Source organism: Corapipo altera, unplaced genomic scaffold (assembly GCF_003945725.1).
Source record: "Corapipo altera isolate COAL_440 unplaced genomic scaffold, ASM394572v1 58, whole genome shotgun sequence".
Taxonomy (NCBI): Eukaryota; Metazoa; Chordata; class Aves; order Passeriformes; family Pipridae; genus Corapipo; species Corapipo altera.
Genome location: NW_020884898.1, coordinates 8,483,064 through 8,553,759, shown reverse-complemented (window position 1 = coordinate 8,553,759; position 70,696 = coordinate 8,483,064). Strand labels below are relative to the sequence as shown.

Sequence of the window (70,696 nt, the reverse complement as noted above, 5' to 3'; positions counted from 1 at the left end):
TGTGTGTGTGTGTGTGTGTGTGTGTGTGTGTGTGTGTGTGTGTGTGTCTGTGTGTGTGTGTGTGTGGGTAGGGGTCTCCATGATGTGTTGTGGGGGAGTCTCCGTCGTGCGTGTATTTCCTCGGCAGCCCCCGTGCCCTGCCCGCCCGCGGCGGTGCCCGGGGCGCGGTGCGGGCGCTGGCGGCGGGGCCGCGCCGCGGAGCCGACCTGGGCTTTGTTCGCCGCCCGCCCGCGGAGCTGCTGCTGCTGCTGCCGCCGAGCTCCATCTCCTGCCGCCCCCTCCCCTTCTCCTGCCGTCCCCTCCGCGTCCCCCGCCGCCCCCCGGGGTTCCCCCGTCGCGCTGCCCGCCCGCCGTCGCTCCCCGCAGGACGGCGGCGGAGCGGGCGCCACGCCGGGAACGCCGTAGTGAAAAGGAAAAAAAAAAAAAAAAAACGAACAAAAACCCCCCAGGAATTTAAATTCAAACCCCGGCCATGCGTGTGGAAGACCTCTAGCACCCGCGCCGGTTCTGGTTTTGCCCTCTGGGTGGCTCCCACCGAGACCCCTGAATCCGAGTTGTCCAGAGCCCGATGGCCGCGGTTGAACCGTGTGGAGGAAACCAGAGAGAATTTGATTGCGAGAGGAAACGAATTGGATGGACCGAAGCTCGTTTGGTTTTCGTGGGGAAAGAAAACAAAGGAGTAGCTACTCTCCAACAAACAAACAAACAAAAAGCAACCAATGAAACCCAAAAAACACACAAACCAAACCGAGTATACCAGGGCTACTAAAATGTAGGTGAATGTTTTTCATCTCAAATATTAGGTTCCTGTAACGAAACATGTCACTGTTTCCTAAACATATCGTTAAAAAAAAGGAAGTTTCCACTAAAGTTGACCCAAACTTGTATGAAACTACAAGAGGTGACAAAACACCTATGGCAGGGTTCAGGTTCACAGTAAAATGTGTATCAGTGGTGTCAGAAGGCCAGTTTTTATTTCCTGTTGAAATGTTAATGTTGCCGTGTTGATGTTTCCCACTGTTTTGGGAAATTAGTCATGGGATCAAAATTCCGTATCTATAATGGAATGGTGAACTCTGATCCCCTGAGGTAGTTCCACATTAACTCTGTTTCCCTAAGCAGAGTTAAACAAGATAGATGCTTTGTAAGAGCTATGAGTTACCAGTATTTAGTTGATAGGGTTAGTAATCAACATTTATAATGAAACACTTCATGTAACAAAAGCTTTGAAAAAAGCCTATTGTGACTAGAACCATTCGTACTGTGATTGAGCTGGATCACTGCTAGGAAATCAAAGGCTGTGATAGTAAAATTAATATATGAGGAAACGTCAAGGTAGAACAAAATTTTGTGATATAGTCCTACTGAAGGATACAGGTGTCTTCAGACTTCAGTGTGAAATTGGACAACTTTGCAAATGAAGTAATACTCCTAGTCAAAACACAGATACATCTTTTGTACAGTTATTTGGATGACTCTACCCCAAAAGACACAGTCCTCTGAAGGAAATGGTTGAATAATACATAAATCATAGGAGATAATACGTCATCTAGGCTTGCTTGTGTTGTTTCCAGTCAGATTGGGTTAATGTTTCTGGGTCTGTGTGCCAGATAGACGTGACTTCCTTCGCTGAGGGAACGGATGTCAGTAAGTTGCCATTCTCCATATGGACCACAGTTAGAGGAAGCTATTTTTTGTGCAGTTAGGTGAAAGCTGTTGGCAGTGAAGGATTGTCTAGGTGCTGAAATTTTTACTAGGTTTGTGGCTTTTGTGGTTTAACTTTAGCAGGAAACTAAGGACCACCCAAATGGTCACTCCCTCCCCTTGTGCTGGGATGTGGGAGAGAATCGGAAGGATAAAAGTGAGGGAACTTGTGGGTAGAGATGAAGACAGTTTAATGGGGAAAGCAAAATCCATGCATGCAAGCAAAGCAAAATAAGGAATTCATTCAGTACTTCCATGGTGAGGCGGGTGTTCAGCCATCCCCAGGGAAGCCGGGCTCCATCACAGACAGAGGTGACTTGGGAAGACAAATGGCCATCACTCCAATTGTCCTCACTTCCTCCTTCACCCAGCTCTGCATGTTGAGTGTGACATCCTGTGGTGTGGTTCCATCTTCCTGGTTAAAAAGATGGGGAAATAATCTCATTCCGTTTGGTGCAAGTTTCAAATTTGTGTAGGGTTTTATAAGACCAAAAATAAATACGGGTGCCAGACTTGTCATCCCAATTTAACAAATAAGGTAGTGACCTACAGCTGTTAAACTTGTGAAAATGTGTAACATCTGAACACAAATTTTTAATTGCTGAAATGTTAACATAGCCAGATGAGCATCTATCTTTGTATAGGTATAAAAGAAGTGATTACATGTGTGGTGATCACTTTAACCTTCAGAAGGTACAAAAGAGTAATGCTGGGCATCTAAATGCCCCAATTGAGGATAAGAATTTGAGTAGAGTTTTAAGGTAAATAACTAGGCAGGAATTTCTTTAGTCTATAGGAATATCTTTTATTGCTGCCTTGTAGTGAGTTTTGTGGGGTTTTGTGCATTTTGTTTTTTTTATTTACAATGGCAGTTGAAATTCTGCAATATGTGATGCTTTACTAATAGAATAGTAAGCTTTTAAATGGAATTGAAGTTCTGGTAAGCTTCAGGAAAAGTTTGTGGGTTTTGCCCTATTATTAAGGTTGCAAAAGTAGTTCCAATAACATGCGTGTAGGGGTAGAACCTAATGCAGGCACGGGAAGTTAGTATTTGGTGGCTAATACACTTTGTCAAATAAGTATAATAAGGAATTTAAACCTATTCATGTTTTTATGCATGCAACAGGATCTTACAGAAGCTTAAATTAGGAGAAATTTGACTACCACAGGAGTTTAATGATCATTCCTATCCCAGTCTCTTAATTGCTAAACTTAATTGCTTCATCTGTTGGACAGTAGTTATAACAAGTTGCGAGTTCTTCCAAAGTGTCCATTGATAAAAAAAGTTACCTGAAATTCAGGGCTTCTTCCCAAGGTTTTCCAGATCTTGGTGTTTTAAGAAGGATGGAAAACTTTAACTAGAAATTACTTAATCAACTGTTAGTCAACTGCTGTGAACATCAGCCGTGACATTGGAATTACCCTGATTAATGTGTGTTTATCAGAAGGTATTTTATGCATTCAGAATGCTACTGTTAGAGATTATTATAGCTTGTCACTTTGGTCTCCTCTGACTGCCCACCCTCCCCGTGCTGCCTTCCCCTGTGTTGCATCAAACTTTGGCTGCCTCTCTGTCTTCACTTCTTGTCACAGCCTCATCCACAGCCAAGTCCACTTAACAGAGAGATGAAACTCCCACTCCTAAATGTCTGGTTTAGCGTCTACTGCTGCCTTACAAGAAATGCATTTTCATATGAGCACATGTATGCTTTGCTGCTGATTCCGTTCGTGCTTCAAGAAATTAATTCTGAATATCTTTGAATCTGCCTCAGTATTGGGGAGTTTCAAAACCCATTTGCCACAATGCCTGCAGAGATTTGTACAAACTGGGGAACTTGGTTTTGGGGCCAGTATTGTTTCAACATACTAACATTTAATAATTTGTTGCTTGCATGCATTCATAAGCTTTTAATGACAGGGTTCTTTTTGCTCTTGTTGCAATTTCTGGTTGATTTCATGGAGCTTTTAAATACTGTGTGAAACATTATAGGTGACCCTGCCTTGGTGTGGGGGTTGGACTAGAGGATCTCCAGAGGTCCCTTCCAACCCTAACAATTCTGTGATTATAAATCAGGACAATTGTGTGGCTCACCAGCTTGTAAGAATGTGTTCTCCCCCTTACATCAATTTAGTTGCTCTTCCTTTTTTTTGCCTTTTTTTTTTCTTTTTAGGGAATTTCATTTTTTTTACTCATTTGCATCTTTCAGGAGGTGACCGAAAGAGGAGCCACTTCAGCCCGTTGCCATGGGATTAAGTGGCAGTCAGGCCATAGTTCTGTAGAAAGAAACCTGTTGCAGTAGCAGCTGGAACACAGCAGGCCCTGCATCCTTGCTGGTCCTTTCCTTTACTTGCACAACTGCCGTGGTGGTGTGAGCGTGCGGAACATGGGTCTCAGTTGCTGAAAACTTTAATTTTTTAACTGGTTGGATTGCATGACTTGAAACAAGAAAGAGTTTTTCCATCAACTTGTCCTGGTACAGAGCAGGAAGGATGGCAGAAGAGCATTAGGAGGAAACCCCATCGTGTTTGATCAGTATTTTTCCGTAGGAGAAAAATGCCTGTGTAAAGTCTTGGCCGAGGTTGGGAGGGGGCTTAGATGGGGATCATACTACATCACTAAGTTAGGCAATCAGTCGAATGGCAAGATGTGACCCCAAAGATTATTTCTGCATCCCATTTGAAGTTGCACCCGGCATTCATCTGGCTCCATAGTGAGCCAGTTCAAGGAGTTGCAAAGCCAGAAGATGACTAAATTTTTTTGAGGTCAGTTTTTTACCTGTTCCTTTTCCTGATCCAGCTCAATGAGATCAAGTCTGAATTACAACAAAGGAGTGTCAGCTGGAACCTCAGACACAGGGTGGAGTATATTTTTACTATTGATTTGGGTTTTTTTCCCCTATGTCACATACTTACTGGAGCATGTGATAGAGGCAAGATTTGGAGCTTTACTGGTTGTATGCTGTAACCATTCACTGGTGCTGTGATATCCTTTAGCTACTGTTATGAAACATCTAAGGTACTTGATGGTCATAAATTTTGCAGCTCCGCTTTTTGCTGCGTTTTTTAATAACATATTTTTCATGCCCTGTAGCTAAAGCCTGTGCCTAGTATGCTGACAAATGATTTATCAATAAGAACTGTTTCGTGTGTTGAAGGGAAGGATGGGAATTCGATAAATTCACAGCTGTTTGGACTCGTGCAGAGTTAGTTTGCGTAGGGAATTGAAGTTTCATGTATTCACTTATCCTGCATCTTCAGTTCTTTGTTTTAGATGCATTAACAGTATAAGCTACAAGGAGTATTTCATCTCAGTTGTTTTAAAGGCATGTAAAATTAATGTGTGTGTATATATTTTAAAATCTCCCTAAATTTTTAAATGAGTAGTTAAATTTTTGGATGTGTAGGGTGGATATCCAAATTCTTTGAGCTTACTCCTTTCTGTCTGTTTCTTGCATGGTGGGATTGGGGCAGGGAGGGAAGCAAAAGGGGGCAGGCAGATACTTTTTCCTGTCATTGTGATGCCTCACCTCTTTATTTAAAAAAAACCCAAAACAATCCAGCAACAAGAAAACAACCTAAAATTAAAAAAAAAAAAAAGAAAAGAAAAACCAACCCCGTACTACTGAATGAAATAGTTGTCAATCTCAATGCAAAATTGCATGTACTAGGAAAAAACATTACTTGTTCAGTAGCTCGGAAAAGCCAAAACCCCTTTACTCAAGTGAAAATAATATTGCTGCTCAGTTAAGTGTTTGATTTTACTGAGCTCCCTGATGCACTGACTGACAGATGTGCACAACGCATTCACACTGCAAGTGATCTGCTTAATTCAGTTCCCTTTTACATGCCATCAAATTGGCAGGAAAAAGATCAAATCATGTGACTTGATTGCTTAGTGACTGTATAAGCTTTCAATATCGGTTTGTAATGGGAAAGTGACTTGCAGAGCTAAAAGCAAAACACCCTGCGCAGTTGAGGTAGACTTGGTAGAGGAGAGTCAGGGTTTTTGTGTAAGTTGTGTCAAGATTTGGGTTGTGATATTTTTCTTTTTTGCTCTCTTTTTTACTGGAAAGTCTTTGTAGCAGTTGGCCTTCATTTCATGTTACACTTCATAATACTATTTCTAGGTGGTTCCTTAATGGCTCTGAAGTGCAGTCGTGAGGTACAGTTTCACATTCCACCTGGCCCCGTTACAGATCTGGTGCAGTTACATCTGGTGTAACTTTGTGTGTCTGCCGAGGTGGTTGTTGGGTTCCTTCTTCCCTCCCTCGTGTCAGGGCAGCCTTATGCAGCTGCTGCCTGAGTCCGTTCAGCTGATACCAAATAAAACTCATTTTTTAATAATGTTGTTTTCCTGCTGGGTGATTTCAGTGACTCACAGCACTTTGGGACTGCACAGCACTGCTTGCTCAGAGCTGGTCATAGCGTGGCTGGAGTTGGTGAAGTGGGAAATGGCTCTGCCTGGCAGGGTAAGGAAACCCGGGTGGAGGCTCAAGCAGCCTCATAGCCCTTCCCTCTCTGGCTTTGTGCTCCTGTCCCACTTATCTCGTGTTCAGGGGACCTGTGTTTGGGGAACACCAGCAGGAGAGAAAAAGCCAAACTTGTTGTGCAGAGTCGGTTTTTAGGGGAGTCAACTCTTTGTTCTGGCTTTCTACCTTTTTTCATGAAGTGTTAGACTGGCATAAAGGGAGGTGATGAATCAAACCTGAGGATGAGAAGGCAGGACCTCAGCAAGTCCAAACTATACTAGTTGTCATTTTCTTAACACTACAGGTTGAATTAGGGCCATCCTGGATCATTTAAATGTGACCAAACATCAAAACTTGGGAACTCATCGTGATCTTCTGTAGATACTGCGCTAAACGGTACTCATGTGCTTAAAACTAATCTTAATCCCAGTTTGTTACAATATCCCCTCCCCCTTTCAGTTGCCCTCCGAAAGCTTATCCTTTCCTTCAGTAAGGAGATCCGAATGCCCCCTCTCTCCACTTGATAAGCACGTACCACTCGAGGAAGGTCATCAGGCAGCAGTTGCTAGGATACAGGCTGGTGGCTTTGGGTTTAGCAACCAAAAAGCGTCAAGAATGTGCTGAACAAGTAGGGAGCACAAGGACAGTTCTAAAAAGAAAGGGATGTTAGAATCTGAAGGCAAGGGGGGTGTTGGTGAAAAAATGAAAGTTGTGGGGAAATAATAAAAAATAATTAAAGCTTTAGCCTATGATTTTTAGGTTTTCTTAGTTGCATAACTGCTCCAGCTGATCTTGGTGACCTGTGGTTGGGAATGAAATGAAGCTCGTGCTGTGTATGTGCAAGGTTGGGTTTATTGGTAGTTCTGTTTATGAGTCTTAAAGTTAAGAATTTTTTTATTAAATTGTGAGGATGAGTAGCTTCTGGCTTAATTGTGCACTACCTTTTAAACTGGGGCATGGGTATGCAACACTACATGAATTGGAGGTAGTTATTAATTTAATGCTGTCTGAAGACATCCAGACTGAAAGAATTTTTTTTTCTGTCTTTGAAGAAGTGTGCTTAGCCTATTTACTGTCGTTTTAGTATTTTTTTTTCTCGTGTGATTTGACAGAGGATTTGTGAATTCAAGTAAACTTACCTCAGCGTAAGTGGTGCTTCCCCACTGCGCTGTTTGCTTAACGGAAGTGAAGTTTGGAAATACAAGCTCGCTGTTTTGAGACCCAGCAGCAGAGTTTACTATCCAGGTGGTAGAACTTTACCAGGCTTGTTCTGGGAGTAGAGTTTTTTTGTTTGGGGTTTTTTTTTGTTTGTGTTTTGCTTTAAGTGCCCCTGCTGTGTCATCAGCCTTTTCTCTGTAGTTTATCGCAGAACCTTCTTCCATGCACATAAACCTTTTAACTGCACCATCTGTGGAACAAGTGTCCTGAAAACTGAACCAGAGTTCTGAGAGCTTGGTTGTTCAGCTTCTTTAAGCTATTAATGAGATAGCTGAGATAAAATGTGCAAGAAAGGGATTTAAAATCTTACTTCTATGAACTGTCCATATAAAACTAACTCTTTTCTATAGAAATTTCTTGTGGATTTAGTTTCCTGGTCTGTTTTTATATTTAGTCTGGGACTAAATGGACTAAGAAGGAGGACACAGTGTTGGAGCAAGGACTGGAGCCAGATCTCTTCTTTCCTAGGCGAGTGCTTTTATTCCTGGGTTGTCTTTACTTCCTCTGGCTCCATCAACTCTATGTGTTCTGTGTAGGAGGAGAGTTTCACTATGATCTGTGACTCCAACTGAGAGAGCACTGTCCTGGAAGGTCTGAAATGCAGGTGTGAACATCTTTCATCTGAATATTAAATCTCTATCTTCAAGGATTAGCCAGTTTTCTGCCTAGTGGACTTAGGCTAGTATAGAGACACAAGTTTTTATCTTCTCTCTAATCTTTTTGTATTGGGCCTTTTTGAGGTTTAAGTAGAGGAATATGTAGTATGTTACTGTCATTATCCCTGAAAATGTTAGGTTGAGGTAGGTTTGATTTTGCTAAAATGTTTTGGATTGGTTTTTTTTTGGTTTGTTTTGGGGTTTTTTTGTTTGATTGTTTGTTAATTTTTTATTTGTTTTTGTTTGTTTATTTTGGGGTTTTGTTTTTTTACTTAGAGTGAACTGTGCTTATCTATGAAAATTGTACTGTTGCATTGTATGATAACATTTAGAGTGTCAAGCATGGAAAAAATGTGGTCTATGGAGCATGTTAAACAGTAACTGTTTAACACTTGATATTAGCAGGACAGTACTTCCATTGTTAAAAAAAGCTTTGTGATTTGCCTTTATCAGCACTGGATTACCCTAAAAATCTGAATTCTTTGCAGAGTTCTTAAATCGTAATGTACTAAAATCAAGCCTCTTTGGTTATATAGATGTAGGTGCAGTAATGCTGTGCCACTTTTTCTTGTTTTATTTACTACTGCATGATTATCTAGCTTTTGTTAGTTCATTACCAACTGCTTGTTCCTGTCCCTCATCTCTTGCTTGTTTTTGCCTCGGGTGATGTTACCGTGAAAGTTAATTGTTCTTTGGCACCAGGGTACCTGGCTAGATTAATAGGATGTGTATTGAGCTAATATGTATTTTGAAATCTGTCCTGAAACATTTTTGCGTTTCATTCTCACATCAAAAGTGCCCAAATCTATTGGATTTGCTTTTTAAACTGAAGACAACTGTTGGGGTTTTTTTTATCCTTCTATTAAATTTCTGTTCTTTTATTAACATAATTCCTCTAATGGTTGTTAAAGAAGACTCTTTAGGGGCTGTTCTTTGTATTATTCCATGTCATGTGTCTCATGGAAAAGCAGCGAAGTTGAGAAAATAAGTATGAGAGCTGCTTGAAAAACTGGAATTCACTCGTTTCCCTTCTCTTTTTGGTACCCACAAGCTGCCCAGCTTGAATTTCCAAAGTCTTATACAATTTCTACAGAAACTGAAGCAGGGCTCACTCTGCCCTAAACTGTGTTAGACCTCATCAGGACCAGGGACACAGTGTTTTTGGGATGTTTTGTGATACAGTGATGCTTGATTGCCAGAAGTTGTAGGGTTTATGATGTGTGGAGACTTAGAGGCAGCAAAGCTTCATAATGTCTTGGGCCCAGGCTTCTGAAACCTGTGGCTGTACTGGGTCTTCACTTTTCCTGTTGGAGTTAAGATGTGGAAACTGTGGTTACCCAAATCTGAAGATAGGCACTTTTTTTAATGCTTTTTTGGCCTTTAGGGGACAGGGGGTCTCCCTACTAAATCTAGGATTTGGTTTGTGATGCACTCACTTGTGATAACTGTGGTGAAACAGCATGAGTTAACTCCAGCTTGTGGCTATCTTGGCTGTGCTGATGTGACTCAGCTCCCAGGTGCTGCAAAAATCACTTAAATCAGTAATGTCAACTACTCTTTTCCCTTTATTCTTTTGTGAAGGCAGCTTTTAATCCAGTTACTTGACTAGCAGCACCCTGCCTTGCAGAGGCTCCCTTTGGCAATTGAGGACACTGTGTTGTGAGGAAGCAGGAGGTGATTGTGAGGTGGTGGCAGCTTGTGGGAATTTCAGCCACAGAAGACACTTTTGTCTGTGTTGGATCGTGCCAAGAAACACCAGGCACTTGCAGTGTGTACCTACCTCGGTGTGTACGCCCAACTTGCTAAGAGTGTAGATTTAAGTTGGCTGACTCAGTCCCAAGGGGCCTTATTTCAGAAGTGCGGGTTCCAAATAAGGTGTTGTTGAGCTTCTGAGTGAAGGTAGGAAAGGAGAGAGTTGGGGAACTTGGCTTTATAAAATCATTGCAGCTAGCTGGAAAATGTAGGAGATTAACTGTGGATAAGAAGCGTATTTGGAAGTAAAATGGGGATGATGAGGAGGTAGTTTTTGAGGCTGAAGTCTACCCAGTGAAAAGATTTGATCACAGGTGCATCTGTTATCCGTATTTGAAAGAAAAGTCTAAACTGAAGTGTCTCTTAAGTGAGCTTTATAGCTTGTATCTCTACAAGCACTAATATGCATTTCTGGTTGTGATCATCACTTGCTGCTTAGGGCCTCATTCTGTGAAGAAAAGCATTTCTGTATTTACAGCCACTCCTTTCTTGTTTGTGAACATGTATTGGCAAGTGACTTTTTGGAGAGTCTACTTCCAGATGCTGTTGCAGATGGGTCACATATGACTTTAAGTATGACAGCATCTCTGAACTCAACTCTTATGCTCTGTAGAAACACTCCTGTTACCCATTTAGGGAGGGACTCTGTTGGGTTATATAACACTTTTGTGACCTGGCCTTATCTGGTGCCAGAAACATTCATGCCAAATTTAGATGTACACTTAGATTTCTGTAAACCAGCAATCCAGAATTTTGGTGTATCCCAATTAAATAAGAAAATACTAAATGCGTACTAAAATACTAAATTCATTATTAAAAATCTGCTTTTGGTTATTTGTTAGTCTGTATCACAGGTCTGCTTATCTGTATTGGAATGGAGAAAGCTTTGCCCCCTTGTAGTTTTTTTTAAGGGTAGTAAAGTCTGCTTTCTCTTTTGAAGATTCTTTTATACTAGAAAACAGCTTCCATCAAATTCTGTCAAATACTTCATTTTCCCTACATTATACTTAATAATAACATTGTTTGCTAAGCCCTGTTCCACTTGAGTGGTATTTAAAAGTAAGTTCAGATATTCAGAAAGAAAGAGTTTTTGTAAGGATACTATACTGGTTTCCACCCCTTCAGAAATCATGTGAAGAACCTGCCCAGTGATACAGATATAGTTTGCAATACTCTTTAGGTCAGATTCCTAAAGAAAGAGTATTTTATTCCACATTAAGAAACTCAAATCTGAGTGTTTAGAATCCAAATTGTGTATTGACCTCCCACCTTCTTCTGATATAAACTTTTATGAGGGATATTACTCATTATTCTTCATCAAAGAAGAGTGCTTGTCTCTTCTCACCTGGATGCAAAGGTTCATTCTTTTGTTTGCCCCAACTGGATATGGCACATTTTCTTCTTGCAAAATACTCGGAGAACAGTACACTTCCATTTGGATCCAGCGTATTTCTGTGTTGATTTTCAGCTGTTTTTTGGGAATCTGTTGAATGCTTCTGAGTGTAAAGTTTGCTGTGATTTATTTGCTACAATTAGAAATTGGATATTTTAATGCTAAGCATCTTTGAATAAGTGGGATAAGTTACTTGAGAAACCCTCATCTTTCTGGTGCATTAAAACAAGTATGAAAAAGGTTTGAAATTTTATTGATGAAACTGTGCTAACCAAAACAAATACAGCTTGATAAAATGTCTGCCTGTCACATACTGGCAGATGAATGGCACAATTGATCCACTCATGTTTTGAGGAGCATTCTAGGGAAGTGAAAAGAAATCAAATCTCCCTGATTTGAGTGGAAACGGAAGGAGGTGAAGCTTTGGAAAATTTGGAGAAAATGTTATCTTTTCACTATGTGCTTTTGCTTCATATGGATCTTTAATGCAATTATAGAATTCCAGCTCCAAACAGCCTCAGCACTGAGTACTTTGGTCTTCTCTGTGCCAGCCATCACCTGTCCTGTTTTTCTTTCTCTTTCTTCACTGCTCATGTAATAGTAGAAGGTTTTCATGTGGCACTGAAGTCTGATGCTGCTTTCAGTTTTAGTTGTGTTTTGGCATCCCTGGCAGGGGTGCTGCATGCCTGGGCAATATTTGTGTATTCGTCCCTTAGTAATCATGCTTCTTCTTCCTTAGGCTAAGCTGCTGATTGGTCTGATTGTTTTCCTGAGTGCTGGGATGTACTTCTCTTGTGGTTAGAAGCAGTTGTCCTTAAATACCTCCCAGCTTTTTTGAGCTCTTCTGCTTTTCAGAAGTGGATCCCACAGAATTCCAGTTACTGAACAAGTTGGCCTGCCCTTCTGAAGTTCAGGGTCGGTGCTGGATTTGCCTTCATCTCTCCTCTCAGGATTTTAAACTTCACTATTTCATGGTCACTACAGTCAAGACTTCTGTTGATCCCATCCCCAGCAAATTCTTTCTTTTTTTCCTTGAAAGCAATTTCAAGAAAGTATCAAATGCGGATTGACTTATTTAGCACTCTTTTTTTCCTCCAAAATCTTCCAGAAGTCTCCTGGATTGTTCGTGTCCTGCTGTGTTGCCCTTCCAGTAGATGTCAGGGAGATTAGTGTCCCACAATAACCAGTCTCTGTGGTTTTTAGAGACTTCATGGAATTGCTGAAATACACTTCATCAGCTTTTTTACTCCAGTCAGGTGATTTGTAACAAAGAGTGTGATGTTGTCAATATGGTTGTCTCCTTTAATCCTGACCCACAAGCTCTTAGCTAGCCTGTTGTCCATCCTGTAGAACAGCTTTTTGTGTTCCAGCTGCTCTTTCAGGTAAAGGGCAGTTCACTTGCTGTGCTTTCCTTCCTGGCTTTGTAGAAAAGCTTGTACCACCTCTGTGACAAAGCTCCAGTCATGCAAGCTATCCCACATGTCTTATTTACCCTAGTGTTGAAGTTATGTGTACAGGTGCTTTAGGTGGTTCCCCTTTCAACATGCTTTATCCTCATCACCCAGATCTTTCTTCCTCCCAGCAGCCTGACCCATGTACTTAACATGTCTCAGTCTCTATTCCCTCCCTTAACTGCAAGCTTCAATTACTGTTCCTTGGTAGATCTCTCATTTACTGGGCTTGTCACCAAATTTGATGAGGTTGTTCTTAACCCCCCCGTCGTGAAGTGGATCCCACCTCAATTTGGCAACCCTTGTTTCTCAAGGGCACTTGTGGCCATAAAATTAACCCCCTACTTGCAGTGCCAATCCTGCAGCAAGTCCTTAACTTGAAGGATGTGGCTCTACAAGCCTTTTACTTCTCACGTGGAAAGAACAAGGAGAGCAAACGTCACTTGTGGTCCCGTGTCCTTCTTTGCCCCTGGAGTTTTCTAGTCACTCTTGATTTGCTCCTTTGTTAATAGCATGATGGGTGCCTGTGTGAGTAGGTAATAGTTAGGGGGAAAAAGAACAAAAAGAAAAAAGGGGGAGAGGAAGGCAATAGTGGTGATGATAATAAGGGTTGGAGGACCCTTGACAATATCTGACATGTCGAATCTGGCCAAACTTCCTCCACCAGCATATCTGGCAGCAGATATGTGTGTCTTCCCTGCAGAAAGGAATCTCCAGCTAGTATTACCTGCCACTCCCTTGTGTTCTAATGCTCAGTTCAAACTCAGCTAGCTTTGGCACGTCCCTTAATTGAGATCCTTGCTGCTTCTGCATGCCAGTGTTGACCAAAAGAAAATGAAAAAGTGTAAAAAAGCTTTATATGCTTGAGTCCTTACTGTAAGAAAGAGACTGTGGAGCACCAGCATAGAAAAAAAATGAGGTGTTGGGAGATGTGCAGTAAGAAAGGAATTTAGATTTATGAAAAATCTCTGTGAATTAGAAGGCTCAGACTAATGTTTGAGTACCTCTGGTAACAGCTAATGTTTGCGCAAGCTTCACATGCAGGAATGGTTTTTGAGTGCTATCCCGAGGTTTGTGTGCTTTAGCTTTCACTGACATGTTTGCATGCAGTGAATGTGTATGAAAATACTACTCAGACTTCAAAAGATTCAAAATTTCAAACTTTTTAAAATGTTTTGTAGAAATCTTGTATGTTGTATAAATGTTGTGCAAGGCACTTCAGGCTGTTGGGTTCTGCTTTTATTTGTCACATGGTTATATGTTGATTTGTATGTTTTGGATCAGAGAAATGAGTGCCATAATAGAAACTGAGGCTGAAATGTTTGCTATTTCTGGCTTTTAAAGCACTTTAAGCAAGCTGCCATGTGATAGGCAGTCTAGTTTCCTAGGAGTGTGTCTCTGAAATTTAGTACTTCCAGCGTTTAACATAATTTTTCTTCCCCGTTCTCAGTGTCCCTTTCTCAGTGTTCTGCCACCTGAACAAGAAACAGTTTGTGTAGCATCCACTTTGAAATTATACCCACGTGAAGTTGTCTGGCAATGAATAGGCAAGAGAGAGTTGAAGAATTTAATGCTTCTTAGCTATGTCAGAACCAATGAATAACTGTAGGGACTACTGGTTGCACAGGACTGTTATTTCTGCTTTTGTATTTGTTTGAAATTGTCAAAGAGATGAACAAGTGATGGTGGAAGATGGAGAGAAATAAAACATCGATTGTAGGAGTCCGATTTGTTTAGAAAAGTAGTCAAAAAAATCAACATATGAATACTCATCTGTCCGGTTTGTTTTGGCTGTGTTGTGTTTCAGCAGGTTAGCAACTAAAAATCAGAGGTTTTATACTTTTTGGTAGTAGGGATGTGTCATAGCATCTCCAGAGTATGAATTCCATTATTCCCAATCCACTGTGAAGAGGCAGATGTCATTGTGTTGCTCTTACCTGAATAACTGAACAGTTTGTGAAATCCTCAGCAGGTTGCCTTGTGGGAAGTGGGAAGGAGATGTGTGTGCTGTGATCTTTCTTTATGGAACTTCAGATGGGAAAGTGGAGGTGCTCTCACAGAGCAGGAGCTCTGATTTACTTCAGAAAGCTTTTAATTTCCTGGGTTACAGATTTGAGGCTTTCAAGGAAGTAATATTATAATGTATTTCATCATCTGTCCCTAAACTGTACTTGACATCCCATCTCGTTTCTTCAATATAGTAAAATTGAAAAAGCAGAAATGCAATTTGGAGATGAACTTGAGAATATTGTATTACAGTTCCCTAATGAGACCGTGGAGGAAAAGGGAACAGAAGAATATGGAAGTTACTGAAAAACAGATGATGGATTGGCATTATTTGCTACTGTGCTTTATGGAAACGTGAATCTACCCATTTATAGAGATGATGGCTAGTAGTATTGTCTTTGTTTATGCAAAGCTGATCAAATTTAAGGATTACACTGTAATGTATTCACTGTAAAATGACCTTTTTAAGAGGTTTAGAGTGGCTAGTTTTACACTTGGAAGTCTGAAAAGATCCTTTAAGTGGGGATAACATTTGTGGCATGTATTCACAGACATCATTATCATTTAGGAAACAGTATTAATTCAGCTAGTAGCAGAGAATTAGTTGCTCAGATCTCTTTACTGTGGTCAAAAGAGGGGTGCTACAAACCTTGTTAGAACTATCTTTGGAAAGGTGTACATCAGTTGGTAAGAGACATTGCACCTAAATCTTTTTCCTACCTCAAGTTGGTGGGGGTTTTTTGTTTCATTTTGGGGGGGGTTGTGTGTGTGTGTGTGTGGTATTACCCTGTCTGAAGGTAATATCATGCAAAGTAATACCATGAATGGTAGGAAACAAAATAATCCTACCTAATTTGTAACTGTATGTTTGTAATTAACAATTGTGAAGGTCTTTTCTTGCAGGCTGTTGTCTGGAATTCAGTATATCAGGTGATTTCTCTTTCTAAGGGATTTTTTTTTTAATAGATGTTAAAGATCCTATTGTTTTGGTTTTAGGAAGAGAACCCAAAGACTTGACAGAGATCAGAATTTTAGTGAAGTAGGGTAGATGTAGGGTCCCTTCCAACTCTGCAGATTCTATGATCTGCAGAAATGCACTTCAGCTTCTCTGCTATATGGAGAAGTGCAAGTTAGAGCACAAATGCACTGTTTATAATGATTTTAAACTTTATTTCATCTGAAGCTTTTATTTTACGGATTCACCAAGGCAATCCATCTTCTTTACACTCTCCACTCTCCTTGTGGCCTTGAATCTCTTGTGTCTGTGGTCACATCTCTGTGACTGTCTGGCAGTGTACACACATAACATGACTGAAAATCTGAGCTTGGTTCCCAGCAAAGGGAAACAGTGGATATTCTGGTGCCAAACCTGTTTCCATACTGAGCTAAAGGCACACTTTCCACTTCCTGGCTGTGATGTGCAAGTCCTACTCTTGATAGAAGGGAAGCCCGAGTTTGTTGTGAAAGAGGGGAATGTTGCTTCAGGCCTTTTGAGTAGCTCTGTGTCACTATATGGATTCTTTTTCAAGGCAGAATTGAGGGAAATTTGTTGTTTGGAAACATGTTTTGCCTAGAGGCACGCAGATAAGGATTACACAGCCCTTTTAGAGGAGTAAGACAAGCAGAAAGGACAAACAAATGTAAAAAACTCATTGAGATTTTTGGAAAGGATTCATTTGTCTGCTCTCTGTAGGTAAAGGAGCCCTTATAACTCAGGATAGAGTAAATTCACTTGATCTAAGCCAGGACTTCACAAAAATTCTGTCTATCCTGGCAGACTTCATGGCTGTTCCAAACTTCCATTTTACAGTGAGGGAGTAGTGGTAAGGTGATTATCTAATAACTTGAAAACCCACTGCTGAAAATGTTCAGTTTAGCTTTGTATGGGACTTGATTTGTACAAAAAATAAGTGTGACTTGAAAGATGTATCTGTCTGTTGGATATGATTCCAAATAAGCAGCACATGACTCTGCATTGTGTTTGGTAACAGGATCTGCACGGGTTCTCTCCAACAGTGACAAGTCTGACTAATGGCAGGATTTCTATACAGGAACAGTATATGATGGATTTGAATATATACTCATATATAACAGAACATTTATGGTGAAAGCTGCATGTGACTTGTTTTTAAAACATAAAAAAATATATTTTTGTAGGTCTAACGAGAAGCTTAACTATAACTTCAGTTGACCAATCAATGTTTGAAAAAGCACAAGGAGAGAGAGTAACGTTGCCATGTACTTTTGAACTCTCAGAGGAAGATGAAGGCCCACTAGATATTGAGTGGGTATTGATACCAGCAGATAATCAAAAGAAGGAAAAAATAGTAAGTAGAGACTTTCTTTTGGACAGTGTTATTTCAGTTGTTTGAGTAGGTCAATGTGCAAGTTTTGTTACTGACTTTTTAAGCTTCTACCTTTTCAGGTTGGGATGCTTGTGATCTTAAATTACTTTGAAGCACCAGTCAAATGAAATATAGTGGAAATTTTGGAATAGCAGATTAAGTATGAAATGTCTAGAAATTTTTCACTATAAGCTTGCCTTCTAATGAAGAACTCTCAAATTAAGTACACCTCAGTTCCAGAAAGCAAACTCCCTTTTTGTATCTGCATTATCTCCCTGATTAATAACGGGTTTATGAGGATTTAATTTTAAATATATTAACTCTTTTAGTTATTAATGTTTTCCTTTAATTGGAAGCCTTAACAATAATAGGATAGATTCATTTTAGTAGATAGGTTTTACAGAATGAAATTAGAGCAGTTCTAAACAGGTTTTTTTTTTTTCAGTTAGAAGTCAATACTGACATATTGATACTTGGGCAGATGTGTGGTGATATTTGGAAGATGGAGGTATTTGGATATGTCATACTTCTGGGATTAAAACTATGGAAAGAACCTGACAAGAAACTGAAGAGACCAAATTATTTTAAATGTTTGCATGCCAAGTGGATTTCTGAACCATATTTTTTTTTTTAATAGATAATTATGTATGCTGTCGACAGGATTTATAATCATTATTATGGTGCTCAGACTGGGAGGATGGCATTTACTCAGAATGATCCCAAAAATGGTGATGCTTCATTGGATATCCAGAATTTAAAGGCAGAAGACACTGGCACGTACCAGTGCAAAGTGAAGAAAGCTCCTGGAGTTCAAAGCAGAAAAATACAGTTGACTGTACTTGGTAAGATAATTTCTTTTCTTGAGTTTTCAGTGACATTTTGTATGTGCTTATTCCGTTCTATCTTCGATGTCTAAAATGAAAACTTCTGCTGAGTAAAGTCATATTCAATCTGTGATGATGATGCACTTGTTATTGAGGCTTTGGGAAGGGTGGACATAATTCTGTTCTGGGAGAAGAAGGGAATAATATTCAGAATAATGAGCACTTTTAAAAATTGTGCTTGGTTCATATTTTGTAGAAAATCTTTCCATGCATAAAAATGGTTTGTTTCACAAGCTTTATCTTTAGCAAAATGAACTGACCTACTAGAACACAGGTACCAAGCATTTTGATTGTGACTGTTACTAATTCAATGATATTTTGTTTATTAGTAAAGCCAGCAAGAACTAAATGTTCCATTGAAGGATCACAGGAGATTGGAAAAGATGTTACCTTGAAATGTACATCACAAGAAGGATCCCCACTTTTGTCTTACGACTGGAGGAGAGTATCTGGCACAAATGAACTTCCTGCCACTTCCATACTGAGTACTGTCAAACTTGATTTATTACTCTGAAATATTTAAAAAGAATGTATTAGTGTTTTTGGCTTAGTTTGACTTGTGAACATCTCATAATTAGTATTAATATAGTGTAGTCAAGATAAGTATCACTTCTGCCCTCTCACTGGGTAACAAAATTGACTGTGAAACAAGTTGGGAGTTTATTTTGGTTTTTTAATTCATACTGGGAAACGTTTCAAGCTTTAAGTGGAGATTCTTACCATTAGACTGCTGTATCATGCTCACCTGTACCCATGTTGTAAGGATGGAGTTAAGATACTCTGAATTTTGACTGATGGATTCCAAATTATTACAGTGCTGATATCTGATTATTATTGTGACAACTTCATTGTAGAAGTTAACTTGTGAGTTTTCTGAAAGTTATTCTAGAATGTTTTTTTTGACTGAGTACTGCTTAGTACCATTTCTTTTTGATCTCCTTTTGTGGTTATGAAAACCTTGAACTTTGAGATGGTAGGATTTTCTTGCAGATGTAGAAGTTTAAGAATCTGCTTGCAAATAGACATATTTTAACTTAAATGGCACAGGATGTAAAGGACAAAGTGACATCATGTATCTAAGAGTAGACAAAGTGGATTTCTAGAGGAGAGAGAACAAGAAGTTGTTTGGTTCTTCCTTTTAGGGGTCTGTTATGCTCCTGTAGTTTATGCCTCAGGGAATTGAGATGTGGCTTCAGTTTTATTTAAAACAAGCAAAAACTGACTTCTGTGAACTTCTTCAGTTTTTTGTAAGCTTCTATAGTCTGTTAGAATCTGTAATATCTTAGAACACAGATCCCCAGAAATCAGCTACAAAGGAAGAACCTGTAACTGTTCTTCATTTTGAACTGGTGTCCTGCTAGTGCTATTTGATATCTCTTATTTTTTGTTTTGATAATGAATGGTTGATCATTAATATCCTTCTCTGCACCAGTCAAGACTTTAGGCAACTGCTGTTATGCCCCTTTTTTTCCCCACATCCCAAATTTGTCACATGGTAACAAAAAAATCAGTGACAATATCAGTGCTAGACAAGAATGAATGAGGAACTGTGCAAAGGTGGCATGTAACTCAATAAAATAATGTTAGTTTTGGGCTTGTGAATGTAGGTGTGGGGACACTGAGCATGTCCTCAAGAATCTAGACAACTGGTTCAGCAGGTAGAACAAAGTATTTGCCTGGTGCTTTGTTCTTGTGATGAGTCTTTTGCAGTGCTCATGGCAGATCTGTTGGCACTTAAAGCATGAAAGCCAGTTGAAGTTCACCTTGTAGGATCTCACAAAGGTAGTTGTCAATGGCTTTGAGAGCCTGGGGAAAACCTCTTTATTTTCACTATTTCTTAAGGAATCTACTTAAACTGGACTTAGTTGGTCACCCGTTGGGGCACATGTTTGGGTTAGGTCCACCTCACGCTTCGCATGAGTTCTACAGACACCTGAGTTGGTTGTGTAGAATCTATTTAGAAGAGGGGGGTGGTGGCTTAGGGGCGCAGTTCATCTTTTGTATTATAGAATTCTGTGTTAAGATGAGAGAATTGGCCATAGCGTCTGAAGGTAGCACGAATCTACACTTAAAATCTCAGCGAGTGAAAATGCGACAGGAGACCTTGCAAGCTCTTTAAAACATGAATTTTTCTCTCATAGCTAGTTCTAGTCATGTCAGATAACTTAATGCAAGGCTTTAGAGCACTGAGAGTAGCATCTGTTCCTATCCATTGATAGAGCAGTTAGTCAGTAGGCTTAATATTAAGTCAAATCCCGTGGAATAAATTTCTAACAGACTTTTACAAATAATAGTGGTTTACAGCATGATTAGTGGTTTACAGCATGATAGGCTTTTGTTTTTATTTGTATCTCTTTAATATGGCATTTTTAAGTTAAGATTTCAGGTATGTGCTGGATTAATAATTCTGTAGTACTGTGTATGGAATTAAACTTTGCAAAATGATAAACCTCTACCTTTTGTTGTTTGTAGATAAAGATACAGGGGAACTTCTTCTGAAAAACGCCTCTCAAGAACATTCTGGTTTATACAACTGTGTGGCCTCAAACAGAGTTGGCACGGATGAATGTTCTGTTCAGCTGAATGTCACGCCTCGTAAGTGTTTGCTGTGTAATGGTCACGTAGTGTTCTCTGTATGAAAACTGAATAGTCTTTTTTCTCTAAATTCAAATCCAACACTCTGTAACTGGTGGGTGACAGTTCAAGTCTTATTATTGTTTTAAATTAGTGTGATTGAGCATCTCTCTGATTCAGTGGTGTGCTATTAACGTGGATCATGTGAAACATACTGGGTTTAATGTTAAAAGAAAGTTGGTCTTATAACTTTGACACTTAACAAACAGTATTGTTATTTATCTATTCTAGCCGTAAATACAGCTGGTATAATTGCTGGAGCTATTATAGGAACTCTGCTGGGTCTTTCTGTACTGATTTTTCTCGTCTTCTGTTGCTGTAAGAAGCACAGAGAGAAGAAATATGAGAAAGAAGTACATCACGATATCAGGTAACAACACGTCTCTGGTTTCTGAGCAGTATTATTGGAAGATTAACTTTTAAATGTGTATTTCTGCAAGTAAGATACTTAACAGTTGAGATTTGTCTTAATCTGGAAAGCTTATTAACATGCTAACTGTTTGTCAGAGAACTTTCTGTGGTCATGTCTAATTTCAGTAAACATTTTAAAGGCAATGAATACTTGAATTTTTTGTTACTTTAAAGGAAGACGTAAAGATTTTTTTGGCTACTGCATTAGAATAGAAAGAAAGAAACAAACTGAATAAGTGTTTTGTAAGCTCCCACATGGTAATGGTGACTGAACTCTTGTTCTACAACTCTTTTCTTTTTTTGTGTATTTCAGAGAAGATGTTCCACCTCCAAAAAGCCGCAGTTCAACAGCTCGCAGCTACATCGGCAGCAATCGTTCTTCTCTGGGTTCAATGTCTCCCTCAAATATGGAAGGATATACCAAAACTCCATATAGCCAAGTCCCAAGTGAAGACTTTGAACGTGCTCCTGGTCAAAACCCAACCTTTGCACCTTCAAAGGTAGCTGCACCTAATTTAAGTAGAATGGGAGCTGTTCCTGTGATGATTCCAGCACAAAGCAAAGATGGGTCGATAGTATAAAATATTATTAATTTAAAAGCTGTTTTTTAAAGTGTTCTTTGTAAGTATTAGAGAAAACTACTGTGTTCCATCCCTCATTTAAACACTGGCATGAAATTGTCCTTGAAGCAAACGAACAAGTTAGTTTGAAAAGCCACCAATTCTCAGATTTAATTTTAAACTTATTAGTATATGACAGTTGAACTATTTACAAAAAGCGTTGAAGTTCCTAAATAAATATTGGACACTGAAGGTATTTGGACCTGTGGTAGGTTGCTGAAGAGACACTGACACTGTCAGCTAATGTGCAGTCCTGAATGTGTAACAGTGAGACAAAGGAGAATTAACAAAGCATTTCATGTGTAGACCATGGAGTTTCTCAGAGTTCCTATAACTTTATCCTCAATTATGGAATAACAGAAATATTTGAACTTGATATTGAACTCTGATGTAGTTGCATGGGGCTGAAATACTGAGGATGACTTTGAATTCTGTTCATATTTATGTGGTTCTTTGATCTGGTAATGTTTGTTTGGAGCACTTGAGCTCTTATTTCAGGGGCAGCCAGTTATTTAATTGGTTCAATTAGTTTAATTAATCTACTCTGAATTTAAAATGTCAGTGAGTGGAAGTGTGACAGGAGACCTTGCAAGCTCTTTGAAACATGAATTTTTCTGTAATAACTAGTTCTAGTCAGGTTGACTTAATACTTGCATTCTCTGATGCAAGAAGTCCTGTCAGGTTGTTGGTGATGGCACCTAAGCTTTAAGATCTATAAATCAGCTGTTACTGTCACAGTAAGAATGAATTATGGATCTTTATGCAGGTCTTTAAGGTAATTGTACCTTGCATTTTCCAACGCCTGTTTATATACTAAGGCAGTGCTCTTATTTTTTTTTCCAAACCAATTACCTAGAAGCTCCATGGGGATTTAATGAGAGCTATTAAGCTGTTAAGTAACTGGTATTGGATATCTGTCCTCTAACATCACTGTGGAAACAACTTTTCCCATATACATGTAAGCAGTAGTCAGCCTTTACTCGAGATGCTAATGTCTTCCTGTGTGAATTTGCAAGGAGTTTAAAGCTCATTTCTCCTTGCCTCTTCAACAGCTCTAAATATTCTGAACCAATGTTCAGACTTTTTAAGAGCAAGAGTTTTGTGCAGCTGAGAGCAAATAGTTATCCAGAATTGTTCATGCAGATCTCATGTTTCAAAATTAAAAACGCTTCTTCCCAATTTTGCAAAATTAAAGCAATACAGGAGAAACAGAACAATTCTTTCTCTTACTTTCACATGTATTTAGGACTTCTGATAGCTTCTGGTAACTGATATTACGTACCTGTGAAAGCTGGATTTAAAACTTAGTGCAGCTTGAATCTTTGTGGATTTTATCTTCCTTCCTGTTTTCTACCTTCTTCATACTGTGTGAAGGGCAGGTGAGGGAGAGTCCCTTCAGCTTATTCTAGCTATAGTTGTTGAACTGCAAGGTATTTTGGAAAACTCTAAAAGCATATAGTATGGGGCACTGATGTTGATGAAGGAAATATCTGAATAGCCTGTTGAAAGATGTTAGGATTGTTTGTGTGTAGCAACAGTGTGAGAGAAAACATTTTCCCAAACTTCTAGGTTTAGTGTCTGCTTTTTTGTAGCTGCTTATAGTTCTGTGATGAATTCTTTGGCTTACTACTAAATGTTTGTCCTATCTGTAATTAGATGCACAATCCTTGGCTGGCACTATTAATGTAAAGAAATTTCCCTGCCCGTGGCAGGGTGGTTGGTACAAGGTCATCTTCCAACCCAAACCATTTTATAATGCTAACATACCCTTCATACCGAATTTAGAAACTTGAATGGCTATTAAGCATTCTAGACCTAGTTTTACACATTTGGGACTTTTTTAGATTGTAAGCTGATACTGTTAGAGATCAGATTTTTTATCTTTCATGTGTGCCTTGTCAATAAACTTTGCCTGATTGTAACTTCAGTTTTTATGAAATTTCTGGTGCCTAAACATACTGTTTGAACAGGTGCTTAGATGATGGTACAGTTCTTAAAACATGACACTGTGATCTGATTTCTTGATTCTTATGTACTATTTATACCTCTTCATGCCTATTTTTGGATGTGACTTCAGTGTCTCTCTCTGTATTCTTCTGTATTTCAAAATGTCACTCCTTCAATTGCTAATTATGATTTAAATGTTTATATTCCTGAAAACTGTTCAGTTGTTGTACCAATGAGATGGATGATTGATTTTTATATGTGTGGTAAATAATAGGTTTAGTAAATGTGCCAAACATAGCTTCTGAAGAACAATAGGTGGGGAGACATCTTCTTACATCCAATTATTGTGACAGAAGAGACTTCCAAGATGTTAATAGTACACTGATTGTTTACCTTGAAACCAAGGCCTTCCTTAATTAAAAGGGTATAATTATTATAAATACGAGTTGAGTACAAAACTAAGCTGAATCACAGACTGAGAGATAGCTATAAACCTAAGCAACCAGGCAGCAAACCTACTAAATTTGGTTCTTAGCCATCTGTGGTCATATGTGTTTTTCAGTGGGTTTTGTTTGGTTTCTTTTGGTTTGGTTTTGTTTTGTTTTGTTCTTTTGGTTTGGCCTGAGACCCTGTACTTACAAGTCAGTTAAGCCCTAGGACACTCAGAACCAGAAACCTATCTCAGTAAAGCACGCAGAGCAGAGTTTACACATGCTTGATGCTCTGTCAGCTTGTGCAAAATAATAAATGGACAGAAGGACAGCGTGATGTGCCCTCAGAGCCTGGCTGTTAGGCTTAGCAGCCTTGACAGTGTCTGTCTATTTATGTAATTGCATGGAAAAAGAGGAGAAATAGAATCTGACATAGTCCTTATCTGAAATAAAGAACCCCTGACTTGGGGTAAACTTGGCCTCAAGTTGCTATCATCATGCCTTTTTGGATGGATAGAACACTACTATGAGAACATAATACTGCTATTATAAATTATAAATTATTTCTTTTTTTCACTAGATTGTTCACTTACACTGGATTATGATTCTCAAAAGCAGCTACTGTAGTCTAACAATGATTTCTAGCTGTGTAGGAGATGAACTGGTTAAACATGTGAGGTGTCCAATCTTACAGATAGCTCTCCTAACAGAACACTTTTAGGAAGTAATGGCAGCTGATATACCAGTTAGGAGGTGGCATTTTTAATGTCTCATTTGATTAAAAAAGAAAAAAGGGGGAGGGGGTAGGGAGGGTGGTACCATTTTGTAAATACTCTTAAGTGAGCTCAAGAAACCTCTAGTTAATGTCATGACTGTAAACTTGCCTGTTGAGGACTACTATATAGAGAAAGAAACCCCTCAATTTTAGCATGGTGTGAATAAAGTGTTAGACTTGTAATACTGTAGAGGTTCCGTAACACTTGTCCATACAGTTCAAGCATCTTCATAAACTTCCTGCAGTGGGTATTTAAAGATAATTGTGTGAAACTTCCTTCCCTGAAAAATGAATACTTCTTCCAAAACTGTATAGTGCACAGAAATGCCTTGTTGGAGGGATAAAACATGACTTTTGAGAGAAATGTACATTGCATACGTCTTTATCAACTCTGGATAGTTGCATTCATATTAGATGTATGCTTCCTGCTTAATAGTGCAAGTAAGACTTCTTAATTGCAAGTTTTTTCTGTAATGCTGAATATTGTATACTACTGGTTTCCATGACAAGCTTTTAGTTTTGTTCTGAGCAGTGTATATTCTGGATCACTTTAGGTCTCTATTCCAGTCTAAAGACATTAAGCTATTTGTGTCACTTAAACCATGTTTTATACACTCGATAGGTGCTTTATGGGACCCTTTGGTTATTGGTCCTCTAGCATTGAGGCACAGCTCAGTTGAAATCGGAGCAATAAAACTTCCTGGAATCCCAAATGTTACGATGTTACATTACACTTCTCATGCACAAAGCATGGACTTTGATATGAATTTCAGTATGAGGTTTTATATTCACACTTTTGGGGGAATGGTATTTTAAAATATGAGTATTGTGAGTGAATTTCTAAAAAAAAAAAAACAAAAACAAAGTTCAAAATTTTAAAACGCTGTAGTTCCATGACAGACTTGTGTACTTTTTGAAATAAAACTGTTGGAGAAAACAGTAGTCTGTCTTTTATTTTAAAGCAGCACTTGTGTATGGCTTCAGCTTTCTCTTTTATGTAATTGGAAGTGAACTAATAAATATGGCTGTGTATACCCTGCTGGCATTAATCATTTTATTTATTGCTTTCCCCTCCCGCATTAATTCCTAAGAGAACTAAAACTTTAAATGTTTTAAAACATGCACTTACTGATATCTAAATGTAGATATCAATAGTCATTCTGAAAACATAACACTTGAAAGGAACTTTAGATTCCATTTCATCCCTCTTTATTTTCAGTAGAACAAAAAAATCCTGAAACTGATTATTTTTTTCTTTTAAAGTTCAAAAAAGCAGGTTTGCAGCCCTCAAAGCATGTTGATAAAATGCTTGGTTTTATGTTGCCAGTTAATGTGCACCTTGTTCAATTCAAAGGAAGTTGACTTGGCATACTCTGCACCCCTTGGCTTTGCAAACCAACTGATTATTTTCCTTGTCATTTTACCTGAGATTAATGTGATTTCTCCAGTCTTGTCTTGGGCACATAATTAGTTTTAGGAAGCAAAGTCCAGCATGAGCTCTGTTTGCATTAATGACATGTATAATTCTCATATCATTGGAGGTATGATTAGCTTACATTTGCTCCTAGTGTAGGCATGTTTATGTTATAATGCATGCATATCTTCATATGTTAATGTGTACCTGTGCCATGCCAGATGTTCCAGTCCCTTCTTTCTGTGTAAATAAAACCCCCGATGCATGTGTGCACAAGCATCTGAAGTACTGGTGGGAAAACCTTTAGGAGTTTTTTCTATTTCAAATTAAGAATCATACTTAAATACAAAGGGAAACCCTAATTAAAAATGAAGGTTCGGATTTGTCTCTTTTTGTAGAGTTCTAAGAAACTTTTCCTACACTTTTTACCATCAACGTCAAGACTTAGGATGGAAATCTTGAGCTTAAGGTGGCAGTTTTGTCACAGATGGCTCTTGCATGCCTCAGCTGCTCCAGGTATTTTTTTTGAGAATAGATGACTGTGAACCAGAAGCTGAGTACCTCCAGCTTCTCTGTGCAATTCCAACAAACCATGTCAAGCTTTCCCGAGTGTCCTGAAAGAACAGAGGGCACTCATCACGTGGTAGTTCCACAGAACCTTTGTGATCCTTGTATATATATTAGACAATGCCTTGGATAAAGTTTCTTAAAGTCTGTCTGGTTGGTCGGTTGTTTCTCCGAACATCTTTGGCTGTGTCCTTTGAGCTTACTGTCTCAAAAATTTACTTGTTGGATGGAGAAACTTCATTTCTTGCAAGCTCTGTGATAATGCTGAAAGGCTGTTGTAGAAAGCAGTTCATGACAGCGTCTTAGCCTTGTTTTCTGTCTGTAAAATTCATAAAACAAAAGAGTTTGTAAGACAAACAGCTGATTAAGAAGCAAAGGCAAGAGCAGAATGAAAAGAAGCTATAAATGTCACCTGTCTTTCCAAATCTCAGATTATTTTAAAACTACCTTTCACTTGTGTAGGACTGTAGGTGACTGCTCACAACATGCATCTTAATATAAAAAAAAAAGTGTGCACTTGAGTTACGATAATTCTGTTGCTCTTTTAATTTGCTTTAGGCTTTTTGCAGAATGGTGCAGGCTCAGCTTATCGGGGGAAGAGTATGAACCTTTAATTTTTTAAAATAACCACTCTGGCAGAAAACTGGCCTAGAGGGTTGTACCGTCTCTGCTTCTGACTTCCATTCAAAGTCAAGCTTCTGAAAACAGGGATCCTTTAAGGATCCTTTGATTTTCATATTGTTTTAAGTCAGTGTTACTGTCACCCTTGTAAGTTGGCATTTTGAAGACTTCAGCTTTCAGCTGTTGAAGTACTTACTGGTCAGGTTGCTTGGAATATGGGGAGTCAGTAGCATGTAGTGTCAGCAGGTGCTGTCTGGGTCCTCATTTTTAGTGAATTAGCACAAGAAACAGATGGAGGACAATTGTACCATATTATTTGGGAAACGAAGGAAGTTGTGTAACTCACACAGGAACCCTCTGTGATGTCAGGGTTGATGGATGGAGGGAGGGGAGCAGCCTTACCGAGAAGTTGAGCTTGTTGGTTACACAACTGGATTATGTAACAGTTTAAAAAAGTGGCAATATTAGAAGAGACATTAACATCTGAAAGCACATCATTTTATCTTTGCTTATCTAATTTTTTCTTGGGGGGAAAAAGCCTCCAGAGGCAGCGTTGTCCGCTGGGAAGCGCAGAAAGCTGTGTGATGCTTTGACAGTTGTCCCACTTCTCAGGGCTGGATGCTGTGGCTCTGGGAGCTGCAGGCAGGACAAAACTTGAGTGCTGTACCTGAAGGGTATTGTACTCTCTTTCCTGAAGTATTTTTCCTAATTGCAAAATGGGGAGAGAAAAACAGTGAGTCTGGGGAGTTTTGTGCCAGGGATGTGGATTCTGGAAGCACACACAAACTTTCCAGCTTATTGGAGCCTTTCCTTTACTCTGGTTTCTAGCAACATCTGATTTAGGGGTTTTCAGAGTCTGCAAAAATTTTTTGCATTTAGAGTTGCTCATGTAGCCAGCATACCTTCATTACTTAAATTGCAGAGCCTTGTACTCTTCTTACCGTGCATAATGTCTGCATATGATGCATTTGGTTATATTATTACCAACAGTGCTGTATAAAGGAACAGAAGAAACTGTAGACTTCTGAACACCCCAGACTTGGTGCTCAGGGCACAAACATCTCCTGTCACTCAGGTTAGGTAGCAGCTTGCTCAGAATTTGGTATCAAGGAATACTAAATCACATGGTAAAGAGCTATAAAAGTAACTTATAGTACCATTTAAAGTACATTAAAAAAACTTTTAGTACCGTTGGTATAATAGCTTCCACTTATGTCCATTTTTCAACTTATGTTCCACATGTATGGGAAAGAAACTCGAGCCGTTGTTTCTTGTGGCCAGTTACTGCTGTACAAGTGAAGTAGCACCTTTTTATAGCTTGTGATTTGGCCTGCTCTGGGATTTGTAAGTGTATTATCCCATACAGGACTCTGAATCTCCCTGCTTCATGTCACTTGGTAATATTTTACCCGTGGAACAGCAGTGGGGATTAGTCAGATTTCACGGAAGTTGAAGTTGCAGCGAGTGTTTGTTCTCGGGGTTTAAAGTCTCTGGTTAGAGCTCTCAGCAGCAGCCACTCGCTGATGACTCGACAGGCAGCTGAGTGGGTGGTGTTTCTAAGAAACTTAAGTCAAAACACTTGTACTGCGCCTTACTTAGCTGTAGGAGACCAAGATAAAATTATTACTTTAGATTTCTGTTTACCAGTAGAATAGTTCAGGTGGGAGGGAAACCGATACCCTTAGACCAGGAATGAAGGCAAACCCTGGTAATACTGGAGAAGAGGAGGCTCAGGGGAGACCTCATCACTCTCTACAACTACCTGAAAGGAGATCGTAGCCAGGTGGGGGTTGGTCTCTTTTCCCAGGCAACTATCAGCAAGACAAGGGGGCATGGTCTCAAGTTGTGCCAGGGGAGGTTTAGGAAGAATTAGAAAGAATTTCTTTACAGAGAGGGTGGTCAGACATTGGAATGGGCTGCCCAGGGAAGTGGTGGATTCTCCGTCCCTGGAGATTTTTCAAAAGAGACTGGATGTGGCACTTAGTGCCATGGTCTAGTAACCACAGCGGTCGTGGATCAAGGGTTGGACTTGATGATCTCGAAGGTCCCTTCCAACCCAGCTGATTCTATGATTCTATGATAAAACTGCCGAACTGCTTGTGACTGCTAAAGAAAGTACCGACTCTGGGGCACAGCTGGTGGTTTGTGGAACATGTCAAAAATCTTATGTTGTGGCTGGTAGCACTGCACTCCTTATCCAGATGAATAAAATGCCCTTCTATGTCACTTCCAATCCTGTAACTGTCAAGACCAGAAACAGTTCATCTCAGCTGTAAGATAAAAAATAAAGCTTGCAATTACTTTATTTTCATGTATTCTTTCCTGTTCCTTGTTGGTACATGAGAAAAATTCAGACTTACTGAAAGGACACAGCTTGAAATGAACTGTTCGGTCTTGCCCTGGTTTTGTCCTTGTATTTTGTAATTCAATATGAAGTTGCTTAAGCATTGCAATATTCTTTTTCTTTCACTTCAGACTTGAGTTGTGGTTTGGGTGACCTCTTTAGGTAACCTGTTTAATGACTTTGTATGCCATCTGTGTTTAAAACAGAACTTTAAAAAAAAATGTAAAGTACTGTGGTCTCCTATACTGTCTTCGGCCCACTTGGAAAAAAAATTTATGGTGAAATATGAGTGCTTTATATTGAAACCAAGTAATAAATGTTGTGTTTGGGAATTAGGAACGTCCCCCATGGCTGATGCCTTGGCAGCCTCTCTTCATGTCTTCTGTGCCCAGACACAACTGACTGTACTGTGCTTTGCAGTGACTTGCTAAGAATATGTTTCCCAACAGAAAGCTAAGAAACCTTAGGTGCCAGATGGTTATTTTCTTATTGCTTAGTCAGGAAATAAATTTAGGTGAGAAAATGATTCTTGTAATCTGCATCTGTAGAGACTTATTTTTTTAATAAGCTCTGATAAAAAGCTGTAAACTGTAGAAGTGTACAGCTGAGGTATGAATGTAGTTTTTGATAGGTTTTAACAGTTGTGGTGAGAAACACTATATCTGTACACGCTTTCACTCTGATGGAAGTACTTCTATATCCCTTTTTTTACCAAAAAAAGAAAAGGTGTAGCCAATACCTGATTGACTAGTATGGATGAGAGCTTAGAGTTAGTCATTAAAATATCATCAGACTGAAGTTGAGGTCACCAACAATGTTTCTTCCTTTGCAGCTCACTTAGGAGAAAAAAAAATCCCCAGATCATAATTGTGCCTGTTCTTTTAGGAGCAAGACAATGAAAACTGTGATTCTTGTACAGATAACCTACAACTCTGATCATGCCAGGCTTGCATACTTGAAAGGCATTGAAGTTCTAAACATAAATTATATGTCTTTAAAATCAGGGTTGTGTTGCTACTTGAAGTATTTTAGGCGTATTATTTTAAATATGATATATGCATATCTGAACTGGGTGGGCAGGCAGGAATCTCAGGCAACCCACTAAAATCCTTTATTCTTAGATGAAAGGGCTGGAAGGATGGTTAGAAGAGCCTTTATGCTCAACAGTGCTTTCTGTTGCCTATTAGAAATCAGCATAATTTCCCTACCCCTGGTGTTACCTGAGCAAGCTGGGATTTTAATCAGCCCTCTGAGTGGGGTATCCAACATGACAGTGAGAACTGGGTTGTTATGTTACACACGTGAATTTTATTCTGACAGCATCTCAGGTCTGTGCCAACTGTATTAACTGTTTAATTTGCTACTGGCTTTATGGTTTGTACATGGGGGGGAATTACTGAATGTGCAAGGAAGCTGAGGACATCCTTAGTGCTTGACATGGCTAACAGAAGCTCACTCACCAGCAATTAAAACAACAACAAAAGAATCCCAAGGCAGAGGAGTCCGATTAATGAAGTGGAGGATTAGGGTTGATGACCTGGCTCTGTCAGGATTTAACTGTGTGATTTTTATTGATGTTAAGATTTTCTCATTGTTAATTGTCTTCCATAGCTGTTAGAGTGGAAATAGTTCTGTTGTGAAACTAAAGTTTCCCATTGCACTGTCATTTTTTTAAAAGTTATCCTTGGCAAATCTTTTCAGTCTTCCCCAGACACCCATTTTAGTGCTTGTTTTCACCTCTTTCATAGTCTTAGAAAATTTTGAAATAGATGTATTTAAAGATAGTTATCTTGTTCAGACCATCTGTGGTTGTCTCTGTCCCCTGCTGCTTGCTGGTTTTTAATTCTGCCCAGACAAGAGTCACTCTTCCAGTACTTACAGCACTCCTTGGGTATTTCAAGTTGTAGTAAAAATAATAGTAAGGCAGATCTGATTATGCAGCTTTTTGAGGGTGAAAGATCTCCCAAAGCCCATTGCCAGTGCTTTCCCTCCAGAGATTTGGTCAGAGATCCTAGCTTGGATGCCTGCTTTGCATCACCTCGGAGGAAGCAGCTTCTCTCTGCTCCCACTCAGTAGTGTGTAGGACCAAGTGTTCATGTGGGCTGGGGTCCTAATCACTCTGCTGGGCCACTTCATGCTCCCTCACTGCAGGTGACTTGGAAGGTATTCTCAGAGTAGGATAATGGAAATACAGAATCAAGGTGTGTTATTTTCCTTCATCATTGCTGATCTTGGAGGTGTCTAACCATGTGTGCTTGGTTATTCTGCCAGGCTGAATACAGATACACACAGAGAGATGGAAAGCTCCTTCCTGGCATCATTGGCCTTGTCAGCAACAAATTGCTCTTTGCTTGGTGTTCTGTACAACTTTCCTCTGCCTACAGCTTCCCACTTAAATTGATGCCTGACCTTCCTCTTTCTGTCACATACTGCCTTTTTGTGTCTGATTGTGGGATGGATTTCACTGCTGAAGCAGGATGGAGTTTTAGACAGATTTTCCCTTTTTTCTGAGTGTGGTATGTTGCCATTGATCATGCTTTTGTGGGGGGTTGTTCCTTCTACTGCCCTTTTCTATCATATGTTTTGTTCCTAACCATTTTCACTCACTTGCCTCTGCTTTAGGCATTAGGCACTTTAAACTACATTACACAGAGTGTGTTTTAAACCGGCCCCTGGTTTTCCAGCTTAAACGTAATGGGGTTATGATTGCAAGTACCTGGGCAGACAGTAGTTTTTTTATTAACTTATAGTTTTCCTTTCACCATCCAAAGGACTTACCACATCTTCTTTATAAGTTACAACACTGGGGGGGTGGATTTTAATTTTTTATTATTATTTATTTATTCTTTATCACAGCTGCATGAATAGCCTCTAGCTGCATGCTAGAGTTCACTTGCCAGACTGCATCTTTCTTTTTTTTTTTTTTTTTTTTCCCATTGCTAGAGATTTACTTAGATGAGAAGGAAAGGAAAAGAAAATCAAGACTGAAAGTATCAGGGCAGCACAGGCAAAGGAGGACAGATTATGCTGTATTTGTTCCATTTTGCCTTCCTAGCTCATTTAAGTATCAGATTTTAAAAAACATTTGCTTTTCCAAACAACTGGACTATCAAAAGCTCTCCCCCCATCCCAGCTCATCTGTGTACCAAGTAGCAGAATTTTCTCTGTAAGCAAGGTGTGTTAATTATCTCTTGACTCATTCATGAAGGGGAGCAAAGAGGATGTGCTTGCTGGAGACACACCATTACATGAACCCCTGCTTGCAAGCCTGCCTTATCCCTGAGAAAAGCTGGATTTACAAACGTTTGGGTGTGTAAGAGCGCTGTTTCTTCAGGGTTTTCCAGTAAAATGGAACGGGATGAACTGTGTGGAGAGCAGCCTAATATTTATTTAGAACGCATACGTTTGCTAATTATTAACTCATTATCTGTTTGAGGGCTTTTAATGCAAGAGGTGGGCAATAGGAGTGTTGTGTTATCCGTGGTGCAAAGACAGGAACACAGACAGAAAGGACACTTCTCGCCTCAGCGTCCAGTGCCAATTAATACACCTCTTAGTATTCCTTAAAAGAATAGTTACATAAGAAATAGCCAGAATGAAGTTGTGAAACAGGTTTGCGTGCCAGGTAATAGCCTTAAATCGAAAGAAGCCAAAGGTCCTGGTTTCATGCCAAGCAGTCTTTGGTACTGATTCCAGTTACACTTCCAAGCAGGGCTTTGGGAAGGGGCTCAGTTAATTTTGCTGTCGCGTGCAACTGGAAGATTTTATTTGATGTGTAATTCTAATTGCAGTGTGACAGTTCGCAAGGAAGAAAGTGAGATGTTGCAGAGAGGTAACCCTGAGTCACTTGTTTTAATTACTGGCCTTATGGAGAAACTGTTGTGGCATTGAGGCATGTTTTAAAAATCTGTGAGGACTTGTGTAATTATACAAAGGCCTGTAATAAGCTGAAATGGGGGAGTAAGAAAATGAGATGTTTCCAGTAAATGCAATGCATCCATATACATTCGTGGATTATTAATTAGGAAGAGTTGTCTTCTGGTGGAATATTATGTTTGCAAAATTAATAATGGTGACTCTCAGCAGCAGTTGAGCACAGACAGCACGTAGAAAGGGCATTTTGTGGCTTGGAGTGGTGGCAGAAATGCTGAGTTACCACTTTTCTTACAATATCAGTCTTAGAATAAGAAGTCAAAGAGTTCACAGAGCTGATAAAGAACTGTAACTAGAACAAAGAATTATTTATTATCTTTGTGCAACAAAAGGGTATCCTCAGAAATGTCAATAAAAATAGTCAGGGAACTAAAACTGACTTCTAAGGAAATGGTAAAACAAGCCAGTATGCAGATTGGGATGAGTCACTGGATTCTTAAAGGAAACAGTGTTTGTAACAGTAAAAAACAAAAATGTGTGGTTCTTTGATAATTCGGGTTACTGTTACGCAGTTGAAGAAAGAGACATCTTAGCAGATGTTGACAGGTACTTCAGAAATGGACTATAGTAGGTATGCACTGGGAAATCCACAAGGATTGTTAAATAACCTGCGTGAAGATACTGAAATTTTGCTATCAGGTTAAAGTTACATTCTTTTACAGTGCACTAATAAATGGAGTGTCAGTTTGCTGCACCACTGCACCACTTTGCTGTGAGACACTGGTTTAAACCCTAATCTGAATGGCCACAAGTTGGGTGATGATCTGAATAGTGCATTTGATTACTGTATATGACAGTATCTAGCATCTTGTTAATATAGATTAATGATATTCTTTCTTTTTGTAGTATGACATCGCACACAAGATTGGTGACATAACAGTGGTATAAACATGAAGAAACAGGCATCTGTTTTTGCATGACTTTCCAGTATGGTGAAACTGAAGTACATTGTGAAATGAAGTGCAGGGTTTTTTTTTTTACTTGATCTCACTTTAGATTCAAGATTGTTAAGTCGGCTCTATTCAGTTTTGTAAGTACCACATTTTTTTTCTTTTTCATATTTTTGATGCGAAGTTTACAAAGTGACTACCAACGTTTTTCTTGCTTCTTTTGTATTTTGAAAAGTGTGCACCATCAATCCTCTCTGCTCTCCCCCCACCCCATTCCTGGAGATGCAAAAAACTGTGAACTTAACAAAATCAACTCAGGTAGCACAAATATAGCCTTAAGCAGCAGCGCGTTGAAAGAGGTTGTAATCTGAAATAGAGTAGTTTTGTTTTTTCCTAGCTCTTTTTTCTGCTTATTTAATAGGAAGTGTATTCTCTGTTCAGTGCTGTAGTGATACTAACAAGGTCTCATAACCTTTGTGTGAAACGCGCTGTGTTTCAAGATTGTATATATTTTATAACACTTAATAAAATACACTTGAATGTTGCAGTTCACACGTGCTTCAGTATGATCTGTTAATGCAGGTGTTGTGGTAATTCACGTCTGTACACTTCCTTATTCCTCCTGGTCCACAACTTACCATGCAGGAAACGAGAGGGAGGAGGAAGGTGCTCTTTAAACCAGGCTGGTTACGGGGTCCTCGTTGCCTTCTGTGATGTGGAGACTTTGGGTATTGATTTCATAATGAAAATATTAACCTACCTAACCACTGTTAGGTAGGATGAGACCACTGTAAACTGACCTAGTGGATGGAACTTAATAAATTAATTTTTGGAGCCTGGTACCCTGCTGGTACTTGGGGCATTTTTGGTAACTCATTACCTGTCACAGGCCACATAAATCTGAGCACACGGAAGGACACCCCAGCATTCAGGCAGTAGCAGTGACCATATGCAAACTCAAACCTGTCTTTGCTCAACTACATCTTTCTGTGCACTTGAGAAATTCTGGGTGTATATGCACGTGATGGTTTTTTACCATTGTAAATATGTAGATACTAATTTAAACCTTAATCCAGTATTAAGGTTTGTGCTGTGCTGTGGTCTGAAAGCAACCGTATAATCCGTGGTGAAACTGATGGTTATAATGCTGAAAAATATGTTACTTATTAAATTATTTTTGCTTCTGTTTTTGAGAGGAGCACAGCTAATTCTAGTATAAAGTCAAACTCAAATGCTTCCGAGCAAAAGTTCCATTAAGTAGTTTTGTCACTGCATATGAAAAGTCAAGTAAAACCATCTGAGAAAACGGGAATATCTTCATGAGAAAAATGAAAGCATGGAGGGTTTCTAAATATCACAGGTTTAAGTAGCCAATTAAAACAAAAAATCATTGTAAATCTAACTTAAGTTCAGTGTTATAATTACAGAAAAGATACTTTACCTTTAAGAAGTGATTGTTTTTGTGCCAAAACACTGCATTCCTCACTCTCTCCTTTGACTCCATGCTGCCTAAACTTGTCTGTGAATGAATCTGGCAAGTAATTAATCAGGGTAAAATTCCATTGGGATCAGCATGAAAGTTGCCTTGTCAAGAAGCAGCAACTGCCTGTTTAGTGTATGTTCTGTAATGTAATGATTTATAGACAGAACTTAACTTACCTTTTTACTGCAGTGTGCTCCGTATAGGATAAGTAAGTGTCTTTTTCCTCCCTCAATAATCACCATCATCTAAGTGTTTAGTTGCTGGTGTTTTAGGAAGGTAGGATGAAGGGAAGGAATAATTGTACTAGCTTATAGTTTTCTTTAAAAAAAATATTTTTTTAGAACTGTTTTTGTTGTTTGTTTTTTTTTTTTCAGAAAAAATCTACAAAACTTGATGCATCAAAGTATCTTCTTAAAGGAATAAGTGAAATAAACTTTTTTGTACTTAAATTCCTATCTAAATTAATTTAATAGGTATATATTTTAAGTAAAGAGAATGTACATTGCTGTTATTGAAGATAAATGTGTGTCTGTTTTGCAAAGAAATTTCCATTTTTTTTTTCTTCTTCTAAGAAACTGGTAACTGTACAACTTCCTGGTTCACCTGTCCAAGGAGTTGCTTGGCTAATCTCCATATTCTTACCAGATGTTCAGGGACCAATACTGAGTCTTTTGGAAGTTATTGTGTGTTGGGCATTTAGTCCAGAAGTCTACCCTGGTGAGGTCACCAAGTGAGTGTTGTTAACTTTATGTTGCTGTGGTGTAAGCAGGATACAAGTTTGAAGCTCACCTGATGCCCCACAGAAAGTCTGAAGATTAATTCTCACTTCCCAGTCTGCTCTCTGCTGCCTTTCTCAGACTTGGAAGATGCAATAATGAAGCCTGAGTGTCTTGCTTTTTGCAGATTATCATGACCAGCTGGCTGTTTAGGACTGATTGTAGATGTCAGGGGGCATTTTCACGTGGTATAGATGAATTTTTTGACCATTTGTAATACATCGAGCAGCTTGGTCATACATGGTCAGCAGGTGGAAAACTCCCTGACTCTTGTGCCAACACTATTAAATGAGAAAAAGTAGTGCATTTCACGTACTTTACTTCTTGCCAGGGCTTGCTTGTTACAGGAGAGCTGAAGCACGTGTTTGTTTAGTAGCTGAGCTCTTGTCCACACCCAGAAAAGTCTCATCTGATGTTTTATATACATGTTAGCTGGCCTGGACCTGGAGAGTCAGACAAACCTAAATGTCGCCTGTGGCCGCCTGTATCTTTGCTGCAAAGCAGATAAAACTAACTCGTGCTTTCCAACCATCCCTGCAAACAATACTTCATCTGTTTAGTTCAGACCACTTCAGTTTCATTTCTCCAAAAACCATTATAATTACGGGTGGCTGAGGAGCAGCGCCGTGCTCGGCCATTCCCACGCTTACCCAGATCTTCTCTGTGGGGAATAAGCCTTGCAGTCATGTAGACTTGTAGGTTTGGTGTAGGCTTTGGGAAATGTATGCTGCAAGCTGTTCCTAAGGATGGTTGTGTGGGCTCAGACTGCCTCAGTGATGTCTCTCCAGGATATAGGGTGAGCCAGGGAGTTCACCAGATCAGCTTTACCGTGGTCGAGGGGCTGACTCAGATTCAAACATTGCCCTGCAGGCAGTGTGGCTGGAACAGGCTCAGAAATTGGGAAAATCAATGCCAGTGCAAGGCAATTTCACATTTCTGCAGCTGTAGCCATGCCTGAATTGGTTATCATTGTAAGTATTTGCATAAAATTAAGCAACCTCAAACCGTGACTCCTGTCAAAGGCGTACACACTTTGAACGACAGCATTTGACACGCCACAAAAAGATTTGGCCCAGCCTGCCGGGCTCTTGACTTCTCTTTCCTGGCCTTGGGCTGCCTCCTATCTTGTCAGCATAAGCATTGGTGCAGCTGCTGTGAGCCACATCAGAGACACAATACAGTTTAAAATTGCTTGCATATGGTGAAGGGTAGTTTGAACTTGGGTACATTCATCATTTCAGTTGAGCAGGCAGCTGCACTTTTATTTGTGCTGACAACAGAGGAAGGAGGCACTGTGAAAGTGGAAAGAAGGATCAAAGTATAAGGCAGACAATAAACAGGTTTTAGCTAAAAGGACTCAAGGCACTGAAGTGCCCTGCTCTGAGCTGGGGCTTGTCCCAGGCAAACTCCAGAGGTACTTTCCAACTTTAGTGCTCTACAGTCCTGTAAAAAAGATGCACATAGCCAAATTCTCCCTGCATTCAAAAAAAGGTGATCCTCAACTGCCATGTAAAGCTGAAGGTGCCAGAAGGCTACAGGCTCCTCAGCTTTTGGCACAGATGTTTCCAGGCACCTCTAACCTCCTACCGTGCACAGAAACCCTTTACTCTGAGTAGGATGCACAGCTTGCACTGCGTGTGTGTCCTGTTGGCTGCTGCACACATGAACCTTCAGGAGTGTCCATAGGTACCCAAAGTGTGCTCCCAGGGCATCCTGCTCCAGTCAGTGCTGGAACAAAGCAGACTGGCAGCTGTTGCCACTTTTAAGACTTAAAGGAGATGGTAGTTGATGACGCTGATGATATCATCAACTGTGAGCTTGCAAAAGATGTATGTAGTTATTTCATATGACTGAAGTAATTCTGAGTCTCTCCTTGAGGCATCTTGTGGAACATTCACATGGGCAAATCATCTTTGGCTTCAGCAGATTGGTCACTGGCACTGCAGTTCTCTTCGCAGGCTCCAGGTCTCCTGTGTTACTTATGAAATACAGATGGGTCAAACACAAACAAAGAGGAATAGCTTACCTCAATCAACTCCAGTAACGTGGAAGGTAAAGAGGAAAACCATTACTTAAAGGGAAACCACAGCATCCTTTCACTACAATTTAATGCCACATTCAAAGATTGCTTGCTGAAATCTGCACGCTGGAGACCCAGCTCACTGGATTTTAACAAGGCTGTTAACGTGGCATAGCTGCAGCTTTAGTGTGGTTCATTCCAGTTTATTTATGTGCCTCATATGACTTCCATTGTTTACAGGAAAATGTGATACATTAAGAATCTCAAGTAGTTTTGAATCACTTATATAATATAATGCAGGCTGCATTGATGTTCAGGAGGCAGCTAGACACGAACAGGAGCCTGAGCCAACACTGAATATGCAAAATTATAATTAATACATTAATTACGATTGTTGAAAAATAAGCCATGAAAGTTTTGTCAAACAGAAATATAGTAATGGAATTACTGCCTCTTTCATTAATGCTGGGTCATTCTGCATTTTACTGTCTCTGAGTATCTTAGCTCACCAACATTTTCTCTCTGTCCTCATGATTGAGTCATCATTAATGCAACAAGAATTTGCTGTCCTCACAGAAAAATCATGTTCCTTTCACATATGTTTTTCTCAGCTTTGAACCCTTTTCCATGCAGTCCTCTTATGAGAAATCAAACTTTTCCAAAGGCTCCAATAGTCCTGCTTCTGAGGTTAACAGAAAAGAAGTTGGTAATTCTAATATATCTCACACCATGCACTAACATAGAAACAAGGTGCATACGAGCCTTGCTGGACTCCTCAAAGGGGTGAATTGGTGAAACTGGGAAAGGGAGTACTATTACACCAAAACCCGTCCTATGACAGACAAAAAAGTTTCATACCTTCAAATATTTGTGTATGTTTTTATAATTTAAATTGGGAACTAGACATTTCTATGAGAAATGTGCTTAGAAGTAGCTAAGCTAGTTTCAAACCCTAGAGCAAAATTTTACTAGGCTAAATGTCTCTAAGCTTTGCCAGTCATAATCCCTGTGCTTGCAAAGCGTTGGTCCATAGCAGCCATGCCCTGGATTAGCCAAACCACAGACCCAATGCCCTGGAGTTCCCAGTGCTGGCTGCCATCCTGGGTGGTTTTATTCCCAGAGATGAAGGTGAGGGGGTTTGAGAGCTCTTGGGCTCTCTGGAGACCAGAGCTGAGGGAGGGACTTCTCTTCCCTTTTGCCCCTCTCCAAAAAATCAAAATTTTGGTCTTTTATGAGAAGTTTGAGTTTCCACACAGTTCTCAGCCCTTGGTCTCTTGCCCTGGACTGTGTGCTGCAGGAGGCTGGGGAGGTGGGGTGGTTACTTTCCAAGGACATAGCAGGTGTCCTGTGTTTTCTTCAAGTTTTTGGGGTTTTTCTCTTTTCTTAAAGAAAGAGGAATCTTTTGTCATCTCCCAGTATCGTATTTCACTGACCAGTGTTAGGTTGTCTGATGGCTGTTCATCATTCCAGGGCCTCTGCTTTGGCTTCACTGCAGTAAGCTAATGAGGATGGATTAAATTAGTTTGGGTAGGCTTTTGCTGGAATTAATTTGATGTGTGTGTGTACAGCCTCTGCTCTGTCAGCAGAAATATCTGGCAGCAGAAAGGGTGGGTGGGTAATATCTTCATCTGCTCCATCTAGATACAGAAGAGGAGATGCTGTTGGGAAGCACCTGTGTAGAACAAAGATGTGATAAAGCAACGGGTCTGACTTGATGTCACAAGACAAATTTTAATGACTCTTGTGCAGATCTCTGCAGAGCCTCTCTTGGCCTAGTTTGTATGGTAATAAGCAATGAAAATGGTAACATAAAAAAAAAATCTGTGTTTGTAGTGTGAAGAGTTGCACGTGCTTTTCTACATAGCTGATAAAGGGAAATTGTAATAATTCTTTATTTATAAAAGTTTTGAGACATGTAAGGAAGAAAATACCTTGACTACTGTGTGCAGTTTTGGGCATCAGAATATAAAAAAAGACATTAAGCCATTAGAGAGCATCCAAAGGAGGGCCACGAGGATGGTGAAGGGGCTGGAGGGGAAGCCATATGAGGAGTGGCTGAGGTCACTTGGTCTGTTCAGCCTGGAGAAGAGGAGACTGAGGAAAGACCTCACTGCAGTTACAACTTCCTCTTGAGGGGAAGAGGAGAGGCAGACACTGATTGCTTCTGTCTGGTGTGCAGCAATGGGTCCCAAGGGAATGGTAGACGGTGAGTCAGGGAAGGCTTAGGTTAGATATCAGGAAAAGGTTCTTCACCCAGAGGGTGGTTGGGCACTGAACAGGCTCTCCAGGGCAGTGGTCACAGCACCTGACAGTTCAAGAAGCGTTTGGACAATACTCTCAGGTTCATGGTGTGATTCTTGGGGATGGTCTTGTGCAGGGCCAGGAATTGGACTTGATAATCCTGATGGGTCCCTTCCAAATCAGCATCTTCTGTGATTCTGTGATTATTTCTTTCAGTAAGGTTTTACCTGTTTGTTTGATGAGGAATGTGGTCTTTTTAAGGTGTGCTTGCAATGGCAGTCCCCTCATTTCTGAATCCCATTGACCCTTGTGTCCAAAGCAGCTCATAGTCAAGGGCTTACTCACAACTGAGTGGCTTGACTGCACCTCTGGCAGATACTTAGGTGCTGTGTGACCTGTCAGAGTGGACACTTGGGCTCAGAGGTCAGCTGAGCACCTTGTTTGAGAGTGCAACAGTACTTACTGCACACAGGGGACTAAGAGAGCCTGTATCAACTCACACCCTCTCTGTCCTTCTGTTGCAAGATAGCCACTTATGGACAGCTCATGTCCCTGGATGCACATGCTCTTCAACCCACTCTATCCAGAGTGCTACCCAACCAAAACTGCTGTCCTGTCTCCTGCAGCACATCCTTATTACTTATTATTACTTACTACTTGTGGAAAGGAGCCAAGTGGTCATCCACAAGGAATCAGTGTGGGACTGGAAGGGAGGCTGCTGCTTCCCCCATGCAGCCCAGGATACACAGATACTTCTAAGGAAAAGAGAAACAAGCACTGGGTTTCTGATTTCCTGGGGCTGGGGTGAAGCTCACTCCCTAGTGTGCTTTCAGATGCTCCAGCCGGTATCTTCAAGACAACTCTGCTATAAAAAGGAATTGGGGTGGACAAGCTGCAGTCTAGGGACTGGACCTTTGCCCTCCCTTTCTTAGCAGTTTGCACATAGCAAACTGGGACCTGGCAATCTCATCTTCCTTCTGGCTTGTTGATCATGAGCTTTTTGGGGGTCCCAGGAGAGGCAGGAAGGCATCAGGTGGGTGCGCTGGGCTCCTGCGCCACTCACAGCCAGGGACAGCAGTGACATGGGCCAGGAGGGGTATCCCCATGGCATGGGCTCGAGGGTTTGAAATGCCCTCTGGTGTCAGTCTCCTGCAAAGGTGAGGGTTTCTTACCTTTCCCAAACTCCCTGGCTACCACTGTGGTAGATGGAAAACTTGTGTTGTGCTTTTTTTTCTTTTAGTAGCAGGAGGGTGGCTGACAGAGCGTGGAGCTCCAGGGGACCAAGGGGAAATTGGGCTTCAGAGCCATTTTCCCTCACTCCTAGGGATCAGGATCCACTCAGGATCAACTCCACTGATCCCTTTAGTTGGAGAGTAAGCACAACTGTTATTTGACCTAAAACAGTATTATTACTATTCATAAAATGCATTGTGCACGAGTAAATTCTTGGCTATAAAGCCATATTTTGGCATGTCAGTGAGTTGCCTAATGCAAGAAAATGTATGGAAGAAGATAAACAGTATACTGTGTGCTGATGTTGGTGGTGGCTTCTCTTCCATTGTGTCCCCCGAATGTTCTGGCTTGGCACTGTGCTTTCATGCAGAAGAATAAGGATTAGGCTTGTCCTACTGTGAGATGATTCATGTATGGGGAATGTGCATGTTCAGAAGCACTGAGATTTCAAGAGTGCATCACTGAAGAGAGGCTTGTAATAAAAATCAGCAATAAACCAATAGCTGAGCAGGGGAACATGTATTTAATAAAAGGAATTTAAGCTAAAATTGAAATCTTAAGCAGTCATTGCTTGTCTGACCATGTCTGCTAAAGTTGCTGTTCTTCATTCTAGTTTTAAAATGCTTTTAGATGTAACTTTTTCTTTGATTTTTAGGTATTATATACATATTGATATATATTAGATATTTTATTTGTATATATTTTTACAATATGCACTTCTTGAGATGTTTTTCCAATTTTGTTTCATGATTTTGCTTTAGTACCATGTCAAGACTTACATAATAGTAGAACAGGGCTGGATAAGGTTAATGTAACAGAAACTAATTGTCAAACTGTTATTTCCTTTATCTAAAGTGTGAAAGATGTGAGCTAATATTTAGCAAAATGAAAGCATTTCTCAACTTTGAACATTGATGCTTTCCCAGAGATGTTAACATAACCCTGTAATTGGCATGAATTCTATCCAGCAATGAGCACTGTAGGAAATGCACTTTAGGTTTGTTACTTGTTTTTAAGGCACAGTGGAAATTCATAGGATATAACAAGCCGTGCACTTGAGTGTGGCTGATTTTTTTTCTGTACAATGAGTTTATTCTGATGGGAAAGGGAACATGAAGCTTAACATGTTTCTCAGGAGAAAGCTTTCTCTGCAAGATTTTCATTGGGGTATAAGTGCCCAATTTCCAAACAGCATGTTATGTTAAACAGACACTTTCAGAAAATCTGCATTTGAACTCTCTTCTCTAGAAAAAAACAAAACAAAACAAAACAGTTCTTCTGCTCAGATTTCAGCCCCTGTCTTCATTGTGAACAACCCAGGCATGACAACGTGGTTCTGGTATACAAGCCCTGAAAAATAAGATTTACAAAGCAAAACCGCAGCGCAGACTGTGGCTGTCTTTAGCCTGTCAGTTCCACTCCTGTCTAAGTGGATGAAAGGCTCCTGCCACTGGAGAACTGCTTGGGAATCTACGTGAAGCTTGTTTATGCCACTCATTTCGGTTCCCACTGGCCAGGTAACATCACCAGAGGGGCCCCTTCTTCCAGCCACTGCAGATCCATCAACGTGACTGTGATGAGTGCTGGGCCAGTAAGAACTGGGATTTAGAACTAAAGGCAGAGTATGACAAAAAGGCATCACTAGCTTCATCATAGCCAACTGCTGCATGGTAGAGAGCCTCCCAGGCCTCCCTGCTGGCCACTTTTCCCCTCCTTACCTTCCTGCCTTTCTTATTTTTTTCGATTTCTCAATTCAACTTTTCAATTTTTTCAATTTTCCCAGGCAAGTAACTTTATTGTTAGAACCAACATATGCCATAAGTTATGGATGCTGCAGATGAAAACCTGTGCCTTTAAAATTGTGCAGGAAGTACCATTTAATTTCTTACTGATTTGTTTTGGGGCACGTTTTGGGCAGGCAGTGAATCTAAGGGAGATGGGGCTAGAAAAGCACAGCACTTTTTGCTGACTTCCATGCTGATTCCCCCCCCCCTTCCCCTTTTAATTTGGGTAGAATTGAAAAACAAAGAAAGCCAAATCCAAACCATTGTTGCTCAGGCAACAAGATGTAGCTAAGAATGAAAAGTGCAGCTTCATTAAAAGCAACGCAAAGGATGTTCTGTGGTTGCCTGTGGAAATCTGTGTCGATCAAACCTGGGTGCATTATGAAAACATCCCTTTCAGTCAGATTCACTGCAGAAGCAGCTAGGCTGCTTCTGGGAGGTGGGTTTGCTTTTGTTTATATGGGTTGGAACCCTTGCTGTTTGGAAGTTACAATCTATTTTGGCAGGCATGGAAGAGAGAAATGTTGTTAATAGCCTCTTGCCAATTATCAGTTCTGCTGGGTATATCATAGAGCTATCTAAGAAATCTGACAGCCTTCATAAAATCAGCCTCCAGCTAATTAGTAATGCCAGTGTTTTTCAAATGACTGTTGATATTATTGCCATGCATCAACCAGAAATGCAAGTGGGGACCAGCACTCTGTGTATTCAGTAGATATGGCAAAGTGTCATGGCCCTGAATCCAAAACTTTCTGAAATCTGAAAATATTTCTGCTCTTTTATCTCCCCTGTACTCCTCTGTTCCCAGGTTGTAGTCTTGATTTATCTTATGGACTCAGTTAATGTTAACTTCTTAATCTATGTAACTGATTAGACAAAAAAACCACATGGCAAAACTTCCTTCCACAGTGACTTATTTTTGGTGTTATACATTCTTGATTTTGAAATGGCACATACAACTATGAAGAAGGTCCTAAAATCTGCAGTCTTATTTTAACTCATGATACTTGATATTTTTTTCACCTTAGTCTCTAACTGCTGGAATTATTTAATGAAAGGGCAGTTTTGGAGGGGAAATATTTCATTAAGAATACGAAGCAAGTATAAAAAGTGAAAAAAACCCAACCCACATCATCTTATATACCAAACCTACCACACACACATATTCACATGTACAGGAAAACAGCAAGAAACCTGTCCTACCATATAGACCCTGTAGTCTAAATAATAAATACAACAAAATTTTGAGACGGAGTGGCCAGATTGTTGTCTTTTTTTTCACAGAAGGGGAACCAAACCAGAAACTGGTTAAGTGAGACACCACAGATCGAAGAGCTGCCCTTCAACAGAAAGATAAACCCAAACCAGGTTTCCTGTATCAAAGTCCAGTGCATTCAGCAGGTCAGCATTCTTCCAGCAACAAGATCTGTAGGAGTAAAAGAAGAGAAAGTGTACCTAGGCATTAGTTGAAGAGGCTGACAGAATTGTGAGTCATTAGGTAAAAAGAGGCAATGGGAAGCTGGAGGATATGATAATGGAAAAGCTAAAAGCAAAGCTTTTAATCTATGAACCTTCCCTTCATAGATAGTTGAGGTACGACTGCCAAAATAGGATGTTTATTTTAGGTTTATTCCCAGTAGGAGTCTTTATAAAAATGTGTGGATCTTATTTTTTCAGTTTTATTTCATCAACTGTTGGAAAGGCTGTGCTGTCTCTCAGTTTCCGGAGATCAAAGTGTGGGCAGTGAAAAATAATCTAATCTGCCACTTTGGAATAATTTGCAGCAGCAGGCATTCCCAGTGCAAATCAGAGTACAAATCAGATGGTGAATTGGTGATCTCAAAAGAGGATTACTTTGGATTAGTTGTCCAGTGAAGCAGGCACTTTGTACAATGCACCAGACAGCTCCAATGTGAGCCAACTCATTGCTTGTTTTGTGATTTGTTTTTTTTTTCTTTAAAGAACATTAGTTTATCAAGTGGATTCTCATACACTAATTAAAAGTATTTTGGCAGCGTTTGTGTCTAGAAGACAGATTATGTGACATACTACTAAACAACTGAAAATTAAAGGCCAGACTTTCAGAAGAGGGAGGAGATGTGGTAGGAAGCAGCCCAAGCTGCATTTTGGTTGAGAGCAGGTGCATGAAGATTTAAACCCTACTTTGAAGATTCTGTCTTGAGTGTCCGTTTCAGCTTATAGCTTGATTTGTGAGACAGGGAGAAGATAGTGCTGTCTGGCCACGGTTCAGTCCCACTGCTTCTCTAGTTTGTCATGTTTTAGTGATACTTGAATCACAGAATCACAGAATGGCCTGGGTTGAAAGGGACCTTTAAGGTCATCTCGCTCCAACCCCCCTACCATGGGCAAGGACAGCTTCCACTAGACCAGGTTGCTCAGAGCTCCATCCAACCTGGCCTTGAACACTTCCAGGGATGGGGCAGGCACAATTCCTCTGGCAAACCTGTTCCAGTGCCTCACCACCCCCACAGGAAAGAATTTCTTCTGTATATCTAATCCAAACCTACTCTCAGTGTGTAGCCATTCCCCCTTGTCCTGTCACTACAGGCCCTTGCAAAAAGTCCTTCTCCATGTTCCTGGTAGGCTCCCTTCAGGTACTGAAAGGCTGCAAATATGTCATCCCCAGGCCTTCTCTTTTCTAGGCCAAACAGTTTTCTCAGCCTTTCCTCATAGCAGAGGTGCTCCATCCCTCTGATCATCTTGGTGGCCTCCTCTGGACTCGCTCCAGCAGGTCCATGTCCTTCCTGTGCTGGGGACCCCAGAGCTGGAGGCAGCACTGCAGGTGGGGTCTCAGCAGAGCAGAGCAGAGGGGCAGAATCCCCTCCCTCCCCTGCTGCCCACACTGCTTTGGGTGCAGCCCAGGACACGGGGGGGTTCTGGGCTCCCAGGGCACATGGCTGGGTCATGTCCAGCCTCTTACCCACCAGAACCCCTAAGGGCTGCTCTCAAAGAAGAGCTTTAATACCATTTTATTGATAGTGCACATTGCTAAATTAATCTGCTTTTCAGTTTAGTAGGACTGTTATAAGCAACAAAATGATTAGAAACACCACTTACCCATTTATAAACAGCAGTGTCCTGTTTCTTCAGTTTAATGTTTTACTCCATTGTGCCTGTAGCTGTGAGGTCACTATTGTGCACAATAAATTGGTTTGCTGCCTCCCTGTGGACCTGAGTTCTGACCATCTATTATTAGAGATAAAACCATTATTGGCTACATTTCCCACCTTAAAACATTGGCTTGCTGGCTTAAGAAGCACCATCTATCCAGAACCAGTCTCTGGGAGCCGTAAAGGGATTGGAAGAAGATTGAAGAACAAGAACTCGCTTGGACATCATGCACTAAAAGGAGACAAATTGTGCATATTCTGGGTGTGAAATGGTATCTGTTTCAGTATACAGGGAAAGCAGTCTTTGAGGGAAAGCTCAAATTTCCTGGGCAATATAAAATCCCTGGGGAAGAAGAGCAAAAGTAGCCAGCTCTTACTGTGACAATGGAAATAAATACATGCTAAAGGTCAAGATCCAAGCAGCTTCATATTGAGGCAGGTCCAGATCCAGTAGCACTATTTTCTCCTCTGTTTGGGCAGTAACAGCTCCAAACCATAGTCCCAACTCTGCCCCCACCCCTTGACAAACTGGGGAGAGGTGTGAGGAAGCTAAAATTTCGGGAGTCACTGGTGAAGAGTGAGTTTGCACCATTGTTTCTATGTTCAGAGCAAGCCTGAACAAGCACTGAGAAGCTTGGTCCCTGCTCCAGACAAAGGTCAGCCAGTTGGTTCTGATTTGATCCTAAACAGGTTGTTCTGTCAGAGGTTTCCTCCCCCATATCAGCGGCTTGCTCTCTCCTTTGGACTCTGCAGCAGGCTAGAAGTGAGAAGAAAATAACACAGTCGCTCTTAAAGCTTCTTTTGAAATGGGTGAAAAGGTTGTTTCCCTGGTGCCCACTGTCCTAGGTGAGGCACCAGTTTCAGCCATGAACAAAGTAATATGAAAAGTGACAGGGAGACTTACACCTCTAAACTGCTGGGATGGAATGAGGTCACGTTTGGCAAAGTGCATTCCATCAGCTGGAGAAATCCTTTAAAAGACAGCCCTTGCTGGCCACACCAGATATAGGTTCTACCCTGCCCCTGAAAGCCTCTTTATCCACCAGGGCTGTGACAAAGATGTTCAGATATGTTTCTGCAAGAAGCAGCATAAATACCTATTGTCTTTTATATATATTTGTGACACGGTTCTGTATGCTCTCATTCATCTACAGCATGCTGCTCCTTGCGCACACCAACTATCCTCTGGTGTAAAGCAAACATCAGAATCTGTCGTTTTAATGAAGAAAAGCTCCTTGGTTGCTTTGGAAGTGTTGCAAACCCACCTGTATTTAGAATACATTGTTACTGAACAGGAATGGCAAAGTTTAGAAAACTAACAAATAAGATTTAATGAGTTTCCCTCTTGTGACAAACTGCCAACCTGTATATGTGTCCATGACAGAGACAGAACCGACACCAGATTTTTATCAAATATATTTGTTTGTCTTAAAATTCCTCATAGACATGACAAGGTGCTAAAGGCACCTTAATCTTGGCATTTGTTATGAAGTAAATAAATTTACTTATAAAATCTTCCTGTCCCTGCACATCATTCCAAGATGCCTCGGTATCAGTATAACCCTTACCCTGACCTTAACCTTAACCAAGTGCCTAAGCAAATGTTTCACAGAATCACAGAATGTGTTGAGATGGAGGGGACCAGCAGGGTCCAACCCTTAGCCCTGCACAGGACCATCCCCAAGAGTCACACCATGTGCCTGAGAGTATCATCCAAATGCTTCTTGAACTCTGTTTCATTTGTACCTATGAACAGTTCTACTGAAGCCACGTCTGAAATTCTGCATGTGATTTTCCCAGTCATATGTTAGTTCATTATGCAGAAAGAAAAAATCCAGTCTATGTATACATATGTATATATATATATATATATACATACATATATATATGTACAAAAGACAATGAGTTATATAACAACCTACTAGCAACCAGATGAACTTTTGAGCCTTATCTAGATATTTTTGACTCCAGTCTCTCCTAGCTTCCTTAGATGTGTGCACTAAAAGGTACAAAAAGGTCATTGGAATGTGAAGGCAATTCTGTGAAATCCCTCGGTCGCATGATATGGTGAATGGCAAACCTGTGATGAATACAGATAAATGCTAATGAGGAGACAACTATAATGTGACTCTCTGTATGACATCTGATTTTTTTCCCAGTGTTCAAATGTAACTGGGTTGTAGCTGGCAGGCAATTGAATATTATGTGCATGTGCAGAAACAACACAGTCAGTAGCTTAGCTTTTGACTTAGAGACTGAAGGATTCCTTGGTTTTGTGTATTTTTGGTCTTGAAGATTTTTTATAAACATATTCCCTAAAAGAAGATGCATAATGATATTATGTGAAAGGACAGGAAAACATATTGTCTTATAATTTATTGCTAGCTGCACTAACACTGTCCTATTAAAGATAAATCTACTGATGCGAACTGTGCTCGGGGAAATCAGCAGCAGTTTGTACAAGCTGTGGCTATCTCTGTCCCCCTTACTTCCCAGGGCATTAACTTATTTGTTATGTTTCCACATTGGAAGTGGCAAGTGAATTTAGAGTGATACAGGGCAACGTATAGAAATTGGATTTGAACATAAGTATGTTTGTTCCAAGCTTTCCCCTGTGGCTCAAAAGGCAACCTGCTTATATTTTGCTGTGGTAAGAAATTGTTCCTGTAAGAACAAGTAAATCATTAAAACCTGGGGTAGTTTCTGTTCCCTGAGCTCCTGGATGTATTTGGGCTTAATGATATGTATGAAGCAGTCTAAGTGCCAATACATGGGAATTTTCTGACCTCAGCTTTAGATACAGTTTCCTGTGCGCCATCTACACTCTGTCTTATTCCAAGTGCGTGCAGGTTTGTTCAAACAGGACGATGCCTCATGCTCTGTTTCCTCCAGCTCTGTCACTAATGCTGGTGCACCTTGAGGTGGGTTCCTCAGGTAAGGGAGTGACAGCACTGGGCTGCTCAGCGTGCCTGGAAGGGGCGGAAAAGAAAAGTGCAACTACTGAAATGTACCACTAGAGAGAGCTTTTGTCCTGCTGACATTCTTAGGGACACTGCAGGCAGCTGTACTGCAGCTCTTGGCTCCCAGCGGAAGTTTTTCCAAGTGTTAAATTGTTCCTCTGTAGGTATCAGGAGGAGAGTAAGAATCGAGATTCGCAGCACTGACAGGAAATGTAAATGCTCTGCGTGTGTGCACGAGTGCAAGTCATTTTAATAGTAGATTTGGTCCCGTGACAGCAATCAGGACAGCTGGGGGAGCTGATGTCTGTCAGCTGGGGGAGAGCTGGTTTGAACTGAATGATTCACACCTACAGAGGTCCTGGTCTGACACTGGTTCCTCTGATTTTGGCTTGGTTTTGCGGTATATGGTCTAGAGAGCATGGGACACCTTGGGAAGGGTGGAACTGCCCTTGGAATTGAGCTGGCTGAGTGGGGACCTGCATTGCACATCTCTGCCATGAAATCATACAATCATTTAGGTTGGAAAAATCCTCCAAGGTCATTGAGTCCAACCTTTGACCAAATAATCTCAGGCATAATTTTGCTTTATGAATATTGCTTTTGGTTTTCACCACTGACATGTCACACAATTGCAATATATTTCTCAAATGTGTGCAATCACATCTTCATTAAGATTTGAAATACTTTTTTTTGATCACTCTGGATTTCTTAAGTGGAAAAAACCCAGCTTCCTTGAAATGGACACAACTTCAGAGAAACTTTTGTTTTATTCTTCATTTGTCTGAGTGCTAGAGCTTGGAATGTATTTTATCTGATGTCTCATATTGTTTGTGGCAAAGCACTGGCATTGGCTCAGAAACAACATCAGGTGGGTCAGAGCTCTGAAGCTATTTCTGAGAAGTGTCATGACATGTTTGCAGACTTCTCAGCTTCTTTCCTGGGCATTCAGTGTTGTAGAGAGGATTACCAGGACCATAACTGACCCAGCATTTACACCAGCCTTGTGGTTACAGATGAAGCATCCCCCTCTCTGCCCTCCCTGCCTCCAATATCCCTTCTACACTTCTATTTCAGAAATATATTTGCACTTTTGAAGGTGAACAACACCATCATCATTTGAGCCTCCTGTGACTCCTGTGAGAGCTATGTGGAAAATGGATGGAAACCTTCATTGAGACAATGATGTCCTTTGTTCTCATGAGGAAGACGATTGTTATCGTTTGGTTCTTTCAGTTAATGGCTCACACTGGTTCTTCCCACACTAAAACTTCAGGGACTGCTGGGAAAGAGGCATGTTCAGGCCTGTAAATAAGCACTTCTCACTGCAGGGAGAATAATTGCAGCTGCCTCTGTACTCTTCCAGAAACCATCTAGTCCTAGGAATGCCTGACCCAGGACTTTCTTAGTGCGTTTTAAATACTCCTCATTGCAATGTCCCAGTGTACTCAATATTTTTTTTTTTGGTGGAAAGGGATCAAATAGAATTTTAATAGCCACAAAAGCAACAAATATCCTCTAAGTGAGCCAAACATGTCACAGCTCCACACAATCTAGTTGTATGTATACGTGAACATCCAAGAAGTCCTGAAGAAAATGGCCATACTACAGGTCCCTTGGATTATGCAACATTAAGTTGGCATGTTGCATCAAGCCAACTTAATTATAGGTTGTCTTTAATGCTGTGTTCTGGGGGGTTATTTTATGTGTGTGTCACTAAATAAATAACAACACTGGCAGCCAACAACTTTTGTGAAGTCCTTAAAAAAACTAAGTTATTAGTTTTGGTTTGGGATTCATATAAACAGGGCTTCAAACTTCAGCAGTTCTTCCTAGGAATGAGTGGCTATACTCAAGTATCCTAATACAGAAGCAGGCTAGTTGTTTTATGTGTTCAAAAACACCATTGTGACAGTAGATGTACTCCAATGCAGCTTTCAAAAATTTATTTTAACAGAAATGGGCCTCCTAAATTTATTCTACCCTAATTTTCACCCCAGAGCGAGCTCTTTATTTGTGATCATTGCACTAGCTGCTTGCTATTTCCAGGTCTTGACATAAATGAGGACAAACACATTGCTGCACCACTTGATTGACCAGGTATGTAATCAGGGCTGATCATATTAAGAATTCATAAGCTCCAAGTGATGATTTTATAGTTGCTATAGTTCCAAGACTGTGCTTTAGAGAAAACGTGAAAAGTTGTCATAAATAATACAGGATATGACCCTGCAAGACATTGAGCACTTTGATAATATGTGAAATTCTCCTCTTAGCCACCTTCATCCTTCAGAGTTAACGATGATAAAATAAATCTTTACTCCTCAGTCTGTCTCTGCAGTGTTCTGCACTCTTTATGAGGATTGCAAGAAGGGCTCAGCATAAGGGCAAAACACAGCTCGTTCCTTCTCTCATGTCACTGAGTTTTCAGCTGAGAGAGCACGTACCCCAGTGGATCCCTTGCTAGGAACATGTCCGGGATGCACTTGGACTTGTCAACACACAGCTGTGTTCAGGAGATAGGCACACAGCTCAAGGTGTGCTGACCTCTCCTGAGAACACCTGCTTCTTTAACTGGATGTAAGAGTGTGAAATAAAACATTTATTTAATATCTATATAAATCTTTAATATCTTGAACAACAATATGGATTAAGGGATTGAGTGCACCCTCAATCAGTTTGCAGAGACACCAAGATGGGTGGGAGTGTTGATCTGCTGGAGAGCAGGAAGGCTCTTCACAGGGATCTGGAAAGGGTGGATCCATGGGCTAGGGACAACTGCATGAGGTTCAAGGCCAAGTGCCAGGTCCTGTTCTTGAGTCACAACAACCCCGGGCAGCACTATAGGCTGGGGGGAGAGTGACTGCAAACCTGCCCAGTGGAAAAGGCGCTGGGGGTGCAGGTTGATGGTGGCTGAACACGAGTGAGTGTGTGCCCAGGTGGCCAGGAAGGCCAATGGCATCCTGGCCTGTGTCAGCGATAGTGTGGCCAGCAGGACCAGGGCAGTGACTGTTCCCCTGTACTGGGCACTGGTGAGGCTGCACCTCAAATCCTGTGTCCAGTTCTGGGCCCCTCACTGCAAGAAGGACATTGAGGGGCTGGAGCATGTCTAGAGAAGGGCAACAGAGCTGGGGAAGGTCTGGAGCACAAGTCTGATGAGGAGCAGGTGAGGGAGCTGTGGGTGTTTAGTCTGGAGAAGAGGAGGCTCAGGTGAGACCTTATTGCTCTCTGCAACTGCCTGAAAGGAGGTTGTAGCCAGATGGGGGTTGGTCTCTTCTTCCAGGTATCAAGTGACAGGATGAGAGAAATGGCCTTAAGTTGCACCATGGGAGGTTTAGATTGGACATTATGGGAAATTTCTTCCCTTAAAGGCGTCAGAACAGGCTGCCCAGGGAATTGCTGGATTCAAAATCCCTGGAGGTATTTAAAGACATCTATATATGGCACTGAGGGGCATGTTTAGTGCTGGACTTGGCTGTGCTGGGTTGATCTTAAAGGTCTTTTCCAACCTAAATGATTCTATAATTCCATGATTTTAAAACTTTAAACTGACTGCCTTGCTATGTCTGTGGATGCAGCTCAGCACTTTTGCAATTGTTCTACAACCTATTCCTGTGCACGAAGGGTAAGGTGTGATGCTGGAGCATGGTATTGTTGGGGCACGGGCTCTCCCTGTGCCCAGCAGTGCATGTTCCCAGGGCCAGCTGTGCCATGCTGCCCTTGGAAGCAGCATTGACTCAACCACTTGTCAGACCACAGCGTGAATCAGCTCAGAGAACTGAACTGGGTGAAAAATAAGCCAGGAAAGCACAGCACCACAGGGAGTTGTGCCTGCCCACCTGCAAAACCAGAGGAGGCTGCATGAGGAAGGAGATGTGGAGAAACCTGGGAAGGCAGAAAGCTAGGGAGAACACTTGGGCCTGCTGGTTACAATGTGCCTTGGTATGAACAGCACTACAGCTTTTTCTCTCCTTGCTGTGGGGTAAGCAGGGTGTGAGCTGGCAGCACAACCCCCCTCATCCTGTCTTATGCCCTGGGCAGGCATGGAGCGTCGGCCGACCGGCTGTACCAACATGCCAGCTCACTCCTGCTGTCTGCCCAACCTCCCTCCGTCCTGCCCAGGCTTGGCTGCTTCTCTGTGAGCCAGCAGGACACAGCAAAGGCTGCAGCTGGCTTTCTGCCTCTTTAAGGAGCAGCTCCCAGAAGGGTCTGGAAAAGGCCAGCAGTGGGGAGACAGGGCACTCCAGTGCTGAAGGAGGGGAGATGGGGTGGTGGAGATGACTTTGCTTGGCACAGCTGGCTGGGAAAGCACCATGCCAGCACAAGGCAGCCCACTTCAAAAGCTGCTGCACCTGGAGGCTCTTGGTTTGCCAAGAGAGTGGTTCTTGGTGGAGTTGCATCACTACTTACTGAAGGCTTCTGGACTTGGGTGAGAATCGTAGAATGGCCTGCATTGGAAGGGACATTAAAGATCATCTTGTTCCAACTCCCCTGCCATGGACTGGGACACCTTTCGCTAGACCAGGTTGCTCAGAACCCCATCTAACCTGGCCTTGAACACTGCCAGGGCTGGGCAGCCACTGCTTCTCTGGGAAACCCGTTCCAGTGCCTCACCACCCTCAAAGCAAAGAATTTCCTCCTAGTATCTAACCTAAACCTACTCTCTTTCAGTTTGAAGCCATTTCCCCTTGTCCTGTCACTACAGGCCCTTGTAAAAAGTCTCTCTTCATATTTCCTGTTGGTTCCCTTCAGGTAATGGAAGGCCTCAATTATATCATCCCAAAGACTTTTCCGGGCTGAACAACGCCAATTCTCTCAGCCTTTCCTCATAGGAGCGGTGCTCCATCCCTCTTGGACTCTCTCCAACAGGTCCATGTCTTTCTTGTGCTGAAGACCCCAGAGCTTGATGCAGCACTGCAGATGAGGTCAAGCATCCTCCATTTGATAATGGGGAAGAAAAGCCCTGAAAACAACAGGTACTCCACTGTTCAGGATGTCTTTTCAGTTACACTGTCATCCGCCAGCGTGCCTGATCTGTCTTGATAGATCTCAACTTTTCCCTGCAAATGACTCCTCTATCCTTCCCAACTGTACCTTTCAGAGTTTATAAAGGGAAAGTGACACAACAGACAAGTTGCTCTGCACTGCTTTCATAAATGCCAATGTTGGCTGAGAGTTTATACTGGATTTTTGAAGCAGGGGACTGAAATATTACTTTTCTTCCTCTTTTATCAGTGTTTTAGCCCAGGGCTTCCAATTTCAGTGTATTTCTTAGCATGAGACATACTGTGAGGTAAAACTGGCTCCAAGGATCAGCAGTTCCAAATGGAAGTGGTATACAGAGTTGTGGTATAAAACAGCTGACTTATATCAAAGGGAAAATAATAGGAATATTTATAACTAATTTCATGCAGCTGTTGTGGTGGAGGGAAGGGTAGTTATCATCACCTTTGAGCTACAGAGCAACACAAGCAGATTTACCTCTCAGGCAGCAAAAAAGCCATTCTGCTATGGGTGACAAAGCACCACACTTACTTACCACTCATGCTCTATATTATCAGCTGTACCTGCTCTCAGACATAAACAGATCAAGCTTTGCAATCTAATTCAGTATTGCTACATTTTGTAGTTGAAGAAGCAAGTACAGATAGATTTCTGGTAATGGATTTGCACATGGTCACCCCCAAAAAAATTCAGTAACATGGGTAGAAAGAGAGACTATAGTGAAGACAACTTCACTGCCTTGCTCTGACTAGGTTTGGCTACAATGAGCCAAAGAACAATGAAAGGTGGTGCAACCATGACAGGAGGTGAAAACTTGAATGTGTCCTCAGCCTGCTGGCAGACTGATGAAGGTCAGTAGTCAGGACGTGGCTTTATTACTTTGAAGGAGCTTTAGCCTGAGAATCTGCTGCTGGGCTCCCCAGTACATTAGATGTTCTGGAGAGTCAATTGCCACAAAGGTGATTAAGGGACTGGAGCATCCATTCTATGAGGAGAGGTTGAGAGCTGGGACTGAGAAGGTTCAAGGGGATCTGAACCATGTGTACAAATCATATGTACAAATCATAGAATCGTTTACCTGATGGGGAAAGTAAAGAGGCAGACAGGCTTTTGTCAGTGGTGCTCAGTGACAGGATGATGGGAGGCAGTGGACAAATACTGAAATACAGGAAATTCCATTTAATGTAAGAAAACAATTGTCTTCTGTAATGGAAACTTCTGGAAGAGAATACTCAGAGAAGCTGTGGAGTCTCCAACATTTGAGATATTAAAAACCCATTTGGACATGGCCCTGAGCAACTACTCTAGCTGTTCCTGCTCTGGGCAGGGTTTGGACCAGATGATCTCCTGAGATGCATTTCTGCCTCAGCTGATCCCTGATGGTGAGTGTGTGTGTGTCTGCACACAAGAGAGTGACAGGGAGTGCAAGAGCTGCTCAGTGACCCGCAGTCAGTGCATACCACTCGTTTCCAGGTTGTCATTTAGTCCCTGTTTACAGGGGGAGCTTCAAGAAAGGCTTGGGAATGAGGGCTCTGTCAGAGCACCATGAAAATACCATTCCCACAAGTGTAAGCAAAGGTATCAACATGCTACATGTTTCTGGATAGATCTGATCTTGCATCTGAATATGACGCAAGAAAGGAATATCTTTAGTTTTTCCTGGTTTAGCTCAAAATTTTGAAAGGTGTCTTAAAACCGGCAAAAAGGCACTGTAGAAAATACAGCATGTAGAATTAAGTTTGCAAAATGAAGCATTCTGGTTTGCCACGCCAGAGTTAAAGTTAGCAGCACAGTGTGGTTTGTGCCTTTGTGGTTAGTCATGATGAGATAGTCTTTGCTCAGACCATCACATATGGTTTTTTCCTATGCTTTCCTCCTCCTCCCCCTCATTCCCACAATAGATAGAACTAACTGAATGAGCTACCAGAGATACTGTCTTTTAACCTTACTCAGTGTTTGACTGGTCTGTCTGCTCCTATATGAGAAACAACATGGACTACTCAGGGGCCCAGAATGCGCCAGCAGGCTCTGTTCATCCTGACCAGCTTCTAACCCTGTTTTGGGGTAATTCCCAACTGTGGTTCCTCCCCTCCAGTCTGAGTCCAGCGTTCACCGCACTTGGCTGCTCAGGGGAAGGGGTTTTCCAGTGTGAGCATCTCGTGGAAGCTGGAACTTTGGCTTTGTCCTCAGGAGAACTGGCTTCAAGGGCTCCCCCTCATACCCAGTGGTGTCAGCTGGTGGTCTGCAAGTGCTTCAGGGATGGAAGCACAATGACATGACAGCAGGTATGGGGGGGCTTTACCAGAGCAGCAAGAGGCAGCTGTTGGTCCCACTCCATCTCCAGCACTGTCAGGCCCTTGCAGCTTCCTTGAGTTTGCAGGGAAACAACTCACCTCAGCTGTCCTCTGACTCTCTTTCTACATGAGCCAGGTTAATTTTAACTTCATTTAACACCATGAATTACGGTGGTGGTTGTTTCTGTTGTGGACAGCTGTGAATGGGACGGGAACAGACGTCCCTCACCTGCCCCCTTAGTGGCCAAAGGCCTGCGTGGGCAGAAGGTTCCTTTGCAGCAGGTGGAGCCAACCTCCATGGCCAGTTAAACCCCACAGCACACCTGGCTTGGGTTGAGGACTCAGTCTGGTACAGACAGCCCTGCCAGCCACACTTGGAGGGCAACCTCTTCAGTACAGCACAAGGGGAGTCTCAGAGGTGTGTGGGTTGGACAGCTTTGGGCACAGACTCTCAGGAGTAGGAGAAGCCATCCTTCCAGGGATGGTTCCATGACTTTATGGCAATGTGCATATGCACAGGAGGTCATCAGAGCTGCAGCCACTGGCAGTGAGAAAGGACAGCCTCTGAAGCAGACACCTCGTCTTGAGGAGTGTACACCAGAAGCAGACAAACTAGCACCTGAGGGAACATGCTGTGATCAGAGCAGTCTGGAAACTGCAGTGCTGGGCAGTGCTATTTTCCCCGCTTATATCAGCTATTAAAATGTGTATTTTTTTTCAAGAAAGAATATGCAGGTTTTAAAGAAGATTAGTCTTGCTTCAGTCACACCTTAAAAAAAGTCTGTGACCAGCAAACAAAACTGAAATGTTCACAAAGCCCTATAGAAAATGACAGTGTGTGCTGAAGAATTGATGCATGGAAGTAGAAATAATATAAATGATGACTAAGCTGTGTGCTTTTAGCAGGGCGAAAAGCTGCATTTCACATTTAGCTAGGCAGTGTGTAGGATCTGCCTCTCTCATAACAACACGAAGAATATAAAAGCTAAATTGGCAAAGGTGACCTTCACCATGAAGTAACACATCCCCACGGTTACTTCTTTAGCAGGGCCTGCTCATGTCTTGTTGAAGATGACAAACTGTGGGGACAACCTTTAGCTGTGCCTGTTGCGATAGGACAATGAGAAATGGTTTTAAACTGAAAAGAGGCTCTATTTAGATTAGATGTAAGGAAGACATTTTTTACAGTGAGGGTGGTGAGGCATTGGAACTGGTTGTCCAGAGAGGTGGTAGACGCCCCATCCCTGGAAACATTCAAAGTCAGGTTTTAATGGGGCCCAGAGCGACCCGGGCTAGTGGAAGGTGTCCCTGCCCAAGGCAGTTCTATCTCTGGCCAGATAGAACAATGCATATACTTGTGATTAAGATTCACAGACATACAGGTGTTTTATTTACACAGAAATGCTAACTATTACTGAGTGTAAATGATCTACCTTTAAGAGAATATTTTCGTCATATGACTTTTCCTATGTGGTAAAACTTCTCTGTTAAGCAATATGCAGTACAAACCCAGAGCCAGCAATGAGATTGCATTAATCATGATGCAGCACCGAACACTAAAATGATGATTTTAAACATTAGGCACTTAATTTTGATCAATGCAATTAATTAACAGATTTGTTGTGGTTGAATAGGATGGTGCAGAAATAAGGGCATGGATGAAAGCATCAGGCTACTGGTTCTGTTTTTCTGGCACTGAAGGACACTGTCACATTACTGGCAGCAATAGCTGGTCTGCTTTTCCCGTTGGATCCGTATCTTTCTTTGACTCATATGCCAAAACTCAAATTCCTCTTTAAGTGCTGTGTTATTTTAACAAGTACAAAAACAAGCACAAGCCAGCGACCTTGGCCATTTGTCACACTGAAAGAAAACAATGGCAATTGTTCACGAGTAACAGGGAGGGCTTGTCTCCGTGGCCAGGCCGAAGGCCTTCTGCCAGCTCTGCTGTGGGTCACTGTGACCCAGCAGACACACACCCTCGGTACGGGTTGTTCTCCACCCCCAGCCCCATCCCTGGCGAGCCCCAGGGCAGGCGGTGGGTGCTGTGGGACAGCACAAGAACAAGACTGCTGTCAGCCCTACCCTGCTGGGAGCAGAGGCTGGAGGGAGCCAGTCCCACGCCTGCTGCTCACAAACCCAGCTCTTGTTTTCCTGATGGAGCTATCTAAAACCACAGAATTACAGCTTAGTTTGGAGGGGAGCGGGGCAGGGCTGGAAAAGACCCGACTTCCTTCCACCCCTCCTCATCTCCCTCATCTCAGGATGAAGTGTTAGAGGTAGCTGATGTTGACAGAAGCTCACTGAAGGCCAGCCTAGCCAGACTATGCCTCATGGGGACGTATGCTGCTTGCCTCCTCTGCCATGATCACTTGTTAGTTACTGCTGTGAGAAATCTTATCTTTTGTAAAAAGTGAAGCAAAAGAAAAAAAAAAGGCCATACCTTTTCCTTCCTGTTCCTTTGCCTGTCAATATAAAGCACCAACACTATAATACCCTCAAAAATTAACCTCCTTCCCTTCTCAAGAGTTGATTATGATGAGAAAATACAATTTTTGAGAAAGCAGTTTGGATGGAACTACTGTAAAGGAAAGCTTCCTAAGTATATACAGTAATGAAAAAAAAAAAAGTGCTCATTTGCTGCTGGGAAAAAAAAAATACACAGGAGGATTTCAGGCTCATGGAGATGAGTTTGACCTGTGTGCTTGTTAGGGGGGTAGGTGAGTGCATCTTTCCCATGATTGGATTCAGCACTTTTTAAAGTTTTTTCCTCTCCTCTCCCTCTCCCTCTCCTTTTCCTTCTCCCCAGAGCTCCATCCAACCTGGCCTTGAACACTGCCAGGGGCGGAACATCCACAACTTCTCTAAGAAACCTGTGCCAGTCCCTCACCACTCTCAACATAAAGAATTTTTTCCTAATATCTAATCTAAACCTGCTGTCTTTGAAGCCATTTCCTCTTGTCCTGTCATTATGTGCCCTTGTAAATAGTCTCTCTCCATCTTTCCTGTAGGCTCCCTTCAGGTACTAAAAGACCACAATTAGGTCACCCCAAAGCCTTCTCTTTTCCAGGCTAAATAATCCCAATTCTCTCAGCCTTTCCACATAGCAGAGGTGCTCCATCCCTCTCATCATCTTGGTGGCCTCCTCTGGACTCGCTCCAACAGCTCCATGTCCTCCCTGTGCTGGGGACCCCACAGCTGGAGGCAGCACTGCAGGTGGGGTCTCACCAGAGCAGAGCAGAATCCCCTCCCTCCCCTGCTACCCACACTGCTTTGGATGCAGTTATGGAGGGTGCTGTTGCTCATCCAACATTTTGAAGCCTCTATCGAGCTGAGGGAGCAGAAATATTGCATGTTCCAAAGCTATTTGCAAATTCACACTATATTATCCCTTCTTCTATCTCCACCAACTATCCTTAAATACAGTCACCTGTACAAAGACCTTATTCAAGATTAACTACACAAAGAACTTCAAGAGACAGCACTTCAAACAAACCTCTAGACAGAAGCAAAACTGATTTTCAAAAGTGCACCCTACATAAACATCTATTCAGAATCACCTTTTAAAGCTATCTTGGGAGAGATGACCATTTTTGTTTCTTTCAATGCACAGCTCTAAACAGAATAATTTGCACTCTATGATCTTTTCACTTTGAAGTCTGGCTGCCTTGGATTTTGAATTCTAATTACCTTACCCACTGGAAGCCACAAAACCACTACATCTCCTCCCCCAACCCCCTAAACTGACTTCCCTCAGTATTATTTTCTTCAGCAGATTAGCAAAAATCATTGAAAAGGTGAAAACCTCAAAACTATTTTTTGATAATTTCATCTTTCTTTAGGCAGATTAAAGAAGTCCTGTCATTTAAAGCTGGCATTTAGCTTCAGTGAGTGGCTATTTTTTCTGTTATATCAGGAAGAAAAAGTATTTTAAAAAGGAATTACTGGAACTATTCTGCTCAGGACCCTGTACCAAACCGGTGTTATTAGACGAAAAAGAAGTTAGACTACCCTTGGTTAAGAAATCCAGTCTTTAGCCACGTTTCTTCACTTATGGGATATAATAATCCATGCTTTGTAACACCCACTGTTATATATATATGCTATATACAGAGGTATTCTCTATCCTTAACAGCAGTCAATGAAGGCTGCTATGTGATTGACCACAGAACCAACACACTGACTTGTATGTATTCAAAATACACAGAAAAGCACAATAAATGTTCAAATAAGAAGCAGAAAAAAATCTTACCCAAATTGTCATTATAGATAGGTATGAATGTATCTCATCAATTTTATGAATATAGGCACATACATGCACCACACGACTTAGACTGCAAAGGCTACCTCTGTCCCATAACCTATTTCTGCTTAGTCTACTAAGCAGAAATACATGCAATCTACTTTTGAAATAAAGATTAAGGTCTTGAAGTTGTTGTAATGAGGGTTCACATAATGAGTTGCTCCAGGACCAGTCTTGGGAGCCCTTTTATTACCACTGAGAATTTTACTCAGAGGCATTTTGATGTAGAGTCAATACAGTGCCTCAGGAAACAGGCTAGTTGCATTACTTATTTTGTTGTTGGGAGTAAAACTAGCTGCTGCAATGAGGGCTTTTTTTTTCTAATGCTAGCCTAATACACAGATTACATTTTAGAGAACTGGAAAAGGCACCGTTTAGATTTTAGACCTGCTGAAAGTTATGATTATACAAAAGAATTCCAAAGCTTACTGGTGGGCTTGCATCAGATTTATTAAGCACTCTTCTTGTTAACCTTGTTTCTTATGTGCAACATCAGTAATTTTAAGAAGAAAAGCTTGCAGCTAAATGTAAATGCTGGAGAGTTGTTGTTTCTCTGTCATTCCATGCAGTTGGTCAAGTGCCCCTGTCCAAGTTCAACACTGACACTGCTGCTGCTCTGAGGTGAAGCACCACTAGTTGGTGTAATGCCTCCCTCTGATGGCATGGTGACCTATAGATCCAATGCTTTCTGAAAAGATGACATCATGGGGTTGCCCCAGTAACCCAGCAGGAGCCGCTCTAATGCCACCTCAACCTAGAGCAAAAAATCAATGGGAAACCAGCGCGGTGATCTCAGCTGTTACCAGCACTGGAGCACCTCAAAGCATCAGTAAGGTTGCAGTGGTAGGGGAGTGAAGCCCTTTTTTAGCCTCTTGACTCCTCCTTATTCCTAAGCAAAGCTTTCCTCGTGGCTGGGGCATTCCCAAACACACCTCCCCCCATCGCTCTCCCTCTGCCTATGTTTTGACCCTTGTCCTGCAGACTTTCTTTCCTCATAAGCAGAACACCTGTAGAGGGGTTCAGAAAATCTTGAGCCACATCATCTTCTAAAGGTTTTGAGATTTTATTTTAGCTTTCCATCAAATGTCCATTAAGCCTGGGCAAAATTAGCGGATTTCTGAGTTACTGAGGTAGATGGAAAGAACAGCACAGAGGCACACAGATCTGCATAAGTGCTCCCTTGTTAGATATTAGGTGATTATTAAGAATGATGTGAATTTTTCATCAGCGCTAAGTAATCTCTTCCTCAAAATAATATATTTTGAACTTTTTTTTAGTATGCAGCTAGGCCCTTTTTCTGCCAGCTCAGACATAAGACTCATCACACTGAGTTGGATGGGAGCTTACAGCTGCCCAGGCCTAAGGACCTGCAGTCACTGCTCCTGTTCTTACTGTTTTACTAACTCTAAATGCTCAAAAAATTACGTTGCCAAATTGACACCCAATTTCTTCCCAGTTTCCTACCTTTTCACGTCCACGCTTTACTCTTGAATCCTTGAGCTACCAATAAATTGCTCTGCCAGCAATCCTGCTTCAGCCTCTAATTTTACCTCTTCTCGTTTTCATGGTGCTGTCTCACGTTGCAGCACCTTTTCTGACACCCAACTGGGGGTTAAACACCTGTGGCCCGGGACCCAAGGAAGGTGAGGAGGTGAGTGGGGAAGGTACTGGTGGGTTACCAAGAGCGTAAACTGAATGTCAGAGGGGAAGAGAGTAAATTTTCAGGTATTAAAAGTACTGAGAAAGGAACTATGATTTCTTTTTGCTGTTAATACCAACAGAAGAGTGATGGCATTTCTCACACTGTTCCTGCTGAGTCGGGGTGGAGGTGACAGTGAGCAGAGGAGGATGCTTGTGCAGAGAAGGACTGGGAGGTGTCTGATATGGCTACCTTAGGAAGGGCCAACAGAAAAGAATGAACTACATAACTACATGTTCAATGGGCAAATTAATTTCTTCTCAGTAACTGAGGAAAACAGTCCTTTAAATAAACATTCAAGCAGATGGCAGATAAACCAGTGACTGTAAGACATTCCTGCAGGTTTAAGGGCTTTATGGCAATGGGAACCGTATGGGATACAAATTAAAGGGAGGTGAAAAACTCAATAAAGTTCTGTTTTTCATTTCACCACAGGATCCACCACTGACTTGTGTTATTATTACACTACCAAACAATAGTAATTTAGTAGCATCTTTGTTTTTTCCACTCTACTGCAGAATTTAATCTACTTTGAGAGCTATGGCCACTGGCATTCCTACTTCCCTTCCTTCCAACACACTGCCTTAACATACCATCTTTTATGAAACCATTTTTTTAAAACTTGAAGCCAAGAGAGGCCAACATATTTAATCATTGTGAAACAAAAGCGAACAGAGGGTTGCTTCACACAACACAATAAAAAAAGGACTTTTAAAAAACCAGACTTACTTGCAGACATCGTGAATTTAAACTCTGACTTTCTTTAGCTGGAAGCATCATGATTTTGAGATGTTTTAGAACCACAGCTATTGTGTGGAAGTTTTCTTAACATAAAACTCAATCAACTTTAATAACCTCAATGCTATTTCTACAGACACAGCTTCTTTAAAGTAGTTTCAGTTATATATCACCAATTTTATATCCAGTAAAAACCAGAAACAACATTTTATTCATTCTTAGAACCAAAGGGAAAAAATTAATCAAATAAGCAATCTGCTAATCTGGGGGAAAAAAAAAAAAAGTAACAGATTGCTTTATTACATTTCCTTCAAAATTAAATCCAGTATTTAAATATGTATAAGTCAATCTAAATCTCATAACTGCAAAACAAATTCAACTGCCTGTGCAATCTATTATATGTTTGTCACATGTAATTAGCATTTCTCATTTTGACAGAAACAGTTGCATTATCTAGACAGTGTTATAGAATCATGGAAAAATTTGTATTAGAAGGAACCTCAAAGATCACCTATTTCCAACCTCCATGCCATGGGCAGGGACACCTTTCACTAGGCCAGGTTGCTCAGAGCTCCATCCCACCTGAACTTAAACACTTCCAAGGGTGGGACATCCACAACTTCTCTGGGCAACCTGTGCCAGTGCCTCACTGCCCTCACAGTAAAGAATTTTTTCCTAATATCTAATCTAAACCTGCTGTCTTATGTGTCAGAACTATTTGTAATAAAAAAAACCAAAAAAACAACCAACTAAGCAAAAAAAAAATAAATTCCGTTCCAAGGGTTTGATTAATTAAAAAGCAGCAACAAGCCCAAGCCCCCTTCCCACTTTCTGAACATGGCTGGTTGGCATGGAAACCAGCACAGGCATTATCCATGGGTGGGGCTAACACATTACACCTGCCCAACATGAGATCCCAAATTAGGAAATAGGGAGAGCAATGCTTTTCTAATGCAGTTACTCCTGAAAAAAGGAAGATTCTGCATGAAAATAATAGATTAAGCTCTTAAATGGATCTAACTGTGGTATGCTCTATCACGTGGATTTCATTTTGATCAAGATGCCTCTTTGTGAATTTAATTACTGCCTAATACAGTCTTAGATGCAGCTGTGTTCTCACTGTTGGGGTCTCCAGGCACTGCAATACAAATAAAGTAACAAAAGGTTTCAGGATTCAGTTTCAGTGAATGTTTTTATTTGTAATATATTCCTTTGTTAAAAGAAAATAATTCAGTTTCTACCCTTTACCACTAGCAATTGCAAAAAAACCCAGAACAAACAACCGCCAAACTGTAGCAATTCTACCAGTTTTCAGAGAGCATTTAGTTAAGATCCTTCTGTTAAGTGTGCCAGTTTCTGGCCAGTTCTTGTTACTATTTTAAATAAGCAATAGCTTATAATGCATATGTAAATGGTAAGCTTTAAGCTGTTAGTCTCTCAAACTGGATTTTATTTGAATCTTAGAATCTTAGATCATTGAATGGTTTGCGTTGCAAGGGACCTTAAAGCTCATCTCGTTCCAACCCCCCTGCCATGGACAGGGACAACTTGCACTAGACCAGGTTGCTCAGAGCTCCATCCAACCCGGCCTTGAACACTTCCAGGGACGAGGCAGCCACAACTTCTCTGGGAAACCTGTGCCAGTGCTTCACCACCCTCACAGGAAAGAATTTCTTCTGTATATCTAATCCAAACCTACTCTCAGCGTGAAGCCATTCCCCCTTGTCCTGTCACTACAGGCTCTTGTAAATAATCTCTCCATATTTCCTGTAGGCCTCTTTCAGGTACTGGAAGGCTGCAATTAGGTCACCCCAAAGCCTTCTCTTTTCCAGGATGAACAATCCCAATTCTCTCAGCCTTTCCTCACAGGAGAGGTGCTCCATGCCTCAAATCAACTTGGTGGCCTCCTCTGGACTCGCTCCAACAGGTCCATTTGATAGATGTTCATGGCCTCAAATACCACTTTTGCAAATGCAAGTCTTCCCCCCTCTGCCTGTTCACCACTTACTCAAAACACGTGCAACTCAGATCTGAAAGCTTTAAGAACCAACACTTCCTATACAGAAACCACTCAAATTTAAGGCAAGATCTACAGAAACAGATCAAATTCAACTCAATATTTACACCAAACACAGTGAAAGTCAGGAAAGGATCCCCATGCATGTGATGGCAGGCCATTTTCTGATAGCCATGTCTGTCCTCTTAAAAGCCTCTAGGATGCAGAGGTGTGCAGCAAGAACTCCAGGTCAGAGCAGCCAGAGAGCTGGGGTACATGCTGACCCCCTCTGCAACTTGAGCTTGAAAAAAAGTTATATAATTAATTTTCTTTTAAGCAGAGGTACTAGGTGTATGCTTTCCTTTCCCCCAAGTCACAATCATATTGATGGCAAAGCAAAAAAAAAATTGTTTCTCCATAGTTTACATGCTCCCAAAGTCATCATTCCTAATTATAATCCCTCTTGAAAACGAAGGAACCCCCCTCAACCTTGCCTGGATCCAAAATATAACAAAAATAAAACTTCAAAATGTAGTAGGAAGGACTTCAAAGTGTAGATGTTATGCTTTTAATTCCCACAAAAGCAAACAGCAGAAGTGTTGAGTAGAACTTAATTCTCCTCACGATCCAGTTGAACTGAAGTTGACCCTCATCAGTCTGATCAGACACTTGGGGAATCCAGATCCAGCCTTCCTCAGATGGATGATGGCCACTTCCACAGGAGTAATAGAATCCCAGAGTGGCTAAGATTGGAAAGGACCAATGTCCAATCGGAAGGGTCCAACCTCCCTGCTCAAGCAGGGCCATCCCAGAGCACATGGCACAGGATTGCATCCAGACAGTTCTGGAATATCTCCAATGAGGGAGACTCCACACCCTCTCTGGGTGATCTGTTCAGTGCAGAGTCACTACACAGTAGAGTTCTTCCTCATGTTCAAGTGGAACTTCCTGGGCATCAGTTCCTGCCTGTTGCCTCTTGTCCCATTGCTCAGCACCACCAAGCAGAGCCTGGGCCATGCCCTGACACCTCCCTGCAGATAGTTGTATACCTTGATGAGGTCCCCTCTCAGTCGTCTCTTCTCGAGGCTGAACAGGCCCAGCTCCCTCAGCCTTCCCTTGTAAGAGATGCTCCAGTCCCTTAATCATCTTCACTGCCCTCCATTGGATCCAATCCAGGAGCTCCATGTGTCTCTTGTCCTGAGGAGACCAGAATCAGATCCAGCACTCCAGATGTGCCTCACCAGGGCTGAGAAGCAGAATCACCTCCCTGACCTGCTGACAATGCTCTTCCTAATGCACCTCTGAGCCCCCAAGGCAGTGCTGGCTCATGGACAACTTGTTGGTCACCAGGATCCCCAGGTCCTTCTCAACAGTACTTCTCTCACCTGACCCTGACCTTGGCACTGCCTCAGTAAGGTTCACAGACAGACTTACACATGGAGATGTGCAACATCTTCCAACAACTGGAATTAGGGATTTACTAGTGCACATTTACTCATAGACCCAACTGCATACACAAACAATGATGCTGCAGATTTTTTCCCCTCCTGAATCACAAAATACCCAGGCAAGTTCAAGTCCCTACTCATGCACTTTTGGAGGGAGTTTGGAACAGCTCCAATAAAACAATAAAACCCTCCATAAAAACATAAATAGAAACAACCTGTTGTGTGTCACCCAGATATCACTATATATAGGGCAATCCATAAACCTACTCTGACCTTCTCAGCTTGATTTTAAAATCAAACCTACTCCTTCTTCATGCTAGTCACTCCTTCAGCTCAGCTATGTAAGTTACAACCTGTTTTCACTTACAGAGCTAAAAGTATAAAGATTTTAACTTTTGTGTGTGTGTGTGTGTATGTGTATTTTCCACCCTCCTCCCCTCCCCCTGACTTTTCCAGTGCAACTCAGACACATTCAGTTACTCAAATGCAGCTCTGCACAATTTTTGGTAAAGAGTAAGACTTCCTGTCATAGCAGACTGATAGAAGTTAAAAAAAGCAGAGGCTGTTCTATTTTATAATGTATCATTACTACTTGCATTTCAAAATTAAAACATTTTATCACAGTCTGATCCAACTTAATAAAGAAATCATAAGGCAGTGTAATATTACAAATTTATTGAGTTTCGTCAAAGTAATTTTTCAGCATTGAAAATTTCACACATATAAAACAACTTCAATGCATTAAAACCAAAGTATGGATTTTTTTTTTAAATTTAAAGGAAGTGCTGTGCTTTTTTTTTTTAAAACATCTCATGAACCAAATTCTTCAGTTATAAAGCTGGTAAAAATAAGTGATACACCACTAGAGTTCTTTTAACACATGAAATTCATCTCTTTGGGAAACAATACTTTTTAAAATTGTATCATGAAAGATACAGACCTGAAAAAGGATAAACGATCATACACAAGGCATAAACATTACACAGAGTAAGTCAGACATTTTATAAAGAGATTTGGAAAAGTACCTAAAATAGTGATATTTATTTAGTATAAAATTTCAATAATAAAATATTGCTCATAATAAATAAGAAAACATGAGTTTCATTAATACTGTTCTCCCCTTAAAGCTCTCTTGGATGTAACATAATCAGACCTGATCAAAACTCAAATTTTTATTCTTTCCTCTGTATGAAGGAGGCAGGTTTACAAGCTTCAGGTCATTCTTTGCTGGAAACAATTTTATTACAAACAAAACAGAATTCATTTCAAGGTTCATGCTTAGTTATGGGAAAAAAAAATAATAATCCCCAAGTGTGAATAAACCTTATTACAGTGGATTTTAATACCTAAAATATTTGCCCTTTTTTGTTAAAAAACAAAGTGGAATAAGACTTCTCATGGATTATGAATGCAAAGAGAAAGCTGCCCAAGTTTGCTCAAAAGCTTCTAAATACCTGTGCAGCCGTGCTTAATGGTTACCGAAGGTGTTGACGGACAGTGAGCTCTGCAGAGGGACAGAAGCTGCATCCCTTTAGATGGGGACATTGGATTTCATCCCCCCTCGGCCCATCTGCAGACACGGCAGCTTGGAGCAGTTCTTGAGCAGCTGCTCGATCGCGATGTGACGCACGTTGAGCTCAGAGGCCAGAGAGTCCTTCTCTTGGACTTGCTTCGTCAGCTCTTCGAACACATCTGCAAGAACATCATCAGGTTAATGCACCTGGTCCCTGTACTGCCACAGAGTTAAGGAGTGACAAACAACACTAGGAAAGAAGTACAGACATTTTAGTGGGCTCATGAACAAGGACATTGCTTTCTCTGCTTCCAGCACAGCTTTGTATGGATTGGAAACTGAACAGGATCACTAGGTTCCAGTCTGAGGCAACCTCAGCCAAGGTGGATCAGTTTATAGCTAAAACTTAAGCTGACTCTGGCTGCATCAGCAATAGTGTGGCCAGCAGGACCAGGGCAATGATTGTCCCTCTGTACTCAGCACTGGTGAGGCTGCACCTCAAATCCTGTGTCTACTTTTAGGCCCTGCACTCCAAGAAAGACATTGAGGTGCTCAGGCACGTCCAGAGAAGGGCAACAGAGCTGGGGAGGATCTGGAGCTCCAAGCCCTATGAAGAGCAGCTGAGGGAGCTAGGGGTGTTTAGCCTGGAGAAAAAGAGGCTCAAGTGGGACCTTTTTTCTCTCTACAACCACCTGAAAGGAGGGTTTAGCCAGGTGAGAGTCAAACTCTTCTCCCAGGTAACAAGTGACAGGACAAGGGGAAACAACCTCATGTTACACCAGGGAAAGTTTAGATTGGATATTAAGAAACATTCCTCAATGGAAAGGTTGTCTAGCACTGGAACAGGCTGCCCAGGGCAGTGGTGGAGTCACCATTCCCGGAGGTATTTAAAAGACACAGATGTGGCACTGAGGGACACAGTTTAGTGGAGGACTTGGCAGTGCTGAGTTAATGGTTGGACTCGATGATCTTAAGGGTCTTTCCCAACCTTAACGATTCTATGATTCCAGTCAAAATCTTAAAGAAAATACTGTGCCAGTCTGCAACACCAAAGCAGGTTACAAACTACAAAAAGCACCTAGAGATCTCTATTTTTCATATTTCCATGTGAAACAAAAGACTTCAGTTCAAAACTTAACTGCTAGGAAGGCAAGCAGAATTTCTTTTTTTAAACCAGACTTTTTTTATTACAACGCACCACAAACCCAACCCAAAAAGTATTGAAAAATTCTCACCCTGGATTTGCTTGAGCAGTTTTTCATTAAGTTGCTTTAACTCTCCTGGAGTCATTGTAGTCACTGCAACAATAAAATCTGTTATTACAACTATCAGAGTCACATCAACATCCCTAAGCAGCCTCCAACTTTCTCATATTTTCTCCTATTGGCATCCTAATAATCATCAGATGTGTGGTGGTAAGTCAAGAGGCAACATTATTTATCTGTCATTTGTGGAAAGTTTGAAAATTCTCTTTTTAATGTTGACACAGACAAGGATTTAATCCATAGGAAAGCCTCCTCTTCAATGTCAAAAAGGTGGCAATTCCAGCTCTCAGAAGAGTAGTGTCCAGAATTGGATCCAGTACCAGAATTGCTTGACACATTTAAATG

The 70,696-nt window shown here is 41.1% G+C and overlaps 2 protein-coding genes across 5 annotated transcripts in view; one reads left to right on the top strand and one right to left on the bottom strand.

Annotated features, from left to right (window-relative positions):
* Positions 1-16,788: 16,788 nt before the first annotated feature.
* Positions 16,789-35,002, top strand: CXADR (CXADR, Ig-like cell adhesion molecule). 2 transcript variants are annotated; one of them, XM_027648719.1, is made up of 7 exons: positions 16,789-16,977; positions 17,633-17,837; positions 18,209-18,364; positions 20,352-20,474; positions 20,745-20,883; positions 21,238-21,424; positions 34,423-35,002. In XM_027648719.1, the coding sequence occupies exons 1-7, from the start codon at positions 16,849-16,851 to the stop codon at positions 34,462-34,464; spliced, it is 981 nt and encodes a 326-aa protein (XP_027504520.1). In that variant the 5' UTR covers positions 16,789-16,848; the 3' UTR covers positions 34,465-35,002. The 2 variants fall into 2 exon arrangements, with proteins under 2 accessions (XP_027504520.1, XP_027504519.1); XM_027648718.1 differs by lacking the exon at positions 34,423-35,002 and having other exon boundaries at positions 21,238-25,636.
* Positions 35,003-68,233: 33,231 nt separating this feature from the next.
* The window catches only part of CUNH21orf91 (chromosome unknown C21orf91 homolog), a 19,485-nt gene continuing 17,022 nt past the window's right edge, over positions 68,234-70,696 (bottom strand). For 2 of the 3 annotated variants that reach the window (XM_027648758.1, XM_027648759.1), the window contains exons 4-5: positions 70,322-70,384; positions 68,234-69,265 (exon numbers count right to left, since the gene is read on the bottom strand). In XM_027648758.1, the coding sequence (XP_027504559.1) occupies positions 69,105-69,265; positions 70,322-70,384 (224 nt within the window). In that variant the 3' untranslated portion in view covers positions 68,234-69,104. The remainder of the gene's footprint in view (positions 69,266-70,321; positions 70,385-70,696) is intronic. The other variant, XM_027648761.1, reaches the window with a different exon arrangement.

Coding starts and splice junctions, on each gene's coding strand:
- CXADR (XM_027648718.1), top strand. CDS start 16,849: ATGTTTGAAAAAGCACAAGGAGAGAGAGTAACGTTGCCATGTACTTTT. Junction 17,838..18,208: donor AATACAGTTGACTGTACTTG/GTAAGATAATTT, acceptor TTTGTTTATTAG/TAAAGCCAGCAAGAACTAAA. Junction 20,884..21,237: donor GAAGTACATCACGATATCAG/GTAACAACACGT, acceptor TGTGTATTTCAG/AGAAGATGTTCCACCTCCAA.